This window comes from Anomalospiza imberbis, chromosome 26, assembly GCF_031753505.1.
Source record: "Anomalospiza imberbis isolate Cuckoo-Finch-1a 21T00152 chromosome 26, ASM3175350v1, whole genome shotgun sequence".
NCBI lineage: Eukaryota > Metazoa > Chordata > Aves > Passeriformes > Viduidae > Anomalospiza > Anomalospiza imberbis.
In genome coordinates this window covers 4,813,875-4,882,449 of record NC_089706.1, presented here as the reverse complement: position 1 = coordinate 4,882,449, position 68,575 = coordinate 4,813,875, and the positions used below count along the sequence as shown (strand labels likewise).

The following is a 68,575-nucleotide window of genomic DNA, read 5'->3' as shown; positions in this document are numbered from 1 at the left end:
CCTTTTTTGTTTTGTTTTGTTTTGCAAGAGTTGCAGGTTCAGTGGGGTTTGGTTCCACAATGCAAACTGAGCAAGTAAGTGCTTCTCTCCAGAGATGCTTTTCATTCTGTGATAATTTAATTACATAAAAGTTCTCATTAACATTTTACCTCTTTGTTAATAGCAAGGAACTGCTGTCTGCTAGGGACTTTTCAGGTACAGTGTGCAGTGGGCATTACATGAGGTTTATCATGGGCACCTGGAGTAAAGTGGTTTTAGCATCCTGGAGAAATATTAAAAATACTCCGAGATGCTGAGCTTTGAGCTCTTGTTTTTGTGATTCAAGGATGAAACAGTTTGCAGGTTGTTTTTTTTTTTTTTTTTCAAAGAACATAAGTTAATTTTTTCTTATTTTTCCCCAATCATTGGGCACTTTTCTCCAGCTGTCTCAGCCACCTTTGGTAATTCAGGCATTTAGGAGGAGAGAAGGGATCTCAATCCCTGATGTGATCTAATTCCATGATACTCTGTATAACAACCAAAAGGATGGTGCAGCAGCTTCTAAACTGAGGTGTAAATCTCACTGTATCTCTTTACAGGCCCTAAAATTGTAATCTTGCACTTAAACCCAGAATGTAATCTTGCACTTAGCCATGTTTTCAGGGATTTGGGCAGCGGAGAAGTGACGCTGCCTCGCTCGGTCCATGCTCCAATAGATTCCTTGGATAATTGATACAGGCATGAGTTGATTTCTGTTACAACTTGCATGGCAAAAATCAGATTCAAAGTGTGGAACAGGATGCGAATAGGAGATGAAAGAGGAAATGTCTTGAATGTATTTTATGGGTGTAACTGAACTTGCTTGAGTTTCTGTCACAAAAATAGGAATTTTTATTACTGCACCACTTCTCAGAGAGGGTTGTGGTTTAAGAGGGCTTTGATTCCTCTGTCTGCCCAGAATGAGTGAACCCAGCATCCCAAACATCGTGGGCAACTGAGAATTCCGGTGTGGCAGCATCTCTTAAACGCAGATTTTGTTTTTTATAGCTACTTTTCTTTCTAAATGAAAAGGTGAAAGCCTCATTTAATGCTCTTAAATTTGAGAGTAAAATCCAGGATTTCTGGGTTGCCCTTCAATGTGAATGTAAGAGATGGCAGAATTCAGCTGTTCAGCTTACTATTAACAACGAGAATTTTTGGGAATCACACCGGAAATGCAAATCACTGTGTTTAAGAAGATACAGCTTGTTTACCACTTATTGCAAAGAATGTTTTAATTAGAGCAGGTGCCTGTTGTGTGTCAGTAGGTGATCAATGCTGCAAGTGTTGCTTGCATTCAGAGGGAGTTTTCTGGGAGATTTCTGTCATCTGACAGAAATCACTTGTAAGAGTTTTCTAGGAAAGAGACTTAAACAGCTGGGAATTTAAATCTGCCCAAAACTGGGGGAAAAACAAAGCACTAAATTTGTGTTGGACACTGAGAGCAGCATTTTTTCCACTGATCCGCAGAGGCACCTGCTTAAAAGCCCGTAAAACTTGGGGTCAACATAGCTTGTCAAAGCCAGCTGGGTTTGGGAAGCCTTTTGGGAAGAGCATGTTAGGTGCACTTCCATTTTTCCTTGGGAAATCACCCTGGAATTTTCTTGGTTCCACCTGCCACTGGCTGTGAAATTGTGCTGTGCTGTGCTGGAGGGTGAGAAGGAACAAGTGAGGCCGTGTTTGACTCCAGGTTTTCTGGTTCCTTATTTAATGGAGCACCTGCTTCTTTGAATCTGGTTTATTTGTGGTTGCTGCTCTGTTTTGTAAGCAAGGATTTTAACACCCTTTGAGGGTTCTTGTGGCAAAACTTGGAAAGCTTTTTTTTTTTTTTTGCCGGCACTGAATTCCCGTGCTGCCATCCCGGCCGGTGCGGCTGGGCGGGCTGGGCTTTCCTCCTTGGTCTGAGGTGTTCCCCACTGGAGTAACTGTCCACTGAAGTCGGCTTAGCCAGGGCTCAAGGTTTGGAAGCCTGTGGGTGATACCACTGTGTGTAGAGCAAACCAGATGTAGCAGTTGTTGGCTCTCTCCTTGTGTCTGGCATTACATTGCTGTGGCGAGAGCTCTCCCGACCTTGTGTGCAGCTGATGTTCTTCTATTTCATTAGTGTGTTGAATTAGCCTGGAAAAAGGATGTCCTTTTCCTGAATCATTTCATCCTTGTGTTTTATGCTTTGGGGAAAGAACCTCAAATGACTCGTAGTTTTGTTTGAGATTTTAGTTTGTTGTTTATTTCTTTCAATTGGAAACTTTGCGCAACTTCCTTGGCCCCTGGCCAGTGGCTTTTTTTGCCACGGGAACACCGAGGTTATCCTCAGTCCAGAGGTTTTAGGGGCACAAATACCAGCACATCCTTGTCAGCCTCCCAGAGAGAAAAGGGCATTATTGCCAAGCAGAGAAACCTTGCCCTCTCTCTCTCTTGTTTCCTACAAGGATGTTAATGATGGAATATTTTGGTGACAACTTTCTTGGCCTCTGTGGAGAGCCATGTTTTATGAAGAATGAGTTTTAATTTCTTGTGTGGGTTTGAGAACCCTCTGGTTGATGGTAACTGAGGTGAAAGGCCTGAGGTATTAATGGGGAGGAGGAATGAATCAAAATTGTGAAGACAAGTTCAAAAACTCTGAGGACTCAGGGAAAAATGCCTTGGAAAATGGTAGTTCCTGGCTCTAAGCAAAACAGTGTTGAGGGCAACGCTCCTGGGGAGTGCTGTGTGCCCAGAGGGGAAGAAATGGTTGCCGTGTGGCTCTAGAGCTTTTGGGGTTCTTTCCCCTTTGTCCCCCTGTTTATTTCTTTATAGCACTGGAGGACAGATATTCCAATGATTGATAGACTGAACGATGAGGTGATTTTTGTATCAGGCTTAAAGCAGACCGGGTGGTGCAGAGAATGGTTCATTGAATATTCATCTTCCCGCAGTTCCGATTGTGTGAAAACGATGGCAAGGAGATATGACTTGAATAGTAACAATTTTAAATTATATTGGCTGTGTCTTTGATTTGACCTTTTAATATTGGCATTGTCTGCTGTTAGAACTGCGCAGCAGAACGAGAGCAAAAGAGCTGTGTAACACTACATTTCATGGTTTTGTTGATAAGTTGCCTTCAGGAAATACCCAGTGAGGAAAGTCAACCGAATTAGCAAGAATTAGGTTGGTTTTTCTCCTGGTTAATGGTTTCGATGTGCCCCAACAAATGTTACTGCAAGTTGAGTAGTCATCAGTACTGTAAGCCTAGTTTTATCCTGGTCCAAAAAGAAGCCCTGCACTACTTGTTTTGCATCTATCCCTAGAAGGCAACTTCATTCCGAGCTTTCATGCCCATGGGTGGTATTGGTGCTTTTTGAAGTCCAGGTAGAATATTCAGTAAGGCCTCGTAGCTCTTTATGTTCATCTGTATAATGTAGGGAGGGGAAAAACCCAAATCTGGTGTACACATTTGTATTGAAATAACGTTTTTTTTCCTCCTGCAAGCAAATCTGGTGGACTGCAGAAGACAACCGCATGGGATACCAAGCTCTAATGGACCTTTGGGAAGAGAAGCTGTGGCTTATGTGGAATTTACATGGGCCTCCTGGTGGAAGAAAGCTTATCTGTTTAGTATTTGTGCATTTTACTAAAATGGCAGCTTTAAAAAAAAAAAAAAGTTGTGTATCTGCTATTGTGATGCCAATGCCCGTGTTTTAAGTGGAAAAAAAAATGACCTCTTTGCTTTGTGCTGTGTACACAAGATTGCTGGAAAAGTAAAGGAATACCCTTTTTATGGCTCACACAGCTTAAAAGTAGCTGTCACTCAAACATGCGCTCACAGTTGAGCTGATTTTGTTTCATTCTAAATAAATTGTTTCTTTTGAGGAAAATGGTTTTTCTGCCTGGAAGTGAATTGACGACAAACGTTTGGCCCCTGTGTTGGCAGCGGAGGGGTTCCTGCTGCTGCTGCCCAATTGAGCTGATAGTTGTGGGTCTTGAGCAAGAAGCAGGGAGAGCACCGACACTTTTGCGTTGATCGACCTGTGGTACCAGTCAGAAGAATTGTATCTGATGGCCTTGCTGTGGCCCCCGTGTTTGCAGTGAAAAAGGGGTCACTTGCTGCGTTTCTCCTCAGCGGGACGGGGCAGCGGTGCTGCTGCTGGCATGCAAGAAGCAGGGAAGCACCACCCTGCGCCTCGGAACGGTGGCCAAGTCTGGGGCTTCGCTGGTTGGAAGAGCTGGAGTTCCTGAATTTTAAGTTTCTGATTTATTTTGTTCACCCAACATGTTTGCCTTTAGTTTTGATTCTTGGTTTTTTTTTTTAATTTTGAAGAAAAAAAGTTTTGAAATTACTTTGAATCTTGCACGTAAAACCTTTGCACCAAAATTGCCAAAAGAAAAAGAGAAATGAGTCCTTAAAAGTGTTTAAATGCTGTTAATAAAGCCTTTCCTGCCGTACGCGAGGCGCTCCTCCATCTCCAGGGGCTTTTCAGCAGTTGTGGGTTTAGTGCTGAATGGATGAAGAGTTCCTGAGAGCTGGAGGCGGTAATTTAAACCTTTGCGTGGTGTCTCAGTGCCTTATTTTGACCGGTTTTGAAGCCATTGGTTCCACACGCCTCGGATGTGCATGTGCCCTGCTCGCGTCCCGGCCCCGCCGCGTGCTCCGTGCAGTCGCTCCCGGTGTAGTGCAGACGGGGAGAGGAACAGCCGGAGGCGGCCCGAAAACGTTGTGTGCTGTAGTTCTCCTGTCTCGGGGGCTCCTGAGCTTTGGAAAGCTGTTCCCGTGCAGGAGCACAACTCCGTGTTTGCTGCAGGAGACTTCGGGGCGCACCTGAGGACCGCGGCCGTCGAGAGGAAGCTGCCACTGCTGCGTCGTCGGCTTCAGGAGCTCCCGTGCTGTGCTCGTGGTAGAATTCCTGTGACGTGCCATGAAGACACCTTGAACGCTTGCCCTGTTTGCCTTGACATACTTTTAACTTCCATGGATAACCCCCTGCAGCCGGGCAGGATCTTTGCTAGGCTGCAGATGCCTCTCAGCCGACGGATGCTGTGGTTGTGCTCTGCAAGGTGTCTGTTCCCGGGGCAAAGCGCTGTGTAAATCCCTAAAACAGGTAAGGGGCTGGAAGAGGTTGGACAGAGTTGTAATGTAAAAGAAGATTGTTGTTCGCCTTTTGTTGTCTTGATTCTCCAGTTTATTAATGCTTACTAATTGTGGTTTCTTCAGTCACCGTGCTGCTCCACCCGCTCGGGAGTGGGGGAGAAGGAGCTGACTCTTGGATGTGCTTCCCTGTTTGTTGGGGAGTCCCGTTAAGAAACAGAGCCGGGCACATAAAGCTACGTGTTCTCAGCTTGGCAAGCTAGAGCTGTTATTTTGACTTCATGAACTGCTTGAATTAACACTGCTTTAACCCAGAATAGTGTTTATAATTTGTATGTGTTGATAAGGAAAGCCAAGGCAATGATTTGGCAAATTGTCTGTGTTTGTGGGATGCTGGTGTAATAATTTAAATGAAGTTTTTTGTTGTAAACGGGAGCAATTGTAGCTGTTGCTGGTTATGAGGGAAGGGAATTGGAAAGGGGAGACTCAGGAGATGCCTCTTCTTCTAGAAGTTTGTGTTTGTATTTAAAATTCCTATTTTTTGCAATGTATTTCTTGTGCTGTTGAGATACAACCTCTGAATCTCCTTTGAAGTGTTGTACGATAGGCCTGGGGCTGGTAGCAATAATGGGAGATGTGTTTCAGCCCCTTTGCCTGGGTTGGGGGGTTGATGCTGACAGGAGATGGGTGGTCTGTCAGTGTACCCCAAAAAAGGGGATCTTTTTGGCAAGCTGGTCACCTACTCAGGTGTCCAGGTGTTTGTGTCAGGGCTTAGGCACTATCCCAGTTTTTGGGTGTGCTTCGAAGTGTCAGTGGCTGTTCCAGAAGAGCTCTGCCTCTCTGAGTCAGATTTCACTGTCTGTTCACTGGGAGATGGTTCCCTGTCTCCTTTGCATCATGCATTTATTCCAGAGACTCGGAGGTATCGTGGGATGTGCTGTGGGATGGTTCTCCTGCAGTCGCTTTGCCATAGCGAGCTGTTTTTTGGGTGCTGGGTCTGCCCCTCTGCCTCCTGAAGGGCTTAGAGGGATGCTCCAGTGGCCAGGTAGAGCCAGGCTGTTGTTAAAACCAGTCTCTTGGAAGGGTTTAATGCTCTGTATGCATCGTATTAATTTGGCTAATGAGACTTCTGGGGAAAGTGGATTTATAACGAGAACCATTTAATTAACTGCACTGCAGCAGAGAGCAATGCGAGCGGATTAGATGGGAGCAGGTTATTTGAATTCACACATTTTTTCAGAATTGTGCTTTTACCAGCTGCGGCTGAATTAATAAGTTTAAAACATCAGATGGCCCAGATTCTGCTCTTGGCCAATAACAAGCTTGTGTTGGCCTCGTGCTGCTGGTTTACTATGAAACAGCAAATGCTGTTGGAGGACATGCTCCCACCTCGTGTCCTGAGGTCTGGGGCAAAGACTGAAAAGGGTCTGGTCAAACAGGCAGAGCACTGGAAAGGCTCTTGGGCTGCTGGCTTTGTGATTCCCGTTGTGTTTCCTGCGGTTCTTGGCTCGGAGCCCTGTGCCTGAGTGTAATTAGAGCTGCCTTGAGAACTGGGTGAGGTAAACTCCTAAGGCAGAGTAAGCTCTGAGGGACTGGGTCAGTTCACGTGCTGTGATGGCTTTGACAGGAGCCTCCTGCTGTTCATCCTATTTGTCCACGTGCTGGAGGTGCCTGTAGTAGGAGCAGAGAACGTGGACGGTGGCACAAAGGTTGCCTGTTTTTTTTTCCCTGCTTTGTACCCCGCTCCAGGGATGTATTAATTAAATGTTGGAACCCGGGCTGTGGATGCTGTCAAACGTGCTGCTGTTGCTGTGCATTAATGAGTTGCCACCTCCCAGCCCAGCTCCTGTGCCCAGGCTCTTGGGTTTGAGCTCGTGTGTGTTGTCCCGGGCTGGGCATGGGATGTGGTGGGCTCCACAGGCGAGTGGATGAGCTGAAGATTAACTGTGGGTCACAGCTATTTCATCTCCTTATCTGCCTGCCTTGACCTTCATGCCTAGTTCTGCAATTGCATCTGAAGATCGGGCTGCAGGGTTTTAGCTCTCTTCAGTATTTCCTGTCCCCAGATCCAGTGATAGGTCAGGCCAAGGTTTAGCAATGCACACAACTTGACCCAGCCCCGAGCTGGCAGCTTTCCCTGGCGTTGCTGCCCTTTGTGCAGGCGAGCACTTGGATGCTGCAGCCAGCCTCTCCTTTCAGATGCATGTGCTGTGTTTCCAGGCTGTACAGTTGCACGTTTTAGATATGGCTGGGGACACAAATGTGTGTCTGAGCGCACGAGGGGTGTAGGAGGGTTTGAGTGAAGGGAAGCCAGCAAGGTCTCTCGGGGTGGTTGTTAAGCTGTTTGCCCATGGAGAGGAGATGTCCTTTGGGCCATGGAGGTTTGCAGCCCCCTTGGCCAAGGGATTGCTTTGGTCGTTGCCAGCCTGGGCTGCTCCAGCCCTGACCTGGGCAGAGGTTCAGGGCAGGATGAGGTCCTGAACCACCCGAGCTGCTGTCATTGAGGCTTGTGGGGAGCAGGTGCTGAGAAAAGGGGATGTTGATGTTTCTTGTGCTGCTCCTCTCGGGTGGGTGAAGACAAGACTGTGTACGAGGACCAGGAGGGACTCTTCATCAGGAGCTGGACTGGCAGGACAAAGGGGAATGGATTCAACTGAAAAAGGGGAAATTTGGGTTTGATATTAGAAGAAATCCTTCCCTGTGAGGGTGGGGAGGCCCTGGCATTGGGTGCCCAAAGCAGCTGTGGCTGCCCCACCCCCGAAAGTGTCCAAGGCCAGGTTGGACAGTTTGGAGCAACCTGGGTAGTGGAAAGTGTCCCTGCCTGTGGCAGGAAGAGGAACAAGATGAGCTTTAAGGTTCCTTCCAACCCAAACCATTCCAGGGTTCTGTGATTCTTGTGTTTCACCTGTGCCAGCCCAGCTTTCCCCTGTGGCACTAAGGCACAGCCTGTTCTGAGTTCTGAGGTACCTGAGGGTGCCTTTGCTGTTCCTCGTGGCACTCAGAGCTGCATCCCAAGAGCAGCTTGAGCTGGGAGAGCCCAGTCCCAGATACCCCGTCCCTGTCACCCCCCTTGTGTCAGCCAGGGTGGCTGTGACTCCTCCCCAGCTTGTCCAAAGGCTTGAGGGGCTGGAGCTCAGTTTATTGGTGTTCTCTTTGTCCCTGGGGTGTTGTAAAGACACCCTTTGCCTCTTTGCTCCAGAGTACAGTCCTGGCTCTATCTTGTCCACGTGAGGGATATCTGTAGGGGAAAGTTTTGCAAAGCTTGGTGGTGGCTTCAGAGGCAAAGTCTGCTTTGGAAAAGAGACTTTGACCCATTAATTACTTCTGGAATTGTCCATGGCCGTGAGCAAGAGCTCCTATCCCCTTCGTGGTTTCTGCAGGCTGGAAAGTTTTCCCATGAGGATCTCAGCTAAAGCTAAAACTTCTGGGTTTTCAACATCTGCTTTAATTTTTGTTCATTAGAGTCGCTGATAAATTCCCATGGACGTCAGTGAGAACCATTATGGTATCTTTAAAGATTTTTATTATTATTTTCCAAACAACGCCTACCTCCTATGAAGGCTTCCAGCTCCTCAGAAACGAAACTTTTTAATTCAGGCTCTGGTGAATTGCAGCCTAATAACGCTCTTCATCATAAACACAGCTGCAAGACATGTTCCAGGCCAGAGGGGAAACCAGCACCAAAAAAAGAGTGTTCCTGTTATCAGTGTGTGTGAGGGCGAGTAAACAGCCCAGACCAGGAGGTATCTGCCAAACAGGGGAGGGAAGAACAGCCACGTTTCCTGTTGCTGGAAGGCCCTGTCATATCCTTACCCAGCTATTTTAAATTGCTTTTGGCTTTCTTCATGTGGTTTAAGGTGAACACAGGAACCTCGGCAGTGTTGGTAGCTGAAGCACCTTGTCTGAGGTGGATTTTGTGCTGCCACAGCTGTGGAAAAGCCTCTTGTTCCCCTTTAAAATGGGAATTATGGAGATTTTCCCCTGAGTGTGCTGGGAGCTCTGCAGAGGAGAAGCTTTGCAGTGGGTTTGGGTTCAGACAAGCCCTGGAAAGGGTCAGAGGGAGATGCCAGGCACTGGGTTAAACCCAGAGTTCTCGCCCCTCACCCTGCTCTCAGCCAGCTGAGGGGGTGTGGGATCCCCACACAGCTCTCCAAGCAAACCTGTCTGGGCTCACTCCCTGGTTGGGGTGACCCTGAAAGGTGGAAAAGTCTCTCCTCCAACCCGTGCCTCCAAAGAAAGGCTCAGTAGTCTTCAGTGGTCCGGTCTCAAGGTAGTTTATTGTGTGTTATCTAAAAGATTTCTCCCTGAGCTGCTGCGGTCCGTTCAGCAGTCAGGCAAGAGCACACACTGACTCCCAGGGGGCTGGTGCCCTCTTTTATATCACACATGACGTGTTAAATGTTTATGGTTTTACCCAATGCCCATCACCTGTATTGAACAGTGACTTTCTACTCTAAACCAATCTGTGAGTGCCAACATCACCGTGAACATGGAGGTTAGGAAGGAGAAGGAAAGAGGACAGGGCACACCCAAGTCCCTGCATCTTAGAACTTCTGACCCCCATGTACAAAACTCAGACCCCTCTGTACAAGGCCTAAAACCCCCCTGTACCGCACTCAAAAACTCTTCCTCTCACTTTGTGACTACTTCTGCTATAATATCTAAACTTTTGTGATTTCTTGTTCTTCCTGCAAGGTTGGTAAATTGTTCCATGGATCAGGTTCAAAGCCACAGGGGTCTGTGGCTGCATTCCAGGGTCTCAAATGCTTCTGACCTGGGCCCGGAACATCCAAGAGTGTCCAAGGGACATTCTGGGTTCTGACACATTCCCCGAGCTCCGGCACGTTGGAAAAACTCCCGAAATAATCCCAGCCCAGCTCTTGGAGGGGATATCACTGCGAGATAAACATTGTTCCTTTTTATATGATAAACCTCAGGATCAGCTTCCTCTGTGTCCAGTGCCTGGCTTTATCTGCTGTTGGCATCTGAGGAGCGCTGGGAAAGTCACAGCCTTGGTTTTTAGTAGATTGTGGTTTTTTATCAAGGGCAGAGCCTGACCACAGAGAGTGTGGGGCAGGGAGAAGTGGATTTTGTGTGCTTTGAAATGCCTAAATCCATGTTCTAGCAGCTGTATCCTGCCTTTCAATGACCCAGAATACAGAACAAGGAAGGGAAACCTGCAGCTGGTAGCCAGGACAATCAGGGGTGTACAATGACTGTATAAATATAAATGTATGGATAATCTATGTATTATTTATAAATATGTTTTAAAATACAAAATATATTTATAAATAATAGAAAATAATAGAAAATATAAATAATATGTATGAATAAATTAAATAATTATATATAAATATCTAAAAATTTATTTAAGATAAAAGAAAATATTAATAATACATATAAAGAAATAAAATAATTGTTTATAACTATATATAAATTTATATAAAATAATATTAAATATAAATAATGTGTATAAATAAATTAAATGTTTATATATAGATATATTAAAATTTATATAAAATAATATAGCATGTAAACAATATGTATAAATACATTAAAATAATGTACAAATAATGTAAAATCATTCCAGTGGGTGTGTGGGGGGTGCAATGTGCTTCCTGTTGTGAGCTCCAATTGCACCGATTTCCATCCCTTTGACAGACCCAAGCTGAGTCTTAGCAGCTTTTTATCCTGGCATGTGGAACGTCCCTGGAGGCTGGTTTAAGACCCAGCAGGTGCCCACCCCATCAATCAATCCTGCCAAGACGCCTGGCAGGCATTGGGAGCAGGTCCTGGAGGCTGCCCAGGCTCCTCCTTCAGGATTACACCTGGGAGTAAATCCCTGGTAGCAGTGGAGGAGCGTTTCCTTCCCAGGAAGAAGGAAATCAAAGGATGGTTTGTGCCATCCTGCAGCCAGCGCTTTGGATGGCACAAACCCAGCAGTGATCCTTACCTGCTGTGTCTTGTTGGAGAAGCCACTTCCATGTTTTCTTCTTGCTTGCTTAATCCCATGGTGCTAAAATGAATCAGGATTCAGGGTATCAGTCCTCTGTCTGTCAGTGCTCAGAAAAGTAATTATCTAAATGAAGTTGTTAAGCTTTTTTTTTCCCCAAAGGCACTCAGGTATTTTACCAGGTCTCTCTTGGGGTACAGTGAAAATTGGAGGCTGTGTTCTTGGGTTCCTTGGGTCACTCGGATTCCTTCCAGCTAGCTCTGGTTCCCTGCAGGTCGCTGGATCTTTGGAGAATTCTTTAGTGTTTGGTTTCTCTGCACCATGATTTTTAGAAGGTTTGTAAACCAATGAATCCTGGTTAAAGTGCTTCCAAATGTGGATTCCCATCAAGATCCAGCTGGCCATGGCTTATTATCCCATGTGCAGAGGATGAGCTTGGGCAGGAAAATGTTCCCCCAGGTGACTCAGGGCACAGTGCTGTGGCTGGCATTGCTTTTCCACGGGGTTTGATTTATTGTGAGTGAAATGATCTTCTTGGAAAGATCCAGGAGGTTGTTGGTGGTTTCTTTCCAAATCTCCACAGGAGATGCTGCCTGTGAGGTACATGAGGGCTGGAAGGCAGGAGGGATCCAGTTCTCCACTGCCTTCCCAAAATCAGGAGGGATGGCTGGGAGGGCACCACCCTTCAACAAAGCATTTTTCATGCTGAGGATCGTTTTTAGCCATTGGTGCTGATTTTCTCTACCGCAGATGAGTAAGGGAAGAATCTCCTTTGAGTAAGGGAAAAATTTTCAGGAATATTTTCTGCATGGATAGGGTGCTCAGGCCTTGGCAGGGGCTGCCCAGGCAGGTTTGGAGTGCCCATCCCTGGAGGTGCCCAGGGAATGCCTGGAGGTGGCACTCAGTGCTCTGGGCTGGGGACAAGGTGGGGATCGGGCACAGCTGGGACTCGATGATGCAAGAAGGCTTTTCCAGCCTTAGAGATTCTGGGATTCTGTGAAGGGAGTAGGGACAAAAGGGATTTTGTAGTCCACCTCAGATTGCAGCTTTTAACCTCATGGTGTCCCAGCAAGCCCTGCTCTTGCATTTCCCCACACCCCTGTCATGTTCTGCACTATGCAAAAACAGCTTTAGGAAATTATTTGCATGATGACTTCAGTGGGATGGAAAAACCTTCCTGAGGCACATGTTCCCATCCTCACTGCTGCTTTCTCTCATGCATATGTTGTATCCTGCAGTAAATAAAATGCCTTTGGTTTTCAGAGCTGCCAGGGGAACTGAACCATCTGTTCTGTGCTTGCCTTCCCAGCACCAGGTGTGAGCAGAGAAGTGTTTGTCCACCAGCCTGGGCCTGTCAGTGGAAAGACAAAGGTTTGAAGACTCTTCACCCCCCTCCCAGCCTGCTGACAGGATGGTGCAGGGCTCCTGGGAGGAGTTTTTCATTGTGGGAACTGGTTTCCTCAACAATTTTGGATAGACAAGAGGTAATTGTGGCTGGAGAAAGGTGCTTTGCCTGCGCAGGGTTATTTTGGGGGCAAATAAAGGCTGGTGGTGCCCATCCATGGGCTGGGATGTGGGAATTGGGAGCTCCTGAGCTGTTTGCTCCTCTGCAGAAGGAAAGAGGGGGTACAACAACTCCAGTTTTTCTAAATAAGGGCAAGGAATTGGTGACATATTGGTCTGATGGACAGACAGGGCAGGACTCCTTAAGATCCTGCAGGTTTGTAGGGGAGCTTTGTTGGAGCAGATGGGGTGGGAGGTGTGGACACCACATCCTGCCAAGTTGTTTCTTGGTGGCAAAAGAGGTGAAAACATCACAGGGCTTGTGTTGAAAGGACGAAGGTGTTGAGCAGAGGCTTCATTTACAGGGAGAGGGAGAGAGCAGAGCACAGGCAAAGGTGTTGGAATTGTGTAGAGAGGGAGCAGCAGGGTGAGGAGCTGGTGGGGTGGCTCTTTCCATCCCCACAGAGCTTTGATCCCACTCTGTTAAAAGCCAAAAGCACAGCTGCTCTTAGGGAGATGCAGAAAAAAAGCTAAAATCCTGAAATCCTAAAATGCCTTCCAGAAAGAAGTGCTAAAATCCTAAAGCTTTAGGACTGGAAAACCTGAATGCAAGGCTCCCACATGGTTCCTGTTACAGCAGCAAACCAAAGCTGCTGGTAATGTTTGAGTTGGTGAGAGTGAGGAACGTTATTGTTTCATGAGGTGAAAACTCGAATTTTTTTTTAAATGAAAGCTTTGTCCCTGCTGCAGAAGGGCCTGGCTGAGGCCTCAGTGCAGGATTGGCTGAGTATAGTTCATCCCCCTGGAACCCCCAGTGCCTTAAACACTTCAGAAATAATAATCTTATCCAGAAATCCCGGTGCCTTGGCAAATGCCCCCCTGAGGATCCTCACTGATATTCACTGGTCCATCCCAATCACAGAGTGGTGGGTGCTGAGGTTTCAGGTGTAAAGGGATGATGGTTACAGTGGAAAAGGACCATTCCCAAAGCACTTGCTGCCTGCAGGTTCCTGGGAGTAGCTGTGAAATAGCATATGAAAAATGAATTGTTTTGTAGTACTGACATTCCCCGTTCCCTGTAATTTTTCCCTGATTTAAGCACAGTTTCTTTGGCACTGTGTAATTGTGTAACTGCTGGATTTGGCCCATCATCTACTGAGGAACTTTCTTACCTGTGACAGTGCTGGAGCTCCTTGAAACTGTTACAATATTCTGTAGCTTTTTATTAAATATAGACCACCTCATTTTGGGCTTGAAATAACCCATTCCACAGTTTAAAGGAGTATTTCTGTAGGGGAAACAACTCTCTTGCTGCCTTAATATTAAAAAAAGGAATGAGGAATAAAAGGGGTAAGAAAAAAAATAGGATAATTAAATCTCCTTAATAATTAAAAAAGAGAAAGGTAAAAAGGATAATGCCATTGGCTGGAATGAATATCCCAGGCTGACATAATAATTTCAAATACCAAATTTCAAAAAATCACACCTTCACTACTGCAAAGAAAAGTCCAGGCTGCTGTGTTGTGTCTTATCCATCCAAATTCAAATTGTGGGATGCTGGTTGAATCCGGGCTCAGCACTGGAGCTGCCTCTGTGTGTGCATGGAATCCCTGGGAGTCTCTGGATGGTTGGGAAGCTGGGGGGAGGGGGGGTGGTTTAGTCTCTGACTTTGCTGTGTCGTGGTTCTGGCTTTAATTAAAACTGGTTTTGCTTCCAGGTCCTCTGTGCTGTGGCAATAACTGTGCCTGGGATGTGGAATGGCCCCACTGCAGCATCCTTCCCCCAGAGAGAGGGACTCCTGGAGCAGCTGATCCTCATGGAAGTGTCACCCTGATCTCCCTGTCCCTGCTTTCATCCCTCCCCAGGGCCAATTGTTTGTGTCTGAATAGAATGAGCTGAAATCTCTGGCTGTGCTCTGGCACTGGGAGCTGCCTGGCAGCTCATCCCACGAGGTGAGTGAGTCAGCTCTGCTCTGGGAAAGACAGAGCTGAGGATTAAATCTGAGAGGCAGAAAAACCCAGCTCAGGAGCAGAGGCACTGTGAAACCCAGGCCATGGGCTGCATTTTTCCCATACACTTCACACTGTGCATTTCTCAGATGGCTTTAATCAGGACAAACACCCAGGTACCCAAACTGAATCTGACATCCAAAAATTCCAATTTTCAGTGTTGCTGCTGTTGATCCTTCCCAGTACAGGCAATGGCTTTCCCAGTGTAGATGTGATCAAAGCCCAGCCTTTAAAACTTCAGCTCTTGTTCAAAGTGGCTTTTTTTAGCTTCCATTTTTGGGCTGCGGGCTCGAAGAAGAAGGAGATAGGTGAGATGAGAGCACAGGCTCCAGCAAAGAGGAAGGAGCAGACGTAGGTCTGGGTGTAGTCATAGAGCCACCCTGCAGGAGAAAAGGTTGCTATTAAAGCTGTGGGATTTTTCTCAGTGAAAAAAATCATTTGAGGAGGTGGGTGGGAGGCAAAGGATGTGTGCTCTCATCTAAGAATTGCTCAGATATTTTCCTTAAATTATTTTAACTTTTCCTGGGCAGCATTTCCTGTAAGGAAATGACATGCAGGTCATTTTTCCCAGAGCCAGCTTTGATCCTTGTAGTAGACATGGTGTTTAATTTGATTGAATTTAATCCCTGATTTTTTTTCCTGTTTAAAAAGTGGCTGATGGAAGATCCCATTGGATTGAAGGGATGACTTGCACATGTTGGTATTTGCAACATCTGGGCTGCAAACCCCCAGTTCTTCAGCCTTGTCTTCTTGTGAGCAGACCCACTTTAATGTCCTTTGTCCAATAGGAGAGACCCCAGGCCAGGAGCTGGAAGTGAACTTGATAAAAGTGGCTCTGGGAGGACTTAAAAGGAAAAGCTGAATTCCATCAAGCCTCAGGAATGTCTGGAGGATTCAGGTCGCCTTTTAAAGTGACCTCCAAGTGTTGGGTTTGGTCCTGGCAAATCATCTGGGGTCTGGGCAGTCCTTTGAAGGGTGGAGAGTTCCTCTCTTTGAATCTAAAATCAGCAAAGTGGTGGGAGATGCTGCTGCACATAAAAACCCTAATCCAGTCCCAAACGTGGGTGTGGGGCAGCAGCTGAGCCAGATCTGCTGCTGGTGTGAAATGCAATTCCTCTGGAGACATCCATGGAATCCAGACATCCATGGGCTTCCCTGATTTACACAAACAGCAGATCTGGCCCAACCCTGGGCTTCTTAAACCCAGGGAGGGACATGATACAGTCCCTGAGGTCCTGAGCTCGGGCACATGGAAAGGGAGGGTGCCAGTAAAACTTGGGATCTGTGCTGGAGCAGAGGCACCGACATTCCCCTGCTGTAGATTTCCACAGGAAGGTTTTATAAAGCACAGGAAAAGCTGCTTTTGCCCAGTTTCAGTTTCTCTTGGCTCACTGCTGTCTCGGGGGGAGTCCCTGTGTTTGCTCCTCAGGGATGTCCTGTGGGCCACGTGCTGGAGGAGCTGCAGCTGGAGAGGAGGATCCATCCCGTGGTGGGATCCATGCCGTGGTGGGATCCATCCCGTGGTGCTGCACTGGGAGACTCTCCCATGACCCCGAGGTTGTTGTGGAGTGGTTCATTCCCAGGGGTGGGATCTGGTTTTGCTGCCTGGAAGTCTCTGGGATTTGGAGAGGGGATGCTGACGTAGTTGTTTGTGAAGGGAACAGGACAGAGTGCTCCAGTTGAGCTCTGATTTATTGCAATTCTTCTTTAAATATCCTTCAGGATATTTCTTAAATTTTTTTTTGTTTGTTTTCCTGGGTTTTTTTTTGGTGCTGAATGGGATTTAGGTGCAGTGGGATTTACCAGCATTGCCTCATTGGCAGCACAACCATCAACTTCCATCACACCCCAAACTTTTGGAGCAACTCCAGTCTTTGTGTCCCCAGTTCATTTCCAAAACAATAATCACTCCTGCTGCAGAAAGCTGAACTAGGAGCTTGTGGTGTTCAAACCCCAGCAAAGCAGCAGTTTTGTGAGGAATGCTGGTAAATCCCAGCTGTGTAATCCAAACTAAACATGCCCAGCACTGCTGGTGCTACCAGCTGGGTCAGGCTGTTTAAATGGTACTGCTGATCTTTAATCAGAAGTTTTATTTATTCCTGATGCCCTGAGGAGCAAATTTAAGTGGGAATGTGAAGGTAAAATTTAGAAAACATCTAAATACACGTGTCAGCAGAGTTTTTGGGTGACTTTGACCACCCTCTCCCCTTTGACCACCCAAATTTCTTGGGACTGGAGTCTGTGCTCTGGGGGCTGGAATCTCTTCTAGAATTTGTTACATGCTTTGGTTCAGCTCTTTGCATTTTGAGTCAGTGATTTGCACTGCTTGTGGAAATAAACTGTGCCCTTCTCTCCTCAGCTTGCTCATGGCTGCCAAAATAATGTTTATTTGGTTTGGGCTGGGTTTTTCCAGTGTGGCAGCATCCAGAGGTGCCAGTGGATGGGGAACTCTGAAGGAGACTCCAAACTTTCCCTTTGGGTCCTGCCAGCTGCCCCTGGATTTCAGGGCTTTCAGCTGAACAGATTTGCAGGTAAGTCACCTTTTCCTTGCATTAGGGTTTGGTTTAATATGCAAATTAGGCAGTTTTAACCTTTGCAGTTCTCATTATCTGTTATCATTATTTCCACTGCATAAAAACACTTGAGTTTGATGAAATTGTAATTCTAAACTCAAGGATTTTAGGAGGTAAGAGCACCAAATCCCAGGGTCTCTCAGAGCACTTAAATCCTGCTTTCTGCAAGGAGCAGATGGTTTTGGACACTTATCAGGAGTTTTTGGTCTCACTTAGTTTTCACACTTAAAACTGCATTGCAAGAGAAAATTACAGAATTTATCTTGGATCCCAAGCCTGGATCAGGATTGGATCCCTGGATCAGGACCTGAGCTCTGGATTGTTTCCATCTTGCTCTGTTGCATCAGGAGCTGGAATTGGATCAGGAATTGTTTTGCTCCTTGACTTTATTTGGCATTTATTTATCCCACCTGCATTAAGCCTGATTTCTATGGAAAGCTTTTTGCAGGAAACCTGCTTGCTTTACAAACCCACTGCAGAAAGCAAAAGGCTTCCCATGAGTGCAAATATACTGCAAGTGGATGGAAATTGAACTGCAATGTGAGTGTGGATAAGAGGCAGCCAAGGTGCTGAGCTCCTGCTGTATGTTACTGTGCCAGGGGATTCAGGGGATTGAGGGATTGCTGTGTGCTCAGTGTGCACCTGGTGCCAGCAGCAGGGATCTGGAATCCAGGCTGTTCATCACCCTGACACTGGGAAGCTCGGAAGCTCGTTGTCAATGAAATGTTTTGGCTCCTTGAAATTGCATCTACAGACAAAACATAACCAGCCCAGGGATATTGATTGGGAATATAATTTTTTTTCCCTGTGCTGGTGGAACAGCAGCATTGCTGAAACTTTGCATGGAGCTGGAATTTACAGAATCCTTGGCAGCTTCCAGCCAGGTGCCTCTGCAGGCTGGGGACAGCTGATTTGGAGGGCAGGGAACAAAACATGATGGTTTGGATTGGAAAGGACCCTAAAGCTGATCCCATTCCATCCCTTGCCATGGCAGGGACACCTCCCACTGTCCCAGGTTGCTCCCAGCCCCATCCACCCTGGCCTTGGACACTGCCAGGGATCCAGGGGCAGCCACAGTTTCTCTGGGCACCCTGTGCCAGGGCCTGCCCACCCTCACAGGGAACAATTCCTTCCCAATATCCCATCCATCCCTGTCCTCTGGCAGTGGAAGCCACTCCCTGTGTCCTGTCCCTCCATGCCTTGTCCCCAGTCCCTCTCCAGCTCTCCTGGAGCCCCTTTAGGCCCTGCAAGGGGCTCTGAGCTCTCTCTGGAGCCTTCCCTTCTCCAGGTGACACCCCCAGCTCTCCCAGCCTGGCTCCAGAGGGGCTCCAGCCCTTGGAGCATCTCCATGGGCTCCTCTGGACTCTCTCCAGCAGCTCCACGTCCTCCTGCTGTTGTTCCCCAGGGCTGGAGCAGCTCTGCAGGTGGGGTCTCACCTGAGCAGGGCAGAATCCCCACTCCCCTGCTGCCCACACTGGGGTCTCAGCCCAGGAACAGTTGGCTTGTTGGGCTGCAGGAAAGGAAAAGCTTTGTCCTGGCCAAGCTGTTTGGAGGAGGACAAGTCCCCTGCTCCTTAGCAGAGGCTGGACACTCATTTCTAAGCACTTGAAATCTCCCAAATCCTCACAGCTGCCTTGGTTTCCTGGCAGAGGGAGAAGAGCAAATGCTTTTCATGCTCCTTATCTCTGGGCCCAGAGCTCTGATGGCTGAGCTGTGTAATCTCTGTCAAAACAAGAGATTACTGAGGCTTCTCCTGATGTTTCAGTGCCTCTGCCTGGTGGGAATCTTGCTGAGTCTGTCCTTGCTTTCCCTTCCTCTCCTTGCTTCCCCTCCAGTCCAAGTTCAGTGTTATTTTAACACCACTGGGAGTAAAATCCATGGCAATGTGCTTGTTATCCTGCTGTGGTCAGGGCTAAACTCTGCACATGGGGCTTCACTGGATTTTCCAGATACTCCAGGCAGCATTTTCCAAATACTCCAGGCAGCATTTTCCAAATACTCCAGGCAGCATTTTCTAAATACTCCAGGTAGCATTTTCCAAGCTGCTGGTTGGATTTTGCAAATCCCCAAGCAAAATGTTGCCTATCTTATAAAAATACATTTCTGAAATAGGATTTTTTTTTCCTCTCTGTTTGAACAGAAAACCCATCCTGGGATGGATCCCTGTAGGAGAGTGAACCAGCAGCATGGTTTATCCCTGGATTTCTGGGGTGGGTGTGTGTTTTATATAACATCACTTACCTGCTAAAGGGGGTCCTCCCATGGCTGCTATCCCTGCAAAGAAAGCAGCAAACCCCAGGTAGCTGTGGAGCTTTTCCACACCCACCAGATCCACCTGTTTGGAAACCAAAATGGATAATTAGTGAACGGCTTCATAGGAATGCATATGCACAACAGATTAATTTTTTTTTTTTTTAAGCACAAGAGATGATTTGATTCTTTTTCTGGGGAATTTCCTCTTCAGCTGCAGCTTTGGAAGGACTTTGCCCCTGTAGGTCTGATCCAGCCTGGAACCTGTTTGCCTCCCTAAGGCAGGTGTGGGAATTACTGGGACGGGAGATGCTTCTCTGCCTCCCAGCTGCCCAGACCTTGAGGAAGGAGTTTGGAACTCTGAATGCCTTCCAGAAAGAAATGCCAAATTAGAATGGTGCCTCCCTACCTGGATCAGAGAATCCTGGAATGGTTTGGGTAGGAAGGGACCTCAAAGCCCATCCATTCCATCCCTTGCCATGTCAGGGACACCTCCCACTGGCCCAGGCTGCTCCCAGCCCCATCCAGCCTGGCCTTGGGCACTGCCAGGGATCCAGGGGCAGCCACAGCTGCTCTGGGCACCCTGTGCCAGGGCTGCCCACCCTCACAGGGAACAATTCCTAATTCCCAATATCCCATCCATCCCTGCCCTCTGGCAGTGGAAGCCATTCTTTGTGTGCTGTCCCTCCATGCCTTGTTCCCAGTCCCTCTCCAGCTCTCCTGGATCCCCTTTGGGCACAGCAAGGGGCTCTGAGGGGATCTCCTGGATTTAGGCATAGCAAGGGGCTCTGAGGGGATCTCCTGGATCCCCTTTTGGCACAGCAAGGGGCTCTGAGGGGATCTCCTGGATCCCCTTTAGGCACACCAAGGGGCTCTGAGGGGATCTCCTGGATTTAGGCGTTGCAAGGGGCTCTGAGGGGATCTCCTGGATTTAGGCCCAGCAAGGGGCTCTGAGGGGATCTCCTGGATTTAGGCACAGCAAGGGGCCCTGAGGGGATCTCCTGGATCCCCTTTTGGCACACCAAGGGGCTCTGAGGGGATCTCCTGGATCCCCTTTGGGCACAGCAAGGGGCTCTGAGGGGATCTCCTGGATTTAGGTGCTGCAAGGGGCTCTGAAGGAATCTCCTGGATTTAGGCCCAGCAAGGGGCTCTGAGGGGATCTCCTGGATCCTATTTAGGCCCAGCAAGGGGCTCTGAAGGAATCTCCTGGATTTAGGCACAGCAAGGGGCTCTGAAGGAATCTCCTGGATTTAGGCGCTGCAAGGGGCTCTGAGGGGATCTCCTGGATCCCCTTTGGGCACAGCAAGGGGCTCTGAAGGAATCTCCAGGATTTAGGCGCTGCAAGGGGCTCTGAAGGAATCTCCTGGATTTAGGCACAGCAAGCGGCTCTGAGGGGATCTCCTGGATCCCCTTTGGGCACAGCAAGGGGCTCTGAAGGAATCTCCAGGATTTAGGCGCTGCAAGGGGCTCTGAGGGGATCTCCTGGATTTAGGCGCTGCAAGGGGCTCTGAGGGGATCTCCTGGATCCCCTTTTGGCACAGCAAGCGGCTCTGAGGGGATCTCCTGGATTTTGGCGCTGCAAGGGGCTCTGAGGGGATCTCCTGGATCCCCTTTGGGCACAGCAAGGGGCTCTGAAGGAAACTCCAGGATTTAGGCGCTGCAAGGGGCTCTGAGGGGATCTCCTGGATTTAGGCACAGCAAGGGGCTCTGGGGGGATCTCCTGGATCCTATTTAGGCACAGCAAGGGGCTCTGAGGGGATCTCCTGGAGCCTTCTCCTTCGCAGGCTGAGCGTTCGCAGCCCTGCCAGGCTGGCTCCAGCCCTGGGAGCATCCCCGTGCGGTCCGGCAGGATCGCTGCAGGTCTGTGTGGTGCCGGTGATTCTGGCGCTGGGGCAGCACCCACAGCCCGGGCACGTCGGGACTCACCAGCACGGGCAGCACCAGAGCCATGAAGCCTCCACAGAAGATGGCAAAGGCCACGGTGTAGGCGAGCAGCAGAGGGAAGGTGGTGGCCAGGGGCCCCAGCAGGTTGGTGGCCCCGCTGAGGAGCAGGTAGGTGACATGGAAATGGTACTTCTTGGTCCAGTTGTGGTCGGCCAGCCAGCCCGAGAGCAGCTGGCTCAGCATCTCCGTGATGCCTGAGGGAACAGGCAATGCTGAAATTCTCTTATTTCTAGATGTTTTTATATATTATTCCTTCATATCAAGTTGTTAGTATGAATTATAAATTATTAGATATTTATTAGATAGTGTAAATTTAGCTATACTTTATAGTATTTTATATTATTTTTTATTATTTGTAATATATGTATTATAGTGATACAGTATTGCAGATTTTATGTTATTCAATTTATTAGATAGCATAAATTATAAATTATTAGATATTTATTATATAGTTTAAATTTAGCTATACTTTCTAGTATTTTATAGTATTTTTTATTATTTGTAATATATGTATTATAGAGATAATTACAGTATTGTATATTTTATATTAATTTATTAGATAGCATAAATTATAAATTATTAGATATTTATTAGTGTAAATTTAGCTATACTTTATAGTATTTTATATTATTTTTTATTATTTGTAATATATGTATTATAGTGATACAGTATTGCAGATTTTATGTTATTCAATTTATTAAGATAGCATAAATTATAAATTATTAGATATTTATTATATAGTGTAAATTTAGCTATACTTTATAGTATTTTATATTATTTTTTATTATTTGTAATATATGTAATATATACTTACAGTATTGTATATTTTATATTAATTTATTAGATAGCATAAATTATAAATTATTAGATATTTATTCTATAGTGTAAATTTAGCTATACTTTATAATATTTTATAATATTTTTAATTATTTGTAATATATGTATTATAGTGATACAGTATTGCATATTTTATATTATTCAATTTATTAGATAGCATAAATTAGAAATTATTAGATATATATTAGATAGCGTAAATTTAGCTATACTTTATAGTATTTTATATTATTTTTTATTATTTGTAATATATGTAATATATACTTACAGTATTGTATATTTTATATTAATTTATTAGATAGCATAAATTATAAGTTATTAGATATTTATTAGATAGTGTAAATTTAGCTATACTTTATAGTATCTTATATTATTTTTTATTATTTGTAATATATGTATTATAGTGATACAGTATTGCAGATTTTATATTATTCAATTTATTAGATAGCATAAATTAGAAATTATTAGATATTTATTAGATAGTGTAAATTTAGCTATACTTTATAGTATCTTATATTATTTTTTATTATTTGTAATATATGTATTATAGAGATAATTACAGTATTGTATATTTTATATTAATTTATTAGATAGCATAAATTATAAGTTATTAGATATTTCTTAGATAGTGTAAATTTAGCTATACTTTATAGTATTTCATATTATTTTTTATTATTTGTAATATATGTATTGTAGTGATACAGTATTGCATATTTTATATTATTCAATTTATTAGATAGCATAAATTATAAATTATTAGATATTTATTAGATAGTGTAAATTTAGCTATACTTTATAATATTTTATATTATTTTTTATTATTTGTAATATATGTATTATAGAGATACTTACAGTATTGTATATTTTATATTAATTTATTAGATAGCATAAATTATAAATTATTAGATATTTATTCTATAGTGTAAATTTAGCTATACTTTATAGTATTTTATATTATTTTTTATTATTTGTAATATTTGTATTATAGTGATACAGTATTGCATATTTTATATTATACATTTAGCTACATTTTTATTTTATATAATTTCTTATTATTTGTAATATATGTATTATAGTGATGCATATTTTATATTATTCAATTTATTAGATAGCATAAATTATAAATTATTAGATATTTATTAGATAGTGTATATTTAGCTATATTTTATAATATTTTATATTTTATTATTTGTAATATTTGTATTATATTGATACTTACAGTATTGTATATTTTATATTATTCAATTTATTAGATAGTGTAAATTATAAATTATTAGATAGCGTAAATTTAGCTATACTTTATAGTATTTTATATTTTTTTTTATTATTTGTAATATATTTATTATATTGATACTTACAGTATTGCATATTTTATATTATTCAATTTATTAGATAGCATAAATTATAAATTATTAGATATTTATTAGATAGTAAAAATTCTATTTTATTCTATTTCTTAATACTATTATATTATAACTATTATATTTTATTAATAATATTCTATTCTATTATATTATTAATAGAATAGAATAGAATAGAATTAATATAATTAATATAATATAATGTAATATAATGTAATATGTACCTCTAATATCCTATTATAGTATATTTTTATATTACTATATTATTTTCTATAATTAACTGTATTTAATATAGTTATATTATACTTATCTTCACATCACAATATTTATTATTTAGAATTTGCATATGTTAAATATTTTTATATTTTTTTACTATACATTGTAATATATTACACATTATATATTCTAATATAGTTATATTTTACAGTATTTTATAATATTTATATTATTTTTATACATTATTCGTGTTACACTGATTTTTTACACTAACCCTAATATTATTTAGTCTTCTATTTATTTTATATTATTATTTGTATTTTTTATACTATTATATCCATTATTTTTATCTGTTTATTTATATAGTTTTAAATTATATTTATTATTTATTGCTGATTTTTATACGATTACTTGTTTCTATTATTCAGAATTATTTCTGTTACTGGCTGTGTCACATCCCAGTTTCCCTGTTCATTGTGAGGACGTGATCACAAAGGGCTAAAATGCCAAAAAGTTCCAGGTGTTTTTAGGCTGTTAGAAAATCCAGGGATTGGGTTTTTTCCCTTTTCCATTGTGCTGCTCTTCCCAAGGGCTCCACAGTGCTCTGGGAAAATTCCTTTTGGGGGGAATTTCACCCTGCAGGGGGGAATTTCACCCTTCTGGGTGTCTGCACCCTGAAAAGCCCTAAATCAGGAAAGAGGATTGTGCTGCAGGGAAAAAGCTGAATATGAAGAAGAAAAATGCAGCTGAGATTTTAATTTTTCTAAAATTAATTCTATTTAAATTCTGAAATTTATTTTTTCTAAAAACCCAGGCGTTTTCTAGAAACCCAGACATTTTAGAGGCTCGGTAGCCTTTTAGTTATTGGGATTTTGAGAGTGGAGTTTTGAGAGTTGGAGTTTTGAGAGTTGCTTTTTACATTTCTTGGTATGTTTTTACGAAGCAAAGACCAAGGAGCCCTCGAGTGAGCTTGTGTCCCACTGACCCCTGTGTCCCTCCCACTCCTAATTCCAAATATCCCATTAATTCCTGGGGATTCCTGATGCCACAACAACCCCAGCACTGCAGAAATAAAATGTATTTTTCTACAATAAAATATTTGCTTCTGACTGAGGCTGGAGCCACTTTCTTATCCCAGCATGGCTTTAGTGTTAATCCTGGCTTATAGCCAGGCATGGGTTTGGGTTTTGGGGAGTGTGCCTTGTTTATTCCCCACTTGGAGGTGGATGTGCCAAATCCAAGTGCCTGGATTTGGGCATGGGTTTGGTTTTGGGGAGTTTTTCCCCCAATATTGAATTTCTCCCTTTTGGATCAAACTCTGGAGGGTTTTGGATGCACCTCTGGATTCTGGTGGCTTGTGGGTTTGAGCACAGCAGGGATTGTGGTGGGCAGAGAGCACCTTGTAACTGGAGATTTGGGGTTGTTGGGAGCAGGGAGGGTGTGGGATCATCCAGCTGGCACTGGGAGAAGCACCCAGCACCCCGGTGGGGTGAGGACTCAACCTGTGCCAGGAGGATCCATCCCAGGACATAGCTGGGGCCATTTCTTGGCAGAATTGGGGGTGTTTTTCTGCGAGCTGTGGGTGTAAAGGACCCCTTTGCCTACCAGCCACGGCGATGAGGTAGGAGCCATCCCTGCTGCTCATGCCCAGCGTCCTGGCTCTCGCCACCAGGTGGAAGAAGGGCACGAAATAGGCCAAGTGGCTGAACAGGAAAGACCAGGTGAAAATGAAGAAAACGGGATCCTTCAGTGGGGAGAAGTCCAGGAGAGGCTGGGAAGGTTCCTTTTTGGCGGCTGTGAGGGGTTTGTGGCTTCCCTTGGCCTCGGTGGGTGTTTCTGAGGAGGAGCTCTCCGGGGTGGGTTTCTGCAGCCTTCCTAAGGCAGACGGATTTGCTGGGTCAGAGACATCTCTGCCATGGAGCACCATGAATCTCTCTGTGGTGGGAGCCTCCTGTGCATGGAGAAGCTGTAATTCCCTGTGAGTGCTTCCATCTAAATATCCACCAGAAGTTTCTGGATCCTTCTTTGCCACTGAAGAGCCCCGGTGTTGATTTTTGGCAGATTCCCGAGGCGGTTGGGGGCTGACGGGCCACAGCAACATGCTGGAAGGCACCAGGTTCAGCATGATGCCTCCAAAAATCAGCAGAGTACCTGAGGGAAGGGAAAAGGTGGTTTGTTCTTGATTGGAAAGGGAAGAGCACCTTTGTAGAACAAGGTGTGGTTTTCACTGACCATGGAGAAAGTTCTGCCATGAGAAGGCAGTTTGCCTTCTCCTTATGGAGGAGTTAACAAAACAGGGATTTTTATTCCTGTTTTTCTAGCTGGAAGTTCATTTGGCTGTGATGCACAGAACAAATCCACAGCTACCTCTGGGATCTGTTTTGCTTTTCCTCATTTAAAGTCATGATGGACCTTCAAGATGGTCTTGAATCACTACAGTAAAATTAGGGCTTTCTCATTTTGATTTCTGAGATCTGTGCTTTGACTCTGATTTTAATGAGTGATTAAGTGTTTAATTACTAACAAGATGTCCCCAAACTATCCTAGAAGAGGCAGAGTTATTCCTCGGTGTGCTGAATTTTTAAGAGCCTCTTAGAGCCTCCAGATCTCCCCAGATTCCTTCTGAGAGCCGATGGATTGGAAGGAACAGGAGATGCCTCACCTTGCCAGCCGTAGGCCTCGATGAGGAGCTGAGTGAAGGGAGCCATCAGGAAGGTCAGCCCCATCCCAGAGCGGGCCAGGGCGTTGCAGAAGGCCAGGCGGGCCCGGCAGCGCTTGGCCGTCATCACCGCGGCCGCCTGGTACAGACAGGCAAACCCCATCCCTGTTGGGAGGGGAAAAATCACAATAAGAGGCTCCCACCACAGAGTCTCCATCAGGCAAACCCCATCCCTGTGGAAGAGGGAAAATGAGAATAAGAGGCTCCCAGCACAGAGAGACTCCACCAGGCAAACCCCATCCCTGTGGAAGAGGGAAAATGAGAATAAGAGGCTCCCAGCACAGAGAGACTCCACCAGGCAAACCCCATCCCTGTGGAAGAGGGAAAATGAGAATAAGAGGCTCCCAGCACAGAGAGACTCCACCAGGCAAACCCCATCCCTGTGGAAGAGGGAAAATGAGAATAAGAGGCTCCCAGCACAGAGAGACTCCATCAGGCAAACCCCATCCCTGTGGAAGAGGGAAAATGAGAATAAGAGGCTCATGGTGCTCCATGGCAGAGATGTCTCTGACCCAGCAAATCCGTCTGCCTTAGGAAGGCTGCAGAAACCCATCCCAGAGAGCTCCTCCTCAGAAACACCCACTGAGGCCAAGGGAAGCCACAAACCCCTTGCAGTCCCAAAAAGGGGCTCCTGTGTAGGGATTCCATGTCCTGCTATCCCAAGCTGGCAGTCCCTGGCTCTGCAGCGTTCCCAGGCTGAAAGGAGGGGATTTCTGCTCTCACAGTCGGGGAGAGCGAGATTTGGTGTGTGGGGTTTAGTGTCTGGGGGATTGGAGGCTCTGCCCTTTTATAAGGGATTTTAAAAGGCCAGGATCCATGTAGGTTCAGGAAAAAAAATTCAAGGTTAGTTGGGACTGGAATGTTGAAACTGGTGTTTTATTCTGAGCATGAAGCTTTGGGAGTTCACACGGTGTCTCACAGAAAGGAGCTGGGGATGCTTTGGCACTGAAGGTTCACAGAAGCACAGAATATCCTGAGGTGGAAGGGACCCACCAGGATCATCCAGTCCAATCCCACAGACACCCCAGCAATTTCACCCCGTCCCTGCAGCTCTGGCAGCCTCAGGGCCGTGCCCCTTCCCTGGGCAGCCTGGGCAGTGCCCAGCACCCGCTGGGGGAAGAACCTTTCCCTGATACCCATCCCAGCCCCGACACAGCTCCTTCCTTGGGTCCTGTCCCTGATCACCTCAGGCTCCTCTTCTCCAGCTGAACAAACCCTTGGCTGCTCCCCCTGCAGACCTTCCCCAGGGCTAAAGGAGCTGATTTACTGCTGCTGCCCATCTCACCCAGCAGGAATCCCATGGAGAAGCAGAGGAAGGGGACACTGGTGGCCTGAGTGCTGAGCAGGCAGCCCCCGGCCACCAGCCCGGCCCCGAGGATGGAGGTTGGCCGCTCTCCCAGGCGCCGGCACACCACGGCCACCAGCGGGGCTGCAAGGGAAACAGGGACACAGCTCAGGCTGAGGGTGACAAAGACTGCTTTGGCAGGGCCTGGGGGCCTGGTTGGGACCACTGGGAAGCCTTGGGAGTCAGGGGGTGACAGGGGGTGTGGGAGGGGGTAATGTTCAGGAGAGAGGCTTTGCCTGTACCCTGGGAGCTCGGGGAGTGGGGCAGGGAAGGAGGCAAAGCCCAAAGGTTCAGCTCTCCTGAGCCTCCTTCCTCAATCACACCATGCCCAGCAGCTCCAAGTTACTCCACAGCTGGGACAAGAGTGTTGTTTGCTCTGGAGCTGTACAATAAATCTACAGTGAAGCTCAGGGGATCCCAGAATGGTCTGGGTTGGAAGAGACCTTTAAGCTCATCTAGTCCCACCCCTGCCAAGGTCAGGAACATCTTCCACTGTCCCAGGTTGCTCCCAGCCCCATCTAACCTGGCCTTGGACACTGCCAGGAATCCAGGGGCAGCAACAGCTGCTCTTGGCACCCTGTGCCAGGGCCTCCCCACCCTCACAGGAAAGGATTTCTCCCCAATTTCTCCCACCTATCCCATCTGAATAGCCCAGTGTTTAGAGCACATTCCTGCTCAGGCACGTGTGGGTGCCAGCCACGACCAGTTTGGAACAGTCTGGGATGGGAATTGGATGCACAGAGCACCCTCAGTGCCCCCAGGTCAGACAGAGGCTGCAGCAGTGCCCCAGCCCCGGGGGACAGCAGCTCACCTCCTAGGAAGCGCAGGGAGGACATGATGGAGCCGATCCAGCTGACCTGCTCCGAAGATCCCCCCATCTCCTCTCGGAAAGCAACGAAGAAAATCCCAAAGGTCTTCAGCATCCCCATCACGAGCACATTGACCTGAGTTGAGAGGGGGTGGAGGTGAGGTGCCACAGGGCATTGGGAAGGGAGGAAAAGCTTTTCCTTCTGCTTCTTTTCTGGTGAAACAAACGGGTGTTGGGGAATGCCAGCAGGGTGGGCTGGTCCTGGCCATGATGCAGTTTGATCTCAGCAGACCCTCAGAAAACCCTCTGCAAACTGATTTTCCAAAGGAAAGGAACAAAGTAACCCTAGAGCTCAGCTCTTGTAGGATGCTTTTACCTTTGAAGTTACTTTTTTGCACTGCAGCAATAGTCAAAATGGATCCTTTTGGAGATCACTGGGAGGGGAGGAGGGCAGGGGAGGGATGTTAATTGGGGCAGTTTCCCAGGATTTCTCTACCACAAGGGCAAAGGACAGACAGTTTGTGTCCTGAATTTTAACTCCTGTTGTCTCCCTGGTGGCAGGTGGTTAATGATTGGCCGTGAGTTACTTGGGTGGATTTGAAGGGAGGAAAGCTTTCCCAGCTTGGGGGATGGTGCCTTCTTTACAGTTGGACTCAGTTACTTTAAAGGTCTTCTCCAAGCTTCACAATTCCTTGATTCATCACTGGTGGGAAGATAAAGCCTAGAGCACAGAGAATTAATGGCTTTAAGTGGTGTTGAGGTGCCAGGTCCTCCCAGAGAGTACCCGAGAGTGTCTGCTGCTCCCAGTCAGTCCCTGGCTCCCATGTCACTGCCCGAGGTGGGATCATGCCCTTGCTGAAGGGACAGGACACTCCTTTGGGGTTTGACACCCCTTTGGGGTGTGACACCCCCGTGGTGATGTGTTTGAGTAGAGAAAAGTCATCCTGGCAAGGGGACCCTCCTGTCCATCACTGAGGCGTTTGCAGGAGGCATCCCACAGGGAATGGCGTGGCTGGGGTGTGCCTGGGATGGCTGGGTCAGCCTGTCCTGTGCTCTGAGCGAGGCTGGAGACCCCCCTGCCCCAGCTCCGGGAGGGTTTGCTTCATTCCCCGCTTACCAAGAAGAAGTGAAACACCACTCCCCACGCCCACCCTCCGGCTGCTGCTGCTGCTGCTGTGCCTCGGCTCTTCCCAGCTGACGGAGCCTCCAGCTCTTCATCCTCCTTCCCCTCCCCTGCTGGTGAGAACGTCAGGACAGGTTAACACCTTCCACCGCTCCTGTTCCCATTCCTGTTCCCGTTCCCAGCCATTCCCGGGCGGGCAGTGCCGCCCTGGAGCCCCGCGGCTGCGGCTGGGGCAGACACCACGCTGCTCTCGCTCGGGTGATGCTTCCACCAGACTTTCCGGCATTTCCAATTATCCCTGTCTGGAAACAGTTCAATGTTCTTTCTCTTCCCCTCCAAATTACTGTAACCAGTTCAGCTTTAAGGGCGGGCGAGTGCCCAGTGCTGCTTTAGCAGTTTGGGCTGTGCCACGAGCCCGGGGGTCACTGCCTGTCTGGATCCACCTCGGAGTTCTCTGCAAGCTCTTCCTACTCCAGCTTTCTCTGCTTGTCTCCTTTCCATCCTCACACCCACCCCGCGCCTCGGGATCCTGCCCGAGGGGCAGCTGGACCCTGCAGCACCTGGGGTGATGATCCTGGAACTTTTCCTTACCGCCTTGCATGCTGGAAAATCCTCCCCGGAACAGTCGACAGCAAAGAGGAATCTCTTCAGAGTCTCTTCATTTGCTCCAGAGATTAAATCCCCCTTTCCTGACTTGGCACCCCAGAGGCTGCTCCTTCATTCCCAAAGGGTGAGGATGATGGTGTCTGTGCTGAGCAGGACATGGAGCCTGGCAAGCGCTGTGGGGACGGAGCCCATCCTCCTCCTCTTCCTCCTCCTCCTCCTCCTCCTCCTCCTCCTCGTCCTCTCTGGAGGCAGAGCTCGGCTTGTGAGGCCCCAAGGCGAGAGTCCCTCCCCTTCCCCAGCTGGGAACAGGAAACCCGGGGCGTTTGGAGCAGAAATCCTGTTGGGAAGGAAAAGGAGGGGGAGTCTTCAAAGTTCGAGCCCCGGGGAAAGCTCCGGATCCCGCCCGAGCAGAGCCGGGCTGGCAGTGCTGGGCTGGATGGAGCCAGCCTGGGGCTGCTGCTGCTGCTGCAGAGGAGCAGAGCCCTTGGCCCTGCCCGTCCTGCAGGGCCCTCGGCCGGGAACTGCATCACCGAGGGGGGGACAGGCTGGAAAACTTGGTGTTCTGCAGCTGGGCAGAGCAGCCGCGCTGCTGCAGCCCCGGGGTTTGGCTCCCTGCCTGCACTGTAAACCTGCCCCAACTCCTGGGTGAACACGGCCCTGCTGCTTCCTGCTGACCCCAGTCATTCCCGAGGTCAGAGAAAACTGGCATCAGTGGGGGACAGTGATGCTCTCTGCTCTCCCTTGGCACAGAATGCAAAAGCTGCATCCTTCTGGTGGAGCCCAGGATCTCTGGGAGCCTGTGCAGGAGCTTTCCCTGCAGGAGGGGTTTCAATATGTACACTGAGCTTTATTTAGGCTGGATGAGGTTTGTAGTGAGTGTGGTTTAAGGGCCTGAAGGAGGGGGCAGAGGGGCAGCAGCATCTGCACTCAGAGCTGCTGGATGCTCAGGGGGAAACTGCAGCTCCAGCTGCTCCCAGCCTGGTGGGATGGAGGGAGAGGGGGGCAGGACACCCCAGGGCCACCACAGAGCTGGGATAAGCCAAGATCAGGGCTCTGCTGCAGGTGAACACTGAGCTGGAAGGGATGTGGAGCCTGGCCGGGCAGGGGCTACTCCTGTCAGCCGGTGACTGTCACTGCCCAACAGAGCTGCTCCGAGGAGTAAAGTCAGAGCAGTGACAGTGTCATTTCACTGACTCAGCCCAAGCGTGGGAATCGGAAAAACCAAAACTTCCACAGACACTGAAGGGTTTGATCTGCAGCCTTGGGAGACGCTTGGATTGATGTAAAAATACAATACACAGACATGAAGCAGAAAAAGAATAAACCTATGTATCTGTAGCTGTAAGTAAGAACGTGCCTTAAGTGAGAAACTGCATGGGTGAGATGGTGAAAGGTTTATAGTGTAGTCATAGAATAGGATGGAGTAGGCTGGGAGTTTAGAAGTTATAATAGAAACATTAAATTAAAACTTGTGATTTAAAAGCCCATTAGATAAAAGTATCTGCAGTGCAGCAGAAGTGAGTAAAGGGCATAGGTCAGAAAAACAAAATAAATCCTGTGGCCTTTTCTATTGGGTTAGAAAGTTCTGTATTGCCTTGTAACAAAGAAACTTGTGACTGCTCTGGAGCTATTGCTGACTGCTTGCTCCTCTAAAATCTCACAGCCTCTGAGACTGATGTTTATCTGAGCAATAAATCGTTCTTAGCTTGCAAATGGTCCCATCCCTTCATTTTTAATGGTGACAATGATACTCAAAGTTTTCCCTCATGCTCTGCTGTGAAGTTTCCCTTCCCCTTCCAGCAGCTGCAGCCCAGCTCCTTTTCCCTCCCCAGCACACAGGAACCATTGGGGTGCAGCAGCTCCGCCATCTTTTTGCAGGATTGTTTCCCTGCAGTGCTTCAAATCTGCAAGGGGAAGAGGGGCCTGGATTTGTGAGGATGTTGCCAAGATCCCTTCACAGCTCCCAGGGCCCTGGCAGGGCCAGGTTTGAACTTCAACCCAAGGCACAGTGAGTGAGCAAGAACTCCCACATAATGTTTAACTTGAGGAGGTGAAATGTTTCCTAGGAGAAATTCCTCGGAAAGCTTTTGTACCTTTTCTACTGAGCCTCCACGAGTTCCAGTTTTTCTCCAGAGAAATGCTAATGAAGGCAGTGGGAGAAGTTACCTTGCCTGGCTTTGGGAAGGAAGCACCAGGCCCAGCTCTCCCAGCCAGGGCAGAGAGAAGGAAGAAAGGTTTTTTACAGGTCATTTATTGATTTCTCCAACAAATGAGGCCCCCACATACAGTAGGGAGGATCTGGTCATTACAGGGTCTGGGGGCGTGCCCACGCTTCATCCTCAGCAGCACAAGGGCTGAAATGTGAGCTGGAGAGCCAGGGAGCTGCCCAGGAGCTGGTGAGAGGGAGGGAGAGCTTTCATCCCAGGTGTGGAGCTCCAAAGGGAGGGTGGCAGTGCAGGGAGGAGCCAGGAGCAGAGCTGGTTCCCAGGGCTCAGGACAGCAGCTTGTGCACTGCCACGGTGATGCTGTCGTGCTTCTGGATCATGATGTTCCTACAACAAGGAGCAAGGGCTGAGGGAGGGCAGCTGGGCCAGCAGCAGCTGCTGGGGGTGGCAGTGGGCAGGGGAATCACTGAGCAGCCCCAGGCCCCATCCCCATCCCAGGCCTTGGCTGCTCCATCTCCCCACTCCATGAGCAGTGATGGAGACGTCCCTGCTGCCCCACTGACTCTGACAGGTTCTGTCACCCACAGGGACCCCAGGCTCTGTCACCCACAGGGACCCCAGGATTTGTCATCCCCAGGGACCCCAGGATCTGTCACCCACAGGGACCCCAGGATCTGTCACCCACAGGGACCCCAGGATTCGTCATCCCCAGGGACCCCAGGATTTGTTATCCACAGGGACCCCAGGATTTGTTATCCACAGGGACCCCAGAATCTGTCACCCACAGGGACCCCAGGATTTGTCATCCCCAGAGACCCCAGGATTTGTTATCCACAGGGACCCCAGAATCTGTCACCCACAGGGACCCCAGGATTTGTCATCCCCAGAGACCCCAGGATTTGTCACCCACAGGGACCCCAGGCTCTGTCACCCACAGGGACCCCAGGATTTGTCATCCCCAGAGACCCCAGGATTTGTCATCCCCAGGGACCCCAGGATTTGTTATCCACAGGGACCCCAGGCTCTGTCACCCACAGGGACCCCAGGATTTGTCATCCCCAGGGACCCCAGGATTTGTTATCCACAGGGACCCCAGGATTTGTTATCCACAGGGACCCCAGGCTCTGTCACCCACAGGGAATCCCAGGATTTTTTATGCATAGGGATCCCAGGATTTGTCATCCCCAGGGACCCCAGGATTTGTCCTCCCCAGGGACCCCAGGATTTGTTATCCACAGGGACCCCAGGATTTGTTATCCACAGGGACCCCAGGCTCTGTCACCCACAGGGACCCCAGGATTTGTCACCCACAGGGACCCCAGGCTCTGTCACCTATAGGGACCCCAGGCTCTTTTACCCACAGGGATCCCAAGGGGGGAAGAGCTCCTGAGCTGCAGTAACCACCAGCCCCTGAAAGGTTTCCCCCTGCTTTTACATCCCCATTAACCCAGTGACTGTGCCTGTGGCAGTGCCTGCCTCCTCCTACGGCTGCTCCAGACGAGGAGCTGCTCCAGGGATCTGACTCCAGGAGGCTCCCAGGGCTGGGGGAAGGCAAAGGTGGGGCCAGCAGCAGCTGCAGGCTGGGGCCTCACCCGCTGTCCGACTCCAGGCACACCACGGGCGTGTCGGTGGGGTCAGAGGTGAGCTTGGCCGCCTGCTGGGCCAGCACTGAGATGATGCCAGCGTGCTCATCCGACAGGGTTCCCCTGCCTGCACGGGTGGGAGGGCATGGATAAATCCCCTGAGCCAGGGCAGTGCTCTGGGACAGGCCTGACTGCCCCCCAGCCCGAGGGGGTTGGTCCTGCCTGGCCCATTTCCCTCCCTGGTCCTGCCTGGCCCATTTCCCTCCCTGGGGGCTGACTCAGTGTCTCCCCAAATGGTTCCTCTCCCTCCACCAAACATCCCAAACTGAGGTGTCAGGAAGAGCTGGCCAAGGTAGGGACAGGCAGGTGGTGGCCCCTGGGGACACCCGAAGGCAGGGGCAGGGCAGCAGGGCAAGGCAGGTGTTCCCAGAGTGGCGCTGGTGCAGGACAAGGCAGCCCCGGGTACCCCCAGCCGGGGGGGGTCTGTAGGGCCGGGTGGTGCCCCCATCCCAGGGAGCCCTTCAGAGGGAACAGGCAGGGCCTGGGGCACCCCAACCCCCCGTGGGCAGAGCCTAGGGCACCCCAACCCCCCGTGGGCAGGAACTGGGGCACCCCAACCCTCCGTGGGCAGAGCCTAGGGCACCCCAACCCCCCGTGGGCAGGAACTGGGGCACCCCAAACTCCGATGGGCAGAGCCTAGGGCACCCCAAACCTCCATGGGCAGAGCCTATGGCACCCCAACCCCCTGTGGGCAGGACCTGGGGCACCCCAACCCCCTGTGGGCAGGACCTGGGGCACCCCAACCCCCTGTGGGCAGAGCCTAGGGCACCCCAACACCCCGTGGGCAGAGCCTAGGGCACCCCAACACCCCGTGGGAAGAGCCTAGGGCACCCCAACCCTCTGTGGGCAGAGCCTAGGGCACCCCAACACCCCGTGGGCAGGACCTGGGGCACCCCAACCCTCCGTGGGCAGAGCCTAGGGCACCCCAACCCCCCGTGGGCAGGAAATGGGGCACCCCAACCCTCCTCGGGCAGACCCTAGGGCACCCCAACCCTCTGTGGGCAGAGTCTAGGGCACCCCAACACCCCGTGGGCAGAGTCTAGGGCACCCCAACACCCCGTGGGCAGGACCTGGGGCACCCCAACCCTCTGTGGGCAGAGCCTAGGGCACCCCAACTCCCCGTGGGCAGAGCCTAGGGCACCCCAACCCCCCGTGGGCAGGACCTGGTGCCCCCAGCCCTGGGAGCCCCTGGAGAGGCCAGGCAGGGCGGGCTGCCTGCAGCCCAGGGGAGCCTTTAGGGGAGTGGGCAGGGCCAGGAGCACCCCCCGGTGCCCCCAAGGCAGCAGCCCGCAGATGCCCTCACTCACAGCCCAGGTTGAGCCCCTGCGAGTCGGTGCACAGCACGCCCACCACGGCCGGGCTCTTCATGCTGGGGGCGACAGCGGCGCTCACGACCGGCACCGCGGCCCGGGACAGCCCCGGCTCCCTCAGCGCCCGGCCCCGCCCCACCCCCGCGTCCCCCGTGATCCCCCCGTGATCCCCCATAGCCCCCCGTGATCCCATATCCCCCGTGTCCCCCGTGATCCCATATTCCCCTGTGTCCCCTGTGATCCCATATCCCCCCATGATCCCATATCCCCCCGTGTCCCCCGTGATCCCATATCCCCCGTGTCCCCCATGATCCCATATCCCCCGTGTCCCCCGTGATCCCATATCCCCCTGTGTCCCCTGTGATCCCATATCCCTCCATGATCCCATATCCCCCCGTGTCCCCCGTGATCCTATATCCCCCCGTGATCCCATATCCCCCCATGTCCTCCATATCCCCCCATGACCCCATATCCCCCCGTGATCCCCTATCCCCCCGCGTCCCCCGTGATCCCCCCGTGTCCCCCATAGCCCCCCGTCATCCCCTATTCCCCCATGATTCCATATCCCCCCATGTCCCCCATATCCCCCCATATCCCCCCATGATCCCATATCCCCCCATGATCCCATATCCCCTCGTGATCCCATATCCCCCCATGATCCCATATCCCCCCGTGATCCCACATCCTCCCCTGTCCCCCATATCCCCCCGTGATCCCATATCCCCCCGTGTCCCCATGTCCTCCCATGTTCCCCATACCCCCCATGTCCCCCATACCTTCCCCATGTCCCACATCCCCCCGTGTCCCCCCCATGTCCCTCATACCCCCACTGTGTCCCCCCATCCCCTCGTGTCCCTATGTTCCCCCACGTCCCCGTGTCACCACATATCCCCCATATCCTCCTGTCCCCCTGTGCCCCTCACACCCTCCCGCGTCCCCCCTGTCCCCGAGTCCCTCCATGTCCCCCATGTCCCCCCATGTCCCCATTTCCCCCTACGTCCCCGTGTCACCATATCCCCCGTGTTCCCCTGTCCCCGTGTCCCTCCACGTCCCCCATATCCCCCCGTGTCCCTCCACGTCCCCCATATCCCCCTGTGCCCCTCCACGTCCCCCATATCCCCGTGTCCCTCCACGTCCCCCATATCCCCCCGTGTCCCTCCCCATCCCCCATATCCCCCTGTGTCCCTCCACGTCCCCCATATCCCCCCGTGTCCCTCCACGTCCCCCATATCCCCTTGTGTCCCTCCACGTCCCCCATATCCCCCTGTTTTCCTCCACGTCCCCCATATCCCCCCGTGCCCCTCCACGTCCCCCATATCCCCTTGTGTCCCTCCACGTCCCCCATATCCCCCTGTGTCCCTCCACGTCCCCCATATCCCCCTGTTTTCCTCCACGTCCCCCATATCCCCCCGTGTCCCTCCACGTCCCCCACATCCCCCTGTGTCCCTCCACGTCCCTCATATCCCCCCATATCCCCCCATACCCCGCCATGTCCCTCATATCCCCACTGTGACCCCCCGTCCCCCCATATCCCCTCGTGTCCCCCATGTCCCCCCATGCCTCCCCGTGTCCCCGTGTCCCCGTGTCCCGTGTCCCCCGTGTCCCCCGTGTCCCCCATGCCTCCCCGTGTCCCCCGTGTCCCGTGTCCCCGTGTCCCGTGTCCCCGTGTCCCGTGTCCCCGTGTCCCCGTGTCCCCGTGTCCCGTGTCCCCTCACGTCTCCTCCAGGTGCTGTTCCAGCGTTCCCTCCATCGCCCCTCGCCTCCACTTCCGCCCACGTGACCCCCCCGCGACGGCGGCTCCGCAGGGCCAAAAGCGCTCGGGGCGCGCTCGGCTCCGCGGGGCTGCCCCGGTTTTGGGACGCCCCAAAAATCCGCCGGTACCGAGACCCCCCGGACCCCGCTGCGCCGCTGCCACCTCCCCCCGGCGCCGTGCCCGGCTCTGCGGGCTCGCAGCAAAGCCGCCCCGCCACACCAGCCCGCCCTCGGTGTCTGTTTTCCCACGGAACACGCGGCACGGTTGCGATATTTGGGATTTTTCCTTTTTTTTTTCTCGACTTTCTCCTCCAGTTGCGTCCCCTCCCTCCCCGCGGCGCCGCCCAGGGTTTGCAGAGCTGAAGAAGTTCGGTCGGGGTTTTAATGATGCTCCTGCTCCTGGATTCTCTGTGTTGCAAACGTGGCTTTTTTTTGGGGTTTTTTTTTTTTTTGGGATTTTTGGGGAAATCCCTTCCCCAAGGTGCTGGCTCCTGGATGCTGCCCGGGAGTTTCCACATCCTCTCTTTATTTTATCCAGGAAAAATCAAGGATGAGACAATTTGAAGAGTGAAAGTGGATGCTGAGAAGCCAAGAGCTTCCTCCTGTGCTTTTTTTTTTTGCACATGGTAAAATTTGGGATGTGAAGCTCAGCAGCATCATCTCATCTGCTGGAGACCTGACTTTAATTCTTTTTGCACTTTTCAGTCGTGTACAACGGAAAACAAAATTCAGAGGGGTATTGAAGGTACTTGAGACGATAGTTCGTGTTCAGACTCAGCCTTTGTTATTTCTTATCAATATTACAGTCTCACAGCAGTGGGTTCTGTCGTTTTTTATTAGCAAGGTACAAAATGGTTAACTATCTCTCGTTATAATTTCTTTAAAGGCTGAATTACCTAATTAAGAAATTATAATTACATTATTTTCACTTTTAACCCAATAACTGATCCCTTGAAGTCCACACTGTGGACTTTTCTGTCCAATTACAAAATACCACCCAAACCCATGGAGGAGAAGGAAGAAGAAGCTGAAGAAGAAGGAGCAGCTTCTGCCCTAAAACTTCTGTCTTGCTCCATATTCATTGCTATATTCTAAAACCCCATCATCGAAGTTTTCCACCCTGTGATGTTGCACATTTTTAACCTGCTCCAGCCCCACAATCCCAGTTTTGTCATTCCATTTTGGAAGCTTCTCCACGGCCTCAGGTCAGTGCAGTGCTCTCCTGGGGCTCAGAGTCTGTCAGCACAGAAAGTCTGAAATTCCCGGCAGCCAGGGTTTCAACACCACCTCCCACTCATGGCTTAGCCATGGCTTTCTCCCCTGGAAGAAGCTCTTCCAGCTGCTGATGGAAGAGTTAATCCAGCCCACAATGAGCTGAAATCAAGATCAAGCAGCTGTGGGGGATTCCGAGCGGGTTTTCCGAGCCCTGGGATGTGTTTGGAAGAGGCTGGAGCCGTGTTGTGCCAGATGTGGTGTGGGAATCCAGAGCATCCCTGTGGCTGCCCTGGAAGGTCTGGGACCCTGGGAGGGGGTCAGGAGCCCCCCTGTACAGAGCCCCGAGAGACACTGTCTCTGATCTCTGTCCATGCAAAAGAGTTTTCAGTCTTTCGGGATGAATTACAAGCTCTGAGTGTTTGACATAAGTAGTAATTAGTGTGGCACGGGTGCAAAAGCAGAATTTTAGGATTCTAGGTAAGGGGTTCAAAGGAAGCAAGATGGAGGAAACTGGGCATGCCTTGTGCTTTTCCTTCTTCTTCATGCCCTCCACGTTTCACAGTGGTGTTGGCATTTTTCTGTTGGTTTGGGCTGGGGACACACTGTTCAACATGGGTGATAGGTATTGGCACGTTATTGTAAATATACCACACGTAGTTTTTGGTATATAATGTTTGTAACATCCCACTGAGGGGCAGAGCCCTGCCCCTGTCCTGCAAGACAGAGCTGCTGCAGGTCAGAGAGAAAATATTTTAGATAAGAAGAAATAAACAACCTTGAAAACCAGCACAGACAAATTACGACTCCTTCTTTGGCAGCGGGGCTGAAAGACAGAGACTTTCTACAATCTCGCGAGCATCTAAGTATCACAGATCCCGACAGAGTGGCTCTTTGGGATGCGGGAAAAACGTATCCCAAACGTTTTTTGGGATAAAAACGTTTATCCCAACGCTTTTATCCCAGCTGCTGGAGGTTCAGCAGCTGAGGTTCAGGCACTGTGGGAGGCTGTGGGGCTTTGCTTTGCGAGGAGAAGGGGATATTAAAGGTGATTAAATGTGCCCAAAGTGACCTTGGACGGGTGTTTGCAGTTCTGCTCTTGGGATCTCTCATGGAAAACTCGCGTGTCGCTTGAGCTCATCTCCTGCTGCCTGCAGCAACCCCCAGCCGTGGTAAAGAAAGAGAAGAAATAAAAAAAAAAATCAGCATTTACAGCAGAAAAACACCAAGAAAAGAGATTGGTTTCCTTTCAGGCAGAAGCAGGACTTAATCACAAAGTTTAATTTGGGGTGTGTGCAGAGCTGCTCCTGGAAAACCTGTGGAGTTGTGAGCAGGGGCAGTGGAGCCAGTGGGGTCTGGGGGGGTTTGGTGCTCTAACATCACCAATTTTTATTTATTTATCTGTTTGTTTGTTCCTATTTATTTATTTATTTACTTCTAATGTATCTATTTATCTATGTATAATATAATATAATATAATATAACATAATATAATATAATAAAATATAATATTATATTATATAATATTATATTATATTATATTATTATATTATATTATATTATATTATATTATATTATATTATATTATATTTATATAATATATAATGTAATGTAATGTAATGTAATATAATGTAATATAATATAATATAATATAATATAATATAATATATATATTATAATATATTGTAATATAATATAATATAATGTAATATAATATAATATAATATAATATAATATAATGTAATGTAATGTAATATAATTTAATTATATTATATTAATTATATTATATTATATTATATTATATTATATTATATTATATTACATAACATTACATTATATTACATTATATTATAATATATTTATTATATTATAATATATTTATTATATTATATTACATTATATTTATTATATTACATTATATTACATTACATTACATTACATTACATTATTGTTATATTATTATTATATTACATTACATTATATTACATTATATAATATAATACAAATATTTATTGGTTTTTTCTTTTATTTATTTATTTACTTACTTATTAATTTATTTTCTATTTCTTTATTTCTATTTCAATTTATTTGTAAAGCCCCCCCGGGTGTGGCTGTGGCAGGCGCTGTGTTCCCATCCCCCATGAAGTCGTTGGAATTTGGTGTTTGAGGCTTGGCTCAACCCCTCTGCTTGCTTCCCCCCCCCCCAAAAAATGTCCTAAATTTGGAGAAAATAAAACACTGCAAAGACCAGGATGAATTTATTTACGGTTTTTTTTTTTTTTAAACATCAGGATTTTTTGCTTTTTATTTGTGAGGGAAAATCTTGCTGAGGGGAGGCTGCATCCCCGGGCTGGTGAGTTTGTGGTACCCACACGTGGCACTAGGAACACCACGGATTGCCCAAAACCCCCCAGGAAGGGCTCCCATGGCAATAGAGAGAGCAAAAAATCCAGGAAAACCCCCACAATAATTCATAAAACTGCCCAAAAATATATAATTTTATGGTTTAGGTTTCTTTTATTAAGCTGCCTTATTTTATTTTATTTAAACATTTTATTTTTTAAATGTTCAAAAATAAACCTTTTATTTTAAGGTCGCTTATTTATAAGCTACCTTCTTTTATTTTAAGGTAGCTTAATAAAAACTATGTGCCTCTGGCCTTCCACAAGCTTGGAAATGGGCAGAAAGTGCTATAAATTTAGGGTTTTACTTAATTTTTGGACATCTCCGAGTGAAAAATATTACAAATTATGTTCTCCCAGCAGACCTCAGCAGAACAAAAAGAAACAAAGCGTCTTAGCAGCTTCTTGCCATCCTCACTTCCCATTCTGGAGGGACTCCCAGGCCCCGGGAGTGGGAATTTCCAATCTCCCAGTGGCTTTCAGCTCTAGGAGGTGACAATTTACTGGGAAATCCTTAGTTCCACAGAGGGACACCCCCACGGGCTCGATTCCACGTTGTGAGTTGGAGCTGTCCATAATAAAGGTGATGGAGGAGCTCCCCTTTCCTGCATCCCTGCAGGGTTTTCCCTGCAATTTAGCAAAAACCAGGTTTTGCTCCCCTAAATGCTCTTTGAGAGCAGCTCAGAAGTGGGGTTTTTGTAAAAAAAAATAGGAAATATTTTTTTCCTAGGAAAAATCCTTTTAATTTACGATTAGGAAATATCCTTTTAACTTCTAGGAAATGGGAATTATCCATTTAACTTCTAGGAAATGGGAAATATCCTAGGGAATATCCATTTAACTTCTAGGAAATGGGAAATATCCTAGGGAATATCCTTTTAACTTCTAGGAAATGGGAAATATCCTAGGGAATATCCTTTTAACTTCTAGGAAATGGGAAATATCCATTTAACTTCTAGGAAATGGGAAATACCCATTTAACTTCTAGGAAATGGGAAATATCCTAGGAAATACCTTTTTAACTTTTAGGAAATAGGAAATATCCTAGGAAATACCTTTTTAACTTTTAGGAAATAGGAAATATCCTAGGAAATACCTTTTTAACTTCTAGGAAATAGGAAATATCCTAGGAAATATCTTACTGTCTTCTAAGAAATAGGAAATATCCTAGGAAATATCCTTTTTAATTTCTAGGAAATAGGAAATATCCTTTTAACTTCGAGGAAATAGGAAATATCCTTGGGAATATCCTTCTGACTTCGAGGAAATAGGAAATATCCTAGGGAATATCCTTTTAACTTCTAGGAAATGGGAAATATCCATTTAACTTCTAGGAAATGGGAAATATCCTAGGGAATACCCATTTAACTTCTAGGAAATGGGAAATATCCTAGGAAATACCTTTTTAACTTTTAGGAAATAGGAAATATGCTAGGAAATACCTTTTTAACTTTTAGGAAATAGGAAATATCCTAGGAAATACCTTTTTAACTTTTAGGAAATAGGAAATATCCTAGAAAATATCCTTTTTAATTTCTAGGAAATAGGAAATATCCTAGGAAATATCTTACTGACTTCCAAGAAATAGGAAATATCCTAGGAAATATCCTTTTTAATTTCTAGGAAATAGGAAATATCCTTTTAACTTCGAGGAAATAGGAAATATCCTAGGGAATATCCTTTTAACTTCTAGGAAATAGGAAATCTGCTTTTAACTTCTAGGAAATGGGAAATATCCTAGGAAATACCTTTTTAACTTCTAGGAAATAGGAAATATCCCAGGAAATAGGAAATATCCTAGGAAATACCTTATTAACTTCTAGGAAATGGGAAATATCCTTTTAACTTCTAGGAAATGGGAAATATCCATTTAACTTCTAGGAAATTGGAAATATCCTAGGGAATATCCATTTAACTTCTAGGAAATGGGAAATATCCTAGGGAATATCCTTTTAACTTCTAGGAAATGGGAAATATCCTAGGGAATATCCTTTTAACTTCTAGGAAATGGGAAATATCCATTTAACTTCTAGGAAATGGGAAATATCCTAGGAAATACCTTTTTAACTTTTAGGAAATAGGAAATATCCTTGGAAATACCTTTTTAACTTTTAGGAAATAGGAAATATCCTAGGAAATACCTTTTTAACTTCTAGGAAATAGGAAATATCCCAGGAAATATCTTACTGACTTCTAAGAAATAGGAAATATCCTAGGAAATATCCTTTTTAATTTCTAGGAAATAGGAAATATCCTTTTAACTTCGAGGAAATAGGAAATATCCTTGGGAATATCCTTCTAACTTCGAGGAAATAGGAAATATCCTAGGGAATATCCTTTTAACTTCTAGGAAATAGGAAATCTGCTTTTAACTTCTAGGAAATGGGAAATATCCTAGGAAATACCTTTTTAACTTCTAGGAAATAGGAAATATCCCAGGAAATAGGAAATATCCTAGGAAATACCTTATTAACTTCTAGGAAATAGGAAATATCCTTCTAACTTTGAAGAAATAGGAAATATCCTAGGAAATAGGAGATATCCTAGGAAATATCCTTTTTAACTTCGAGGAAATAGGAAATATCCAAGGAAATAGGAAATATCCTAGGAAATATCCTAGGAAATATCCTTTTAACTTCTAGGAAATGGGAAATAGCCTAGGGAATATCCTTCTAACTTTGAAGAAATAGGAAATATCTGAGAAAATAGGAGATATCCTAGGAAATATCCTTTTAACTTCTCCCTGGAGGAGCAAGGCAGGGACAGGGAAAGTCAACACGGGCTGTGACCGCAGCCCCGGGGCTCTTTGATCCCCGGAGCCGCCTCCCCGGAGGAACGGAGCCAAGAGCCCCTCGGGGCCCGAACGTGCGAGTGCCCAGCTCTGTTTGATGTTCTGCTCCAAGGTGAACCGGCTGCGAGAGCCAGAGCGGGATGGGAGCGGGACTGGGCTGGGATGGGATTGGGATGGGACTGGGACAGGGCTGGGATGGGATTGGGACAGGGCCGGGATGGGATTGGGACAGGGCTGGGATGGGATCAGGACACGGCTGGGATGGGATTGGGACAGGGCTGGGATGGGATCAGGACAGGGCTGGGATGGGATCAGGACAGGGCTGGGATGGGATCAGGACACGGCTGGGATGGGACAAGGACATGGCTGGGATGGGATTAGGACAGGGCTGGGATGGGACTGGGACAGGGCTGGGATTGGGACAGGGCTGGGATGGGATCAGGACGGGGCTGGGATGGGACAAGGACATGGCCGGGATGGGATCAGGACAGGGCTGGGATGGGACTGGGCCATGGCTGGGATGGGACATGGACAGGGCTGGGATGGGACTGGGACATGGCTGGGACAAGGACATGGCTGGGACAAGGACATGGCTGGGATGGGACTGGGACAGGACTGGGATGGGACAAGGACATGGCTGGGACAAGGACATGGCTGGGACAAGGACATGGCTGAGATGGGACAAGGACATGGCTGGGAATAGGGCATGGCTGGGATGGGACTGTGGCAGGGTTGGGATGGGACCAGGACACGGCTGGGATGGGAGCAGGACAGGGCTGGGATGGGACTGGGACACAGCAGGGATGGGACAAGGACATGTCTGGGACCAGGACACGGCTGGGATGGGACTGGGATCGAGCTGGTATGGAAGCAGGACAGGGCTGGGATGGGATTGGGACAGGGCTGGGATGGGACTGGGACAGGACTGGGATGGGACAAGGACATGGCCGGGATGGGACTGGGACATGGCTGGGACAAGGACATGGCTGGGATGGGACTGGGATCGAGCTGGTATGGAAGCAGGACAGGGCTGGGATGGGACTGGGACACAGCAGGGATGGGACAAGGACATGTCTGGGACCAGGACACGGCTGGGATGGGAGCAGGACAGGGCTGGGACCTGACCAGAACATGGCTGGGATGGGACAAGGACATGGCTGGGATGGGACTGGGACACGGCTGGGACCAGTACATGGCTGGGACGGGAACAGGACAAGGCTGGGATGGGACTGTGACATGGCTGGGATAGGACAAGGACATGGCTGGGACAAGGACATGGCTGGGATCAGGACACGGCTGGGATGGGACTGGGATCGAGCTGCTATGGAAGCAGGACAGGGCTGGGATGGGATTGGGACAGGGCTGGGATGGGATTGGGACAGGGCTGGGATGGGACAAGGACATGGCCGGGATGGGACAAGGACATGGCTGGGACAAGGACATGGCTGGGATGGGACAGGGATCGAGCTGGTATGGAAGCAGGACAGGGCTGGGATGGGACTGGGACACAGCAGGGATGGCACAAGGACATGTCTGGGACCAGGACACGGCTGGGATGGGAGCAGGACAGGGCTGGGACCTGACCAGAACATGGCTGGGATGGGACAAAGACATGGCTGGGATGGGACTGGGACAGGGCTGGGACCAGAACATGGCTGGGATGGGAACAGGACAGGGCTGGGATGGGACTGGGGCACAGCAGGGATGGGACCAGTACATGGCTGGGATGGGACAAAGACATGGCTGGGATGGGACTGGGGCACAGCAGGGATGGGATCAGGACATGGCTGGGATGGGACCTGGCCAAGACACGGGTGGAATAGGACCAGGACACGGCCGAGGTGTCACAAACCCACGCACACCACATCCTGGTCTGAATATTCCACACCTAAAATAATTTCATGGATGGTTTCCAAACAGGAGGGGAATATCCTCTTCTCTATTCTATTCTATTCTATTCTATTCTATTCTATTCTATTCTATTCCATTCAATTCCATTCTATTCTAATTATTCTCCTCTCTAATTCTTCTCTCTCCTCTCTAATTATTCTAGTCTATTCTCTTATCGTTCTATTATTTTATTCCATTCTCATTATCTTGTATTGTAATTCTCTTCTAATGTAATTGCCTTATATTCAATTCTCTGTTCTCTTCGACTCTAGTCTCTTCCTCACTGGACTTCAGGAGTTTTATGGATTTATATCATGGTAAAATACAGAATACATAATCATATTTTTAGTTTCTTAGAAATAATAGTATTCCTTATACATTAAATATTAATATAATTACTTTAATGTATTTATTATTTCAATAATTTATATTTATTTAGATTTTTTTGTTTGTTTTAATTTTTTTTTTTTTTTTTTTTTTTTTTTGAGCAAATTTTTGTTGAAAAGTGGTTCCTACAATTCATCCTGGTGGCTTCCCACACTTCAAATCCATCTTGAACTCCTTCCTGACACCAAACTGGGATGAGCCTCATTGCATTTTTGGCTGCCATGGCCCAACCACTTCCCACTCCTCTACAAACCACCTGGATAATTTCAGCAGAAAAATCATTATAAGCTGTTATATTTTTATATAAATCATTATAAGTTGTTAGAAATCATTATAAATTCCTGCTTTACTGCACTGCAAGAGCCACCTCCATTGTGGAAACTCTCTGTGTCCCTGCAGTGGAGGGGACATCCCTGTCCCCAAACTGGGAGTGGCTTTGCCCACAGCATCCTCACAGCAGCGGCAATTCCCCCAGGAAATTAAACAATTACAAATAAAGAAATGAAAAATCCGTTGTCTTTTCCCTTCCATCCACAAGGAAAGCAAATCTCCTGCAAGCCTGGGGTCCTGGAGGGGTGGGACACGCAGTTAGGGCAGAGCGGCGGTGCCGGCTCCGCGTCCCGCATCCCCCGCGCCCTTCGCTCCCCGCTCCCCGGCACCGGGCGGCTCCGGAGCCGCTATCGCGGCGGCGATGCCGGAGCTCGGAGGGGCTGGAACGCCGTGCGGTGGTCCCGTAGCTCGGGCACAGCCCGCGGGGTCACCTTGTCCTGTTTGCATCCCGCGGGGTCAGAGATAACGGGGGTCACACGCGTCAGCAGCCGCAGGGGCCCCTCCCGTGCCAGCCCGGGGACACTCCTGCAAACAGAGCTCTGCGCTCCGTGCAGGGGCCTTGGGGGCCACGCTGAGAAGCCAAAATGATGCCTCCAGCTCTGGGGTCTGCAGCATCAGGATGTGGAGCTGCTGGAGCGGTCCCAGAGGAGATGTTCCCATGGTTGGAGCCCTCTGCTCTGGAGCCAGGCTGGGAGAGCTGGGGGTGCTCACCTGGAGAGGAGAACTCACAGAATTCACAGAATCACCAGGTTGGAAGAGACCTTAGAGATCATCGAGTCCAGCCCATGCCTCAACACCTCAACTAAACCCTGGCACTGAGTGCCACATCCAGAGAAGGCTCCAGGGAGAGCTCAGAGCCCCTTGCAGGGCCTGAAGGGGCTCCAGGAGAGCTGGAGAGGGACTGGGGACAAGGCATGGAGGGCCAGGACACAAGGAAAGTCTTCCACTGCCAGAGGACAGGGATGGATGGGATATTGGGAAGGAATTGTTCCCTGTGAGGGTGGGCAGGCCCTGGCACAGGGTGCCCAGAGAAACTGTGGATCCCTGGATCCCTGGCAGTGCCCAAAGCCAGGCTGGATGGGGCTGGGAGCAGCCTGGGCCAGTGGAAGTTCCCTGTCTATGGCAGGGGATGGGACTGGATGAGATTTAAAGTCCCAACACGAATTATCCTGGAATTCTGGATCCATGCCCACAGCCAGGCAGTGCCTGGTCCGGATGAAGGATTTGGGGCCTAAAGGATGGAGAGTTCAGATTTGGGATCTAGTGGGAAGCACGGGGTCCCCAGGAGAGGCTCATGGGTGGCATTAGGGGACAGTTCCCCCTGCCAGGTGACGTGTGGCTCGTGTGTGCTGTGTCCTTCGGTCCCTGGGTGTCACCTGCCTTGGCCGGGTGCCCAAAGGAGAGGAGGGGGCAGCTCCCGCTGGTCCCGGCTGCTCTTGGCACGGCAGCTGGGGTGGGCAGGGGCTTTATAAACCAGCAGGACCTGGCCCTGGCTGTCCTGGCAGGATGTGGTTCCTCGTGCTCCTCTGCGCTGCCTCTGCCCTCTGCCAGGGTGTCACCAGGTGAGCCACAGCAGCATCACTGCCAGGGCCACTGGGAAAAGTGAGGGGGAAATGAGAATTTGGAGGCTTTTCATGGCTTTGGGGAGCAGAGGTGAGGTCTGAGGCTGCAGAAAGCTGCTCCAGGGGTGCAGAGAATAAGGGCGTGCCTGGGAGGGGCTGGTTTCTAGGGTTCTTTGGGATTTTAGAGGAAATCCCTGACTTAGAGTTTTGGAGGAGTTTCCTGTGCTCCTGCTGTTGGATCAGAACATTGGAGGTGTCAAACACTGCTCGCTGGAGCTGCAGGCAGCAAAATCTCATCTCATTCTTCTTTTTTTCCTTGTTTCTTGTGCCAGGCTGCCCTTGGAAAGGGGGAAGAAGCTGAGAGATGTTCTCAGGGAGAAGGATTTGCTGCACCAGTTCTTCCAGCATCACCACTACGACATCGGCACCAAGTTCCCGCATGCTTTTCCCAATGGAACCAGGGTGGCCACCGAGCCTCTGCTGAACACCCTTGACGTGAGTATGGACTCCAATCCCCAGGGACACAGCCCTGGCAAGGTTTGTGGGATGTCCAAACCCAAATCCTTCATCCCAAAGCCTTCAGCTCACATCCTTCACCCCTCCTTGCCCACACTGGTGGCCCTGAACGGAGAAATGTCCCCCAGGAGCTCTGCTGGAAGCAGGGGGTCTCCACGAAGCAGGGGACCAAGCCTGGGGAAGCTCCAGGTTTGGTTTCATGCCTCCAAATCCATCCCTGGCCTGGCTGCCCCGCAGGTGGAATACTACGGCACCATCTCCATCGGCACCCCCCCGCAGGACTTCAGCGTGGTCTTCGACACCGGCTCCTCCGACCTCTGGGTCCCCTCTGTGTCCTGCCCCAGCCTGGCTTGCCGTGAGTAGAAGCCAGGCCCAGCTGCACGTCCTGGTTTTGTAACGGCTCCGCCGAGCCCAAGAATTGGGGTGACATTGCAAGGGGAGAGGGGATCACCCAGCTGGGGCCATGGCAGCTGTGCAATGAGCTGGAGTGGTGAATGTTGGGGTGTAGGGGCTGCCCAGAGCTGCGTTCCTCAGGTGGTGTGATTACAGCTTGGTGCCTCAGTTTCCCCATCTGTCCAAGGGGGATAGGAATGCCCGTGGATCCCTGGTTGCTGGAGGAGGGGAGGGGTGAGCAGCAAATGCTCACAGCTGAATTATTCCTGAAGGCAGGATGATAAAGAGCAATTCAGCAGGACTCCTCCTCCCACACCTCCCTTAGGCTTGGCCTTGCCCAAAGGTTTAATTCCGTGTTTTTCCACTTATCTAGAAACCCACCAGGTGTTTGACCCCTCTCAGTCCTCCACCTACAAGAGCACGGGGCTGAGTCTGTCCATCCACTACGGCACAGGCGAGATGGAGGGGATCGTGGGCTCCGACACCGTCACCGTGAGTGTCCCCATGGCATGGCTGGGGCTCTGGAGAGCATCCCACCCCCTAAAGCTGGCCTGTTGTTAACCAGGGAGCCCAAGCAGGACAAGCTGTCCTGTAGTCATTTATTCTGGAGCCATGGGATCAACACCGGGCTGGCATCTCCCAGCTGCCAATGGACATCTCACTGTTAAAGTGAGATCTAGCGAGATAAGCTGGATTTCTGACTGACAGATACTCGCTTTAAAAGCCACACCAAACTTCCGCAAAGCAGAAATCCTCTGCACATTTTCCTGGAAATGTGTGGGGTTTCTCCTGTGGCTGTGGCTGGCTTCAGGGATTAATGAAGGAATCTGTGCAGATTATCATTGTTTTGGTGGCAAGTTACATCCAACTCCTAATCAATCCTATTCCTTTTGCCAGCTTTAACTCAGGTACCTTGCTATAGTGCACCGTTTATGTTATGCTGTAACCTATTTGTAGTTCTTTAGTTTTATCCTGTGCAGTAATTCTGATGGAGATCTTTCATCCGTTATCTTTTGTCTGTTCATTTTCCTACTAAATATCTCATCTTTTATTAAACGCATGTGATTTGCCATCATTAAAAGTTGTGGGACGAGGCTGCAGAATTCAAACCCTTGATATTCTGAGGTAAGGTTGGCTCCAGCAGCCTCCAGACTCGTGTCTCTGAGGAGGGGCTCAGAAAGCCAGGGCCCCTCTCGGGCCCTCCTACCTTGGTTTTTAGGCTTCTTTAATAACCTTTGTCTGAAGCTCCCGCTCCACCTGCAGCAGGAGATCTCCTGCTCCTTCCCCACCAGATTAACACTAGAATCCCAGTGCCTGCTCCAGGCCTCATGGCAGCTCCCTGTCCCCAGGTGGCCTCTCTGGTGGACACCAACCAGCTCTTCGGCTTGAGCACCGCCGAGCCCGGCCAGTTCTTCGTCAACGTCCAATTTGATGGGATCCTGGGCTTGGGATACCCAAACCTGGCTGCTGATGGCATCACGCCGGTCTTCGATAACCTGGTGAACCAGAGCTTGCTGCAGGAGAACCTCTTCTCTGTCTACCTGTCCCGGTGAGCCACGTGGGCTCGCAGGGCTGGGGAAGGGGGATGCACCTCATGCATGGCGTTTGCTGGTGGCTCTGGCCCGCCCCTTGTCACTGCTGCCCTGGGATGTTGTGTCTGTGACACCATGTGCAAGGCCTGGGGGCCACCAGCCTCCCCAGAGGGCTTATGGCTCACTGGGAAACAGTTTCCAGGCACATGGCTCCTGGTTCCAAAGGCCCCAGCCCTGCTGCTGTGCTGTGGTGAGGAGGGGGGGATGTGACACCATCAGTGTCCCACCCTTGGGACACACGGCCCTGCACTGAACCACATGGCAAATCTCCCTTGTTTTTCTTTCCTGCATCATCCAGTGAGGCAGCAGGGAGCGTGGTCATCTTTGGGGGCATCGATGAGTCCTATTTCACTGGCCCCATCAACTGGATCCCTGTCTCTTACCAGGGCTACTGGCAGATCTCCATGGACAGGTGACAAATCAGCTCTGTTGCTCTCTGGTCACCTCAAAGCATTGCTTCTGAAGGGACATTGGGCTGATCAGCACCAGAGGCTTCCGCTGACGTCCCCACCCCAGGGCTGAGGGATGTGGAGGGATAAAGGGACGACTCTGTAGTACTTTGTAATTGACACCCAAAAGGAGGATGCCTTGTGCCTGGGGCACAGCCTAGTTCCTGTGATTTAGGGGATGTCTCTGGTGATGAAGGGAGCAAAATCATGGGTCAAAACCTCCTTTGTTGGGCTGGAGTGGGTCCCAGTTGCTGGGATGTGTTCAGTGCCCATGTCTGCATGGTGGCTGCATTCCCGGCTGGCTCTGCAGCTCCAGACAGGAAAAGGCTCACAGGCAGCACTTGGGGTTACCCAGCTTTAACTCCTATAAAAGAAGTTAAAAACCATGCCTAAGGCCCATTGGTTATTTCATAGCCCCTGGTTGGTCTCTCCCCACAGCGTCATTGTGAACAGCCGGGTGGTCGCGTGCGCTGGTGGCTGCCAGGCCATCGTCGACACCGGCACTTCCCTCGTGGCCGGGCCACCCTCGGGCATCAGGAACATCCAGAGTGCAGTTGGGGCCTGGCAGGGCGAGTATGGAGAGGTGAGAGCTTGCCCTGCTGGCCCTGGAGGCAGCTGGCACAGCAGAGCCCAGCCAAGGCTGCTCCACACTCGGGGAAACCGTCCTGGGCTCACAGCAACCCCGGCAGAGACACCCTGGGTCTCTCTGGTTTATGTCAGCGAGACAGAGAATCACAGGGTGTCCTGAGCTGGAAGGGATCCATGGGGATCATCCAGTCCAAACCCTGCCCGCCACAGACACCCCAACAGTCCCACCCTGGGCACCCCTGGCAGCACTGTCCAAACTCTCCTGGAGCTCTGGCAGCCTTGGGGCCATGCCCATTCCCTGGGAGCCTGGGCAGTGCCCAGCACCCTCTGGGGGAAGAACCTTTCCTGATCTCCAGCCTGACCTGCCCTCACACAGCTCCAGCCCTTCCCTGGGTCCTGTCCCTGCTCACAGAGATTGGAGCTGTCTCTCTGCTGCCCCTCGGGAGGAGACTGAAGGCCCCAGTGAGGTCTCCTCTCACTCCTCACCCTCTGACCTTGTTTCCCTGCTGAGAGCCCCTTCCCTCTGCTCCCTGCAGCACAGTGTGAACTGCAGCTCCATCCCTGCCATGCCCGATGTCATCTTTGTTATCGACGGGGTCCAGTACCCCGTGTCTGCCATGGCCTACACCGAGCAGGTAAGTGGGAACCAGCTGCTCCTGGCTGCAGGAGCCCCTCTCAAGGTCCTTCTGTTCTCTCCAGTGGCTCTGGTCACCTTGGCTTCTCCCATTCCCTTGGGAGATGGATGGCCACGGGCCTCCAGGGCAATGCAAGAAGAGATTCCAGCCCGCACTTTCTCAATTTTCTTTTTGTGCTCAAATGCAGCACAACCAAGGATCTTGCATGAGCAGCTTCCAGGACACCTCTGGGGACCTCTGGATCTTGGGAGACGTCTTCATCAGGGTGTACTACAGCATCTTTGACCGGGCCAACAACCGCGTTGGGCTGGCCAAGGCTGTTTAGATTGACCACGACGGGAGTGGTGCTGGGGTTTTGTCCACACCCAGACCCCGACCGCGGCTTTTAGCACAAATAAAGTGGTGGTGGTTCTGAGCTGCTGGCTGTGTGTTTATTTCTGATGGGATCACAGGAGTCAGGAAGGAGCTGCTTTGTGGTGGCCAAGGACCATTTGGTCATCACAGTTCTGCTGAGGGCCCTTGAGAGCTGTGATCACTGTAGGGCTGAGGGGTGGAAGCCAAGATTGGCTCTTTTATTGGGGTTACAACAAGTGGGGGATTCGGGAACCCCCAGATTTCCACCCCAGACACAAACCACCCCAGAGCAGACCCCTCCAGACCCACAACTATGTCCCACCAGCTCCTGCACCCGTAGCTCCCCATCCCTGGGCACAGGGCTTGTTCCCATTTTCCCTGCAAGGTGTCTGACAGCCCAAAGCCACCCCAGGGCAGGGAGTCCCCCAGGAGGATATGGCTCAGCTGGAGATTTCCCTTGGACCACCCAAGAGGGCAGGAAAAGGCTTTCATCCAGTGCCTCCCATGGTGAGGCTTTTACAGAAGCCCAGAACCTGCACAGCTCTGTTTGTGAAGGAAATTACCTCCTCCAAACCCCTTAAAACGGAGGCTGCCTCTTTCCCCAGGAGCAGCTGCGGTGGAATTGCTCAGCAGGAAGCCAGGAGAGAGGTCCAAGTCCCTGCTGTGTCTTCATTTCTGCAGTGCTGAGGGACAAGGGACTTTATTTATTTATTGGTAAATGAGGCTCCACCACTGGTGGGGCCTGGAGATTCCATACCCAGCAGGAACAGGGATGTGGAGGGAGAGATCCAGGCAATTTGGGTTGGAAATTCATTATTCTCTTCTCATACTGTGTAAAAACTGAGCTGACTGTAGAGGAGGATGTGATGTGGGATGGTGGGAGTTTGATTTGCCCCCCCACCCCTGGGATCACACATCCCTGGGATTCCCAGCCCAGCTGGTGGGAATCCCTTGTGCCCAAGCACAAGAGTGATCCAGCACCGGATTTTGGGCACATGGGACTTGCCCTCAGCTCCATCACAGGAATTTTCTCATTAATATTGATGCCTCTGGTTTGAGTTTTCTATTTTTCAGATTCTGTGCTGCTTTAGTGTGTGGGTCTGGGGTTCATATGAGGGAATGGTGAGCTCTCTTCACAGAGCAGGGAGACAAAACAATTCCTTCTCTAGCTGGGGACCAAGGACAAACGATCCAGATCTCAAACCCAAGAGCACAAACAACGTGGGCTGAAGAGAGAAAAACAATCAGGATGGGACTGCATGGGCTGGAGCTGGAATGGGACAATGAACTCCAATGTGCCAATGGAGCAGAGCTGATCACAGTGAGAGCCCCCGGGAGCGCTCGTGCATTTTGTGACCATTTTGGTTCATCTTGGGTGTAGCCCTGGCTGGGCACTCGTTCTGCCCAAGGTGGATCCATGGAGGCCTCCTAATAAATCCCTGCTTTATTCTTTAACTCTGTCCAGCCTCGGCTCTAGGTCAGCCTTCAGAAGGCATCACTGTGAGCAACAAGGAATGAGGCAGGTGCAGTGGGAACCGTGAGTCCGAGGATCAGCCATGCAGGGATCAGCCCTGCCAGGGCGGACAAGACCTGAAGGAGCAGCCAGGGGCTGGACCTGTCCTTTCACAGCGGGGTGGAAGTGGCGCGTTGGTCCCTATTCCAGGCAGGACCAACTGCCTCCATGCCCTAAATCCTCCTCCCGCCTGGTGCTGAGAATTCCCTGCAAAGAGATTCCTCCACGGGAGCATCCCCCTGGCCGGGGCAGCCCGTCCTGCAGCAGTGTTCACATTCCAATAAAGGAGTAAACCAAGGAAAAGCTTCCTTGGAGAGCGTGGAGCGAGCCGGGACTGCCCGTGGCAGGGAAATGCCGATCCTGGAGTGCCACCTCGTGGCTCCAAACCTGAGATCCTGGGTGCTCCATCCTGGAAGCTTCCAAAGTTGGACAGGGCTTGGAGCAACCTGCAATAGTGGAAGGTGTCCCGGCCCATGGCAGGGGGTGGGACTGGGTGAGCTTTAAGGTCCCTTCCAACCCAAACCATTCTGGGGTTCTACACTGCCCCATGTCTCAACACTCCCACACAAGATTCCCTGCTGGAATTGCGTTGCCATGGAGCAGCACAAAGCCAGGAACAAAAAAAGTTGAGTCCAAATAAACAATATTTTCTGCATACCAGATTTTGAAGCATTTATTCTTTTATTTGAGGATAGGTTACAAGTTTATAAGAATCAGGTTGTCCATCCATCCATCCATCCATCCATCCATCCATCCACCCATCCCAGCACCATTACAGTCCATATTTGTAGGAGGAATGGAAATGTACTCATGGCTGATCAGGCTGAATATTTCCCAGCCCAAACCTTCTCATCAGAGTTTTTCATGGTGATTTCCCAAGGAAAAACCACCAAAAGTGCTTCCAATTAGAGAGGATGGGAGAGAATTTGGGGAGGGGACAATAAAAATACAAAAGAATGGGGAAAAAAAAGAAGTTTTCTAGAAGAAAAGGAGAAAGAATCTGCTATGAAATAAAAATAGTGATGTGAAAGAGCTGCTGGAGAGAACTGAGGGTTGAAAAGAGAGGAGATGGGAATGTTTGAGTGCTGTTCCCATCTGTTCCCAGCTGTGCCTCCTCCAGCTGTGCCCAGCTGTGCGTTCTCCAAGTGTCCCCACAGATGACGGAACATGGACACGGTGGGAAGGAGATTAAATAGCTCTGACAGTTCCTCCTGCCTGAGATGGTGGTGTGAGGGCTGCAAGGGAGGGGAAAAGGATGGTGGAGGGATGGGAAAAAACCAACAGGGAGAGCAGGTGGTAAGTGGGATTTGTCCCAGAGGGAAAAGCAATTGTACTGGTCATGTCTCAGATCCATCTCCTGGGGTGCAAAACACCTCATTGCAGAAAGACAGGACACAGAATCCCCTAAAAACAAAGTAGCAACCCCCTCCCACCAGGGCTGTGGAATTTCTGCTACAGGGAAAATCCCAGCAAGCCCAAAACCACATTTTCCAACAGAGCAGGAGCAATAAATCCAACCCCTGTTCCACCATTGCTTTCTGAATGAAATTGCAAACCAGGGATGCTGGCACGCTGTGTAACGATCACGGGGATCCGTCAGGAGATGAGGCATCCGTGCACCAGGTGTGGGACATCGGAGTGGATGAGACACTGCACGAGAAGCTGGGATTTTAATGGAAGGCAGAAACTTAAAAAAAATATAGTTGAGTGAGACAGTGAAGTGGGAACAAAATGTTTTTCTCAGAAAACCTGCTGTCATTGGAGAGAATGGCAAAATGAGCTGTTGCTGGCTGCTCCCATCCAAAGTGCCACTGGAAATTTGCATTTTTAGGAAAGCAGAAGTGCCTTGTTACAACAGGGAGTGGAGCTGTCAGGAAATGCTGGCTCTCATTGCTCTGTGCCCCTTTTGCAGCACCAGAAGTGACAATAAAAGCTTCAAGGTCACAGTGGCTCGTCCCCAGGGTTGTTTGTAGACCAGATAACGAGCATTTGTTGCAGGAGAAATCCCATTCCCTCTCTCAGAGCTCAGTTTTCCAGCAGAAAACCTGGTGGGCTTTGAGCTGCAGTGCCCTGAACCTTTGGGATGGCTGTGCCTCTGTGCCTGGTCAGCAACCCCAAATCCCCCCCTGCTGCCTTGGGTCCATCCCTGACTGCCCGCCCTGCTGTGCCATCAAAATTAATTAATCAGGCAGACCAGGGAGCTCATCCAGCTAAAAATACCCCTTCTCATTTCTTTTTGCCAGCTTATTTTTCAGCCAGAGCTGTCACAGGTCTGGGAATTTGTCAGACCCCTGGATCTGAAGTGGTGGGTGGGAAGGAACTATTCAAAATGGGTTAAGCAAAGCAGGGAGCTGGACCCACCTTCATCCCTGGACAGCTGAGTGTCACCAAGCCAAGCATTTCATGTCATTTTGCCCTTTGTCCTCTCCAGTAAATGGGGAAATCTCTGCATGTGGGGAATTCCACTCTGACGCCAGGGACAGAGAAGACAATTGTCAAGCAGATGAGCATCAAATAAAAAACACCAGACCGATGGGCAGGGCAGAGAGATAAGAAAGATGGTATTTATTTGAACAGCCACAGGAAATCAGAGATTGAAAAATGTCTAGAAAAAAAAAAAAAAAAGCAGCAGCACATTATTAAAAAAAAAAATCAGATCATGCAGATGTTGGATGCGTTTTCCAGCCAATCCCACCTGACTGTGCCCAGTCCCTCAGGGCCTCAACCATCATTTTTTGGCCTTATCTCGAGGGTAACCCCCATTGGTCTTATTGAGTGACTCCATGCTGCCGTTGCCCGTGGCCACGCTGGCCAGCAACCGCTCCACCTCCCCTGGCAGCATCTGCTTCTCCTCATTCTCCGTCTCCCGGTGGTAGAAATAGTTGAAATTGGAGACGATGACAGGCACGGGCAGCGCGATGGTCAGCACCCCCGCGATGGCGCACAGAGTCCCCACGATCTTCCCGCCCAGAGTGGTGGGACACATGTCCCCGTAGCCCACAGTGGTCATGGTGACCACGGCCCACCAGAAGCCATCGGGAATGCTGGAGAAATGGGACTGCGGCTCATCGACTTCCGCAAAGTAAACGGCGCTGGAGAAGAGGATGACGCCGATGAAGAGGAAGAAGATGAGCAAGCCCAGCTCCCTCATGCTGGCCTTGAGGGTCTGCCCCAGGATCTGCAGCCCCTTGGAGTGCCGGGAGAGCTTGAAGATGCGGAAGACCCTGACAAGGCGGATGATCCGCAGAATGGCCAAGGACATGTTCTGCTGCCCGTTGAGTTCGCTCTGCTGGATCAGCTCAGTGGTGAGCGTCACGAAGTAGGGGATGATGGACACAATGTCGATGATGTTCATGATGTTCCTGAAGAACTCGGTCTTGCTGGGGCACACGATGAACCGGACAAAGAGCTCAAAGGAGAACCAGACGATGCAGGCGGTCTCTATGACGAAGAAAGGGTCCGTGAAGGTGCTGTGGGACAGCAAGGTGTCTGTCACATTCTTAGAGAGCTCCTGGGTGGACCTAAATTCCCTCTCCTCCCGGAACTCCGGCAGGGTCTCCATGCAGAAGATGATGATGGAGATGACAATGACCAGGACGGAGACCAAAGCTACGCCTCTAGCTGCACTGGAGCTTTCAGGGTACTCAAAGAGCAGCCAGAACTGCCTGTGAAAGTCATTGGTTGGTAAGAGGGTCTCAGGATCCTTGATGAACCCTTCATCCTCCCGGAACTGGTCCATGGCTTCATCACCCAGCTCATAGAAGGTGATTTCATCAGCAAAGACGTCAATGGGGACGTTGGCCGGGCGCCGTATTTTTCCCCCAGACTGGTAATAGTACAGGATCCCATCAAAACTGGGCCTGTTCCTGTCAAAGAAATATTCATTCCTCATGGAGTCGAAGTAACGCATCCTCTTTTCTGGGTCCCCAAGCAAGGTCTCGGGGAACTGGTCGAGGGTCTTGAGCCGTGTCTCAAACCTCAGCCCAGCGATGTTGATGATGACTCGTTGGTCCCCTTCATCCATGCCCACCCTCTCCCCCACCAGGTGGTCGCTGAACTCAGCAGAGAACCTGGAGAAGATGGTCTCATTGTTGGCGTTCTCGCTGTTGATGAGGATCCGCAGGTTGGACAGCAGGTTGGCGCAGCTGGGGTGGCCCTTCCGCGACTGCCCGGCGGGGCTGAGGTCGTTGGAGTAGCAGGGATCCTCCACGATCTGATCAGCGTTGTCAAAACTGACTAGTGCCACCTCCATCTCCTTCCAACTGGCCACGTCCATCATACGCTAATCAGCTCAGCAGCAGAAATCCCCGCGGCCGATGCCGGCTGCCCGCGCCTTTCCCACGCTAGGAGGATCTGCAAGGGACAGGGACACAGAGCTGAACTGTGCACATGCAGGGTAAAACAAACCTGAGGCCACACAACCCTGCTTTGTTTTGTAGTGGAAGCATTAATGCCATTGAGTAGCAAAATGACTTCCAGCAAGTCACTCATCTTTGGATCCTGCAGAATGTTTTGGCACGGCATTGCCATTGTTAAACCTCCCCAAACCACCTACAGAACCCAAGGATGAAAGGTCAGGCAGCAGCAGAGGATGGGGTTGAATCCAGGTGTCCCACCCAGCCTCTCCCCTGTGATCCCAGAGCAAGGGGTCCTTTCATCCATTTCCAGGTGTGGATCCAATGCTCTGAGCAGGATTTGGAGGTTTTAAACACGGCTGTCTCAAGTTAAGAGCAGCCCTTGATCCAGGTGGGAGAGGCATTGGGTCAAACTCCAGGAGGTCCTGGGCACGTTGCAGATGGGTCAAACATTGCTTGGAAACAATTCCCAAAGCAGGAACCACACTGGAATTTGGGGAATGCAGCACAGGGGGAAGCAGGCCAGAAGGAGAAATGTCCACCAGCCTTGGAGAACCCCTTTGGTCTCAGAAGAGTGGTAGGAACAGGACCCATTGCCTTGGGGCAGGCAGAAGATGGGGTGACATCCTCCAGAGCTCTCCTAGTCCTTGTCCATAACAGACCTGATATTCCCAGCCCCAGGAAGAAGCTCAGGACTAAGCTCAGGACTAAGCTCAGGACAAAGCCTTGGCATCCCTTGGAGAGCACCTTTCAGGCCACGGGGTGGATTATTTCCCAGCCCAGCTCTGAGAGGCGCTCAGGAACAGTCACCATGTCCCCAAATACTCCTGGGCAAGCATCTCCCCAAACACCGACATCATTCTGAACTCAGCAAAGCCAAAGAGGAGCCCAGGGACCAGGCCAAGTTATGGAGCTGGGAAATTACCTGTCCTGCCTCAGGGAGAAGCACAGAGAGAAATTAGGTGTTATCAGGGACCGGTTCTGTGGAGATTTTTCCCCAGAATGAACTTTCCAAGTAAATTCAGTGCCCTGATTTATTTTCCCTCCAAATGTATTTCCCAGACATGAGACACCACAGAAGGACACGTGGAGCAGCTGCTCTGCGTGACCGCTGCTCACCAAGGGCACTCTGGCTTTCTTACCCAGCCAGCTCCAGAGAGAGGGAGACAAAAAACCCAAATGCCCTCAGCTGCCAGGAATAGCAACACAATTTAGGCCACGGAGCAGCAGCAGTGGCACCAGGGCCAGTCCTGTGATGAGGACGGTCCCCAGTGCTGGGTTTGCTTCCCAGTGCTGGGCAGGAACCCATCCCCCCATGGGGCCCGAGCTGCCCCGGTGCCTCGAGCTCCCTGTTCCACTGGAGTGATTTGGGGTGCTGAAGGTTTTGCCTCCCCAGAAGCCGAGGATCCATCCTTGCTGACACACAGCCCGGGTAGGACAATCTGTTGCAGAAATGGGCAGGAAGAGCCTGACTTGCTACAAATCCTCTCTCTCCTCCTCAGCTTTACAGCCCCGACAGAAGTTCATACAGGACCCAGCATCCGTGTCCCAGACAAGGCTCAACCTCACTCTCTCCTCAGTGGAAGAGATTCTGGATTTGGGGACAAATCCTACAATTTATCATAAGCTATTTACAGACCAGGTTTCTGTGCTTGAACTAAACTCACAAAGCTCAGCTGTTCTTAGAAATCCAGCCCTATAGAGCTGCTTCAGGCTGGCTTCGTGCCGAATTTCCCTCTTGGGGACATGTAGAAAGGCGTGGCTGGGGCAAGGGATAGAACTAATGTCTGCAGCAGCAGCAGCAGCAGCAGCAGCGTGGTTGTGTCCTCAAAGTGACCTCAGGCAAAGCTGGGGAGCCTCAAGGACTCCAAACCTGAGTCCTCCAGTCCCAGCCGTGTCCAGCTCGGACATGCCCAAGGTGCAGCTGCTCTCCATGGGCTGGATTCATCCCAGGCTGGACTATTTGGTGGCTTTGTGAGAAGCTGGTGTTGGCAGAATGATTTGTGGCATCAGAGCAGCAGCCCAGAGGTGAGGATAACCCTGGTTTCAGGAGCATCAGGAGGCCTACAAAGGGATGTTGCAACAAACCTGGCCCAGATAAAGCACTTTCAAGGGAAAAATAAGTATTAAAAGAAAGCAGAAAAGCAGCACACATCATTCCCTTCTTGTGTTCTTGTTTTTTCTTAATATAAATCCCAAGCTGATTTAAATCAGAATAAAATAAAATTTGAATCAGAGTTTAGTGTTCAGTGGTAGGGTGAGCTGACCTGGCCCACCACACCTCCAGCCAGGGAAAGGGCCCACAGGGGTCCACAGGTACAGGAACTCCTCTTGGCAGTGGAACAAAGCTGAGCAGCTAAAGCTGACCATGAAATTCCCAGAGTGCTTTAGCTCCATTTCAAGTCCTTGGAACAGTTTCCCATGGGATGCAGGGCTCTGAGGTTCCTTTCCTTACCTTACAGCCCCAGAGCATGCTGATGTCCGTCTGTCCCATCACTGGAGGGAGGTGCCCCACCTGACCCCAAACCACCTTATCTGTCTCGTTTTTAATTAAGACCAAAATTAACGGTGCATCCAAAGCCACAAAACATCCTCCCTAAGCTTTGCACTGCGCTCCGAGCTCCAGCCGAGGCTTGAACTAGAAAGTTGCCTCATTTTTTCCTCCTAAATCACCCAACATCTGCTTCTCAGAATCTGATTAACTAATATCCTTCAGCGGAAATCCCTGCCTGTGGAAAATCATAATAATAACAAAAAAAAAAACCACGCGAGGGAAAGTGACAGTGAAAGAGAAAGGTCATTTGGTGGGAGAGTTTGTGTTTTACCCATCACATCCCAGTGAGTTGGGGCTGTGGTTTCCACCAGGCTCTCTGCATCCAGTGAAACCTTCCTGCCTGCAATCCCCTCCTCCTCCCCCTCCTTTGACCACCCTGCGGTGAACAGTGTCCATTCCCAAAGTTTTTCCAGATTATTGGAGATGCTGAGCCTCTTCTCCCCGCTCCTGTCCCCTCCCCTCCCCATCATCCCTTCCAGGGATGAGAAAGGAGAAGATTCTTCCCTCTGCCCGCCCACGCCAGCGCCTACGAGGACTTACCTGGACAGGGCATGGAAGCGGCAACGCTCTCTGCATCTGGGAAGAGAGTTATTAAACACAGACAGGGATGTGTAGGGAAAGCGGAGATGAGCGAAAAGTCCGGCCATACCCTTGAAAGGCGCCTTTGGATAACGCAGGCAATGTCATTGGAAGGGCTGCTCTCTCTTGGCTTCACCGGGGAATTGGCAGCCCCGCGCCTAAGCCGGGGCCGGGCTTTGGCAGGCGCGGGATCCGGCACCGTGCGGGGCCTCGGCCCCGCCATCCCCCTGGGAGCCCAGAAACCAGCCGGGGCTCCATGGGAAAGCCCTGGTGGCGCGCTGGGGACACCCTCTCCCCACTCCCCCTCGCCCGGGGAGGGGGGACCCGGCCACCCACCTCCTGCCCCCACCGCCGGCGGCGAGACGGGGGAGGACGTGTCCTTCTGGCGGATGCCACCTTTAATCCCCAATAATGCTCCGGATGGTCCAGCGCGGACCAGTCTTGTCCGTGACGTGGCGAGGTCTGAGCTGGTCCCCGGGAGGGAGCCGGAGAGGGGGGACAGGGACCCGCACACCGCTGGCACCGGGAGAGGGATTTACAGCGGGCGAAAGGGCTCTTTTTAGTATTACTATAAAATAATGGCATTAAAAAGAGGAGGGGAGGGGAAAGCCCAAGGGTTGGAGCATCCCCCGCTGCCCACCTACCTCTCGCCTGTGCTCGTGGGGACAGCGGGCGCCTTTCCAGGAGGGGACGGCCACAGTGCCACCACCACCACGTGGGACAGCTCCGTCCCCGCCCCGGGGTGACTGGGACCAGTTGCAGCAGCGGGTACAGCTGGCACAGCCCAGCAAAGGGCATCGGTGGGGGACGAGGGAGAGGAGGGACGTGGCCCTTCCTCACGCCTGGGTGCAGCTGGGTGCTGGCTCCGACCCCGGTGCCAGCGGGCTTGTCACCTCCAGGAATTAATTAATAAATAAATAAGCACCCTGGGTGGACGGGACCAGGCAGGTTGGCATGAGTCGTTAAAATAACAGGGATTTTTTTTGGTTTTTTCTCTATTTTTTCTTTCTTTCCATTCCGGAGCCTGCTACTGCTCACGGCCATCTTGCCTTGGGTACTCCGGAGTGATTTCATCCCCGTTGGCCTCACCCAGGGCTGGATCTACCTTCACCCAGCTTATCTTCCCACCCTCCTCTTCCTCCTCCGTCCCCTCCTCGCCCTCCTAGGACGGAGGAAGGCAGAGGAGGAGGTGGCACATTTCTACCCGCAGGCTTCAGCCTGAATTCCTGAATTCCTCCTAGGTGACGTTCCTTTGCTCTTGAGGGACCCGCTCACCTCGATTTCCCCTCCTCCAGCATCCTCTTCTGTCCTCTGAGCTATTTCTCCTCTCATGACGTTAATGAGCACATTAAACCTCCCTGTCCCGGAGGAGAGCCCGGCTTGGAGCCGGCTTGGAGCACCACAGCCTTCTGTGATGGAGAGGGGACAGGAGATTATCCAGACCTTTGATCAGGTCCTTCAGGGAGGTTTTATCATTTTATACACCATTTCTCTACTCCTGCAAACTACAGTCCTTAAATTTAGCCTCATCCCGGTGAGGGCATCTATTCAGAAAAAAATAATTAAATTTATATTCCTGGCACCTCATTCAGCTTATGTCCATCTCTCCTCCAAACCCAGCTTTGGAAGGGCTTTGACCACAGGGTGATGGGGGCTGTAGGCAAAATCCGACCTTTTTTGGTGGTTTTTTTCTCCCAAAATCTACTTGGAACTAGCCAGCGTCACTTCCTGCACCCGGGCAAAAAGCAGCTATGGCTGAGGGAAATGCAGAGCATGAAGAGCATCCAGAGGAGCAGATCTGGGTTGTGCTGGGGCTGGGGAGCTTTAGCAAGAGCCCTCTGATAACGGGGATATCCCTGGGGTGAAAGCAGTGCTGTGGTCCAGGGGAGACGGGTACGGGGGAGATGCCCGGAATAACATCACTGCCTGCAAGAAACGGGACAGTTACACAACTCCCTCATCTCTGGGGAGCTCGGCTGCACCCCGGACACCCCCGGGAAGGTTCTGCCTTTGTATTCCGCCAAGGTGACTTCAAACACCCTCTGGGCTCGAAGGATTTCAATCCCCCCTCCAGCCAGGCTGCCCCAGGCACTCGTCCGGCATTTCTTTCCCTCTAATCCCCTGCTCCTGGAATCACCGGCTCTGCTGGGATTTATCCCACAGACAAATTTGGCCCCTGAGGGTGTCCTGCATCCGGGATGCACCAGAATCCAGCAAGTCCTGGTACGGGATCCCTGCTCAGCAGCTCTGCACGCACAGCTCTGACACCAGAGGGGAGATAAAACACCCCCGAGCCTGTCCAAAACCAGAGAGGGATTAGCTGGCAGAGGAGGAATTTTGGCAGCAGATCCCTGAATTATTGTTTGGACAGGGAGCTTAATTTTCCCTGTGGGAAATAGCGCAGGAGACTGAGCAGCTCATCCCAGCCCTTCCCTTTGATCTGACATGGATGAGCTGGAGCGGGGTGGGAACAAGGAGGAGGCTGGAGGGGTCCTGCAGGTCCTGTCCTGCAGTGGAACCAGGCGCTGACACTTCCTTTGCTTTTCCTGAATTCCCGAGAACGGTGCCCCGCAGAGGCTGCTGTGAAATCCGTGTGAGCCGCGCTCTGCCGTGCGCCCGGCACCGGCTTCGGGCCACGGAGCAGCTCAGGGCACTAATGAGCCTCTGCTAATTGTCCTCTCTTTGCAGCGCTAATTACCTGGGGTTCGGTAATTCCAGCCCCGCGGCTCTGGGATGGAGCTCAGGTGGCTCCGCGGCTTCTCCACCAAGGGAATTTTTCTTATTTCTCATTCCAGCTAATTGAAGGGCCCCTCAATTAGCAACAGTCCCCCAGCATCAGAAGGGCTGGATTTTGGGGGGCGCAGTATGTAAAACCACACCCCAGACCCTTGAACGCCCTCGATTGGGGCTGGGGTTATTAATATTCGAGCTCTGATTCCAGCACGGAGTGTCCTTGGAGGCTTAGTGAGGTGCCCCGGGCATCTGGCACTGATGGAGTGGGGCAGGAATCATCTCTGGAAGGAAAACAAGGAGCTGCTGGGTTTGCTGTGAAAACCTGTGGCTCATCCTCCTCCTCAGGAGAGGTGTTTGCAAATGGAACTCTTTAAATTCCAAGCAAATGTGTGGAAATGAGCAGGAGGGGAGGTGCTGGTAGTTTATGAATGACGAAAATACAGGAAGGAATAATTCAGATCTTCCAAGGGATGATGGGGTCTGGCAAAAGCTGCGTCTGCTTTCGAGTCCTGACTGTGGGAACGGTGGAAAAGTGGAAAAAGGGCCAAAATACACTGAAATAATAGTGTGGCTCAGAGCAATCCCAGGGTTTCTCCAGCTCCAGGAGAGCCCAGGGCTTAGGAGCAGCCAGACCTGAAACCTCTTTGCTTCTAAAAGCAGAGGTTAAAGTTTGTCTGTGGCAAGGAGGGGCAGGATGAACCTCACCATTTAAACACACAAATTGTCTTTAAACTGAAAGAGAGTAGGTTCAGATGAGGTACTTGGGACAAATTCTTCCCTGTGAGGGTGGGCAGGCCCTGGCACAGGGTGCCCAGAGCAGCTGTGGCTGCCCCTGGATCCCTGGCAGTGCCCAAGGCCAGGCTGGACAGGGCTTGGACACCCTGGGATCATGGAAGTTGTCCCTGTCCATGGCAGGGGTGGGACAGGATGGGCTTTAACATCCTTTCCAACCCAAAGCATTCCAGGATTCCATGAAATTGCACCAGGAAACAAATTATGAGCCTGAGCAAGCAGCCACCGACTCCTGTGGGCAGCTTCCATCTCCGTGCCTCAGTTTCCCCAGAGCGGTGGATGTGCCATAAAGCCAGGCAGGAGCTCTCCAGGACAAGATGCACGTGAGGAAGATCCCCAGCTGGATTCCCAGTGCTGGGATGGAGTGTCCATCACTGCTGGCCCCACGGCAGGCAGAGACGTGTCCACCCTACAGCCCTCCCCATTTTCATACCTCCTTCTGATTTCTCCACCCGTATTTTTTTATATTGAAAAAATCTGATTATCAGAGAGCGCAGTACATACAGTACACACCACGAGACAGATGAACCCTTTCTTATACCCAGCCATGGAGTCCAAAATTAATCAGCTATGGATTAACCGGGTCAGGATGTAATTTAATAACCAGCGAGGGCGAGTTCCTGCTCGGAGGGAGCCGGCGGGGTCCCGCGCCGGGTGTGCCGTGAAAGCTGCCACAGCCCAGCGCAGGTAGCAGGAAAAGCCAGATGGGCTGAAATCAGCCCTGCGGTGGTGCCGGCTGCTCAGCCGAGGCACAGGGACAGGGACGGGGACAGGGACAGCCTGGGACCGGTCCAGGCTTGGCTGCTGCTGCGCCCTGCTCATCTTCCCTGCACTCCGAGCCGGGGTTTAGCCTGATTCAGGAAAAGATTGAAATAGATTTTTGGCTGTGAGGTGCTGCGGTGGCTTTTTGGGGATGCTGAGTGGGCTCTTTGGGGGCTGGGGTTCTGTGCCCGTGGGATTCACGGAGCAGTTGCTGCTGCGAAGTGTTGGGTACACTCTGGGAAGTGGCTGATGAATGGACACACGGACACAAAGCGCTTGGAAAGTGCTTTGATCAGCCTGAACCAGCAGAGGTGTGAAAAAGGAGGTGCGTGGAGTGACCTCTTCCCTCCGGAGCATCCCGGCTCCGCCCGGGCGCCTGCCTGGGGCCGGGGCAGGCAGCCACCCCCGCGCTGCCCCCCTCCTGCTTACTGCCCTGTAACACGATAAAGAATCCGATCCCAAATCGATGGGAAACTTTCCCAGCCTGTCCCAAAGTGCTGGGATAGAGACAGAGCCTCCCCCCTCCACCTGCTCCCCCACCCCCAAGCCAGCATCCAGAGCTCGGTGCTGTAACCTCGGTCTGCTCCTAGGGGTGAACAAAGGACTTTGTCCCCCTCAAAATCTGCACTGGCAGCAAACCCTGGAGGAGGTCGGCGGCCGGAGCCAAAAATGGAGAGAAGGTATAAATGGATAGCAATAGGAAGCTGCTATTCGGGTCAGACATCCTGCATCGATCCCGGTTTCTGCAACAGCAGCACTGAAAGCAGCCGGTGGCAGGTTTGGGGTCCCGGTGTCACTCCAGGCTTGTGGCTTCATGTGCTGAGCCAGAGCCACTGCAGAGGTCAGGGCAGCCCCCAGCCCAGCCCAGCAACCCCCACGGTACCCCCGGGAGAGGACAGGGGAATTTGGACCCACAATAAGTAATTAGGACTTAAAGTATTGCGATGATGCCAGTGAGAGCCTCTGACTCCTGGTAAATCGGGGGTTCCTCGCAGCACTCACCCCGTGCTCAGGAACACTTCACCCTCCCTGCTTCTCCAAGGACAAACTAAACTTCCCCCTGGTCACCACCATCCAAAAAATACCCACCAAAAAAAGAGAAAAAACAGCATCCGACTGCCCCAAACCCACCCACAAAACTCTCCTCTCCTTTGCACCCAAACTTCCCCCGACCACGACGGCGGCTGAGCCCAAGAGGGGAGCAACAAACCCGGTTTTGGCATCGTCCTCATCCTCCTCCGGCGTGCGGGGTGCCCGTGCTCCCATCGCCACCTCCCTCCCTGCGCCGGCCGGGGCTGCCCGGCGGAGCTGCCCCTCCGCCTCTGGCGGGCAGCGCTGGGATGCTCCAGCCTCTCCTGCGGAAAGGCGATGCCGGTACCCACGTGAGCCCGGTGGGACTCCTTGCCCTCATTCTCCTTGTGCCTGAAATGGGTTTTTGCTCCCTCGCTGGTCCTGCCCGGCAGCAGCAGCGGCAGCCAGGGCTCCAGCGCACCTCTTTCATGTCTACAAAAGGGTCTGAGGCCTTTGCTTTCCCAGTGAGGGCGAGGAAGGAGCAGCGTGGAGCAGAGGAAGAGGAGGTGATGCCCAGATGTGACCCTTTCTGTCCCCTCCGAGCAGGGCTGCTCACTGGGGTGCTCTGCCACAGGCAGCCAGGACAGGGTTCACAGGGACCTGGTTCTTTGCACCCTCAGAGAGAAAAGCTGGAAAATCAGGAGCCTGCAGTGCTCCCAGTGCCAGCACAGACACACACCGAGCACCAGGCGGGTGGAGGCACCCAGGGCCCCTCCAGCCCTTTGTCCAGGCACTTCCTCACCCGCGTCTGGCTTTTCTCTGGTACACGGGAAAATCCTCTGCTCCCGGAGCTGTGATTGCCAGCACTGAACTCCCAAAGTGCTGAAGCTCCAGGAGCTGGAACTGCCTCCTCAGGGCTCTTCCCATCCTGTTTTTCTATGGCCAGGGCGAGTTGTTCATCTATGAGACCCTGTGGGGGTTGTCACACCTCGATGGACAGCTCTGGGTCCTGGCTGTGCCTTGCTGCCCAGAGCAGCTCTCAGCAGGTGCTGGGCAGAGCTTTGGATATGGCCACAACCCCTCTGTTATTCCAATGATCCATGGGGACTGTGAGCATCACCCACCACCTGCCCTTGAGGCAGCCCAGCTGCTTTTCCAAACCTCTGCCCGTTTTTCCAGCAGGATTTATGAAACCACAACTATTTCCCTTTCCATGTGTTCCCCCAGTGTCACTGAGCTCTGCCTTCATTCCCTGCCCCAAAACTTCCCGAGCAAAGGCAAAAATATCACCCTGCAAAGGGATTGGACACACAGGAATGGGGCAGCACCAGCCAGGGCATTTCCTGACTGACCTCCAAAAGTCATCTGCATCCTGAATCCTCCTGCCAGCATCTTGGGATGCGGAGTTTTCCCTCAAGCTTTATTCCAGCCTGTGTAATTGGGGCAGGTTTCCATGCTGTGCTGCTGAACTGGGATAGGAAAATATTGAGATCAGCCTGCACTGAGCCCTTCCAGAGGCAGTGGAGTGTGCAAAGTTGGGGTCTCCCAAAGGTGCTGCTCCAGAGGAAACCCAAGGAAATAAAAGCAATCCTGGAAAATCAGGTCTGGAAAATCCCCCCCAACTGTGGAAAAAATATCTAAAAAAAAACCAAAAACAACAAAAAAAAAAAAAAAAAAAAAAAAAGCAAAAAGCCTCCCCATGTGTCCCTCTTCCCCTGGCAGCCCCAGGCTCTCTCAGGAAGCTGGAGCTGATTTTGCCTCGGAGCAATTTCCCAATGTCCTTCCCATGACCTTTACAAACAGATGCAGCCTGGGGATTCACAGCTGCCCGGGATGGGCCGGCCTGGTCCCCACTCCACAGCCAGGCCAAAGCCACAGTTTTCCCAGCTGCATCCCAGGAGCTGAGTTCCACCTTGGGATGCAATGGGAGATCAGTCACAGGGCACAGACACAGAGCCTTGCCTATAAAAGCTGCCGTTTT

The 68,575-nt window shown here is 50.1% G+C and overlaps 5 protein-coding genes and 1 long non-coding RNA gene across 8 annotated transcripts in view; 3 read left to right on the top strand and 3 right to left on the bottom strand.

Annotated features, from left to right (window-relative positions):
* Positions 1–3,872, top strand: part of RBM15 (RNA binding motif protein 15) — a 7,944-nt gene extending 4,072 nt beyond the window's left edge. The window contains 2 exon segments of the mRNA XM_068173164.1: positions 1–74; positions 3,487–3,872. The exon segment at positions 1–74 is cut by the window's left edge and continues 3,749 nt beyond it. The gene's annotated coding sequence lies outside the window, so the exon portion shown is untranslated.
* An 8,264-nt stretch (positions 3,873–12,136) lies between these two features.
* LOC137462617 (uncharacterized) lies at positions 12,137–16,447 on the top strand. Its single transcript, XR_010993736.1, has 2 exons — positions 12,137–12,517; positions 14,254–16,447. It is a non-coding gene; the product is annotated as an uncharacterized lncRNA (long non-coding RNA).
* On the bottom strand, positions 14,623–30,383 carry SLC16A4 (solute carrier family 16 member 4). Of its 3 annotated transcripts, XM_068173165.1 has the most exons (9): positions 30,310–30,381; positions 29,713–29,831; positions 28,599–28,731; positions 27,728–27,871; positions 26,386–26,547; positions 25,329–25,874; positions 21,295–21,506; positions 19,360–19,453; positions 14,623–14,925 (listed from the first exon to the last, which is right to left on the bottom strand). In XM_068173165.1, the coding sequence occupies exons 1-9, from the start codon at positions 30,317–30,319 to the stop codon at positions 14,783–14,785; spliced, it is 1,563 nt and encodes a 520-aa protein (XP_068029266.1). In that variant the 5' UTR covers positions 30,320–30,381; the 3' UTR covers positions 14,623–14,782. The 3 variants fall into 3 exon arrangements, with proteins under 3 accessions (XP_068029266.1, XP_068029267.1, XP_068029268.1); XM_068173166.1 differs by lacking the exon at positions 27,728–27,871 and having other exon boundaries at positions 30,310–30,383; XM_068173167.1 differs by lacking the exons at positions 26,386–26,547; positions 27,728–27,871 and having other exon boundaries at positions 30,310–30,383.
* Positions 30,384–32,557: 2,174 nt separating this feature from the next.
* LAMTOR5 (late endosomal/lysosomal adaptor, MAPK and MTOR activator 5) lies at positions 32,558–37,248 on the bottom strand. The gene is made up of 4 exons (XM_068173548.1): positions 37,158–37,248; positions 35,440–35,501; positions 34,082–34,199; positions 32,558–32,876 (listed from the first exon to the last, which is right to left on the bottom strand). Exons 1-4 carry the CDS (start codon positions 37,190–37,192, stop codon positions 32,816–32,818), a joined length of 276 nt encoding a protein of 91 aa, XP_068029649.1. The 5' UTR covers positions 37,193–37,248; the 3' UTR covers positions 32,558–32,815.
* Positions 37,249–47,712: 10,464 nt separating this feature from the next.
* On the top strand, positions 47,713–52,304 carry LOC137462668 (embryonic pepsinogen-like). The gene is made up of 9 exons (XM_068173242.1): positions 47,713–47,768; positions 48,101–48,263; positions 48,522–48,639; positions 49,051–49,169; positions 50,027–50,226; positions 50,568–50,681; positions 51,157–51,301; positions 51,843–51,941; positions 52,129–52,304. Exons 1-9 carry the CDS (start codon positions 47,713–47,715, stop codon positions 52,264–52,266), a joined length of 1,152 nt encoding a protein of 383 aa, XP_068029343.1. The 3' UTR covers positions 52,267–52,304.
* A 4,048-nt stretch (positions 52,305–56,352) lies between these two features.
* Positions 56,353–66,956, bottom strand: KCNA10 (potassium voltage-gated channel subfamily A member 10). Its single transcript, XM_068173169.1, has 2 exons — positions 66,794–66,956; positions 56,353–58,161 (listed from the first exon to the last, which is right to left on the bottom strand). The coding sequence occupies exon 2, from the start codon at positions 58,085–58,087 to the stop codon at positions 56,537–56,539; it is 1,551 nt and encodes a 516-aa protein (XP_068029270.1). The 5' UTR covers positions 58,088–58,161; positions 66,794–66,956; the 3' UTR covers positions 56,353–56,536.
* Positions 66,957–68,575: the final 1,619 nt, after the last annotated feature.

Excerpts from the sequence above, each read along its gene's own strand:
- KCNA10 (XM_068173169.1), bottom strand. The coding sequence starts at position 58,087 with ATGATGGACGTGGCCAGTTGGAAGGAGATGGAGGTGGCACTAGTCAGT.
- SLC16A4 (XM_068173165.1), bottom strand. Across the intron at positions 28,732-29,712 it reads TGGTGTTTCACTTCTTCTTG|GTCAATGTGCTCGTGATGGG; the intron begins GTAAGCGGGGAA and ends CTCTCAACTCAG. Across the intron at positions 27,872-28,598 it reads CTCCCTGCGCTTCCTAGGAG|CCCCGCTGGTGGCCGTGGTG; the intron begins GTGAGCTGCTGT and ends TTTCCCTTGCAG.
- LOC137462668 (XM_068173242.1), top strand. The coding sequence starts at position 47,713 with ATGTGGTTCCTCGTGCTCCTCTGCGCTGCCTCTGCCCTCTGCCAGGGT. Across the intron at positions 48,640-49,050 it reads CTGCCCCAGCCTGGCTTGCC|AAACCCACCAGGTGTTTGAC; the intron begins GTGAGTAGAAGC and ends CCACTTATCTAG. Across the intron at positions 49,170-50,026 it reads TGGGCTCCGACACCGTCACC|GTGGCCTCTCTGGTGGACAC; the intron begins GTGAGTGTCCCC and ends CCCTGTCCCCAG.
- LAMTOR5 (XM_068173548.1), bottom strand. The coding sequence starts at position 37,192 with ATGGAGGGAACGCTGGAACAGCACCTGGAGGAGAC. Across the intron at positions 35,502-37,157 it reads GAACAGCACCTGGAGGAGAC|CATGAAGAGCCCGGCCGTGG; the intron begins GTGAGGGGACAC and ends TGTCGCCCCCAG. Across the intron at positions 34,200-35,439 it reads GCAGGGGCTCAACCTGGGCT|GCAGGGGAACCCTGTCGGAT; the intron begins GTGAGTGAGGGC and ends CCACCCGTGCAG.